Below are 69,941 nucleotides of genomic sequence, written 5' to 3'. Positions count from 1 at the left end.
CAGCAAAGCAATTGCAAAAAGTTTCGAACTCCAACTACCTAATACATTCTGCAAGCAAGAAACCACAATGGCACTATCATGAAAAAAAGTATCTGGATCAAGAGAGCACTGAGGAAATTGAAAGATCACAATATGTTATAATAGTAGAAAACCATGTCAGAATTGACAGGACAATCAGATTATTGAAAATGTTGCTGAATTGCATACTTTAAGAAGAAAGGAAGCTTTGTTCAAGTCCAAGTCCTCGCAGTTTTCTTGATCTTGAGCATTTATATTTTGGGAGTTGCAAACTGCACCGCTGACGGCAATGATAGATATATTGATGAGAAAGGCCAAAACGAGAGCAAAGCCACTTTCTATCATGTAAAATCTGCAAGCCTCCTGTGAACAAGAATGGCATTCATTTCTGCCTGTTAATAAATAGACAGTGTAGATCCATATTTCAAGAAGTTCATTCTGGAACATATTGCTAATGATTTTAAAAGTTATCAATCTGAAAGTGCGCCAAAAATTTTAAGAACAGGCCAGAACAGAAATTAAATCAGGCCTATACAATTAACTAATTAGTTTGCTTGAAGATTCTTCCCCTATCAGCCAAAGCTATTGTCTACATGTGCCAGAGAGCAAGCATGAGACAACAGGTAGGAAGGTAACAAATAACACTTAAATGGCTAAAAGCTCACTGACCAGAAGGCTAAACACTGAAATTTATTTTGTGATTTTGTTAGTAAATTCTGCAGTTTACAACGACCAAAAAACAGTTGGGAAATCCACTAGCAGACGAGAGCACAAATGTTGCACATGTATATAATCTTTCCAAAGAGGCTTTAGAACTGCCTACTCTCAATGACTCAACCCTTTTAATATCAAAGCACTTTTGAGCACTTGAACTACACATTAACATGCACATGCATGAAAACAAACTTGAGGCTTTTCTCAAGTACATGCACAAGCAAGCTCAAAGTAGTCTACCATCATATTTACCTTGATGCCATGCACAGATCGTGGGATTTTCCTTGAAAGCACCAATGCTGAATGGAGAAAGAGATTGTGCCTGCAAGGATGTCATGTAAGTCTGGCAAATTTAAGAGAGGTTTTACAAATGCAAGATAACATGGATAGATTGAACATAAAACACATACGGCATAACCATGGCACCGAGAAGTGAAATTGCCAGACCAGCAGCACCATTTCCCTTTAATTGCGGAACAAAGAGCCCTTTCAGAACTTCCTTCGCATCAGGCTTTGCATAGCCAAGCTCTGCAAAAAAGCATCCAGCTATGGTACACACGAGAAAAGCAATAAAGAATTCAAGCTTCCGGACCTGTACAAGGAAAACAGGATGGACTAACAAGGTTTAATTCAACACAATAGAAATGCAGTAGCAAGAGCACCTTCTTCTTCTGGATAAGTGAAACGTCAAGACAGTGTTGAAAACATATAGCAATTGGGAAGAAATCAAATTACCCCATATTGCTGTAGTGCTAAAAGGACAAGAGTGCTGAGTCCAGTCAGAAGAACACCAATCCATACCGGAATTTTGAAGAGCATGTTCAATGCAAAGGCTGTCCCAATCACTGGAAGGAGAAGGAAGCATTTTTTTGGTACCAAACATCGATTAATAACATGAAAGAAACAGGCTGTTCTCTTTTAATACACCAGCATTTTGGCCATGTATTCCTCTAAAAATTAAAATCAGTTGAAAACAAGAGCGGGGTGCTGTATCGCATATTAAGTACATGCATGTGCACACACATGTTTGATGCTTGGAGCAATGACTTCATTATACTCGTAATGACATGCAATGCTCAAAAGCAAACCAGAGATACCCTCACCTTCAGGAATGTCACATGCAACTATAGCAATTTCAGCAAGGACCCACAAGATGAAGTTTGGTATTCTAGGATATTCATTCCTACAGTGTTCTGCTAAATGTTTTCCTACAATGAGAAAGATAATTTTTGAAAAAAAATCAGTATTAATAAGGAAACAGTGGAGAAGATGTAGAACAAATTAGCAAGTTTAGATTTCACATACCAGTGACAACACCCAGGTTTGCTGCAAGAGATTGGATAATAAGAGCAGCACATGAAGCCACTAATATGATCCAAAGTAACTGCAAGTTTTTTAAATGGAAGGACTTCAGGAAAAGCAACAGCACACAAACAATTTTCTTAAAAAAAAGAAGAAGAAAACCCCTAACAAATCCACATGCTAGAAACTTTCTGCAGGCTCTAGATTTTCACTTTCAAAAAGGTGTCTATCAAGACACCTGAGACCCTTGACGCACTATGCCACATGATAGAGCCATCATTCTGGTGCCTTTTTTTTTTTCAGGGGAGGAATACGAGGGAAATGTGCATAAATATTAGCTACTGTATTCCATAAAATTCATTGTAGTGCAAAATTCCAATTTACCCTCTAGCACGACTTTTTATGGTATTCCACCAATGATGCTCCAGATCTCTTCTTTGATAACATTTCATTTTGACATATTTCAAAGGCTGAAATCAAGAGGGAAAACAAACTGAATTAAGATACCTCATACTTGTATTGCGCTCCTGACTGCAGGTCAGTTTCAACTGCAAGTTAAAACAAAATATTCAGCACTTGTCATTATTTCTAACCATGTTACAAGCAGCATAACAAAGAAATGCTTTTGATCTTACAATTTCCAGGGTCAATGTATGCAATTGAAACAAGGAACCCCGGACCCATGTATGCAAATAGGTTTTTCCAGCTTTTCCTCTGCATAAACAAGGTACACATTGACATTCAATCAAGCATTTTACATTTAAGGCAATTTCATATAGACAAGCAATGAAGCCCATAGCCATATTATCAATCACAAGTTTCATGCTAGAAACATCCAGAATGCCTGATAGGAACATCTTAAGGCTGAGAACCATCGGCACCCAAGATTCTGATGAATAATAAAATTATACATGAAACATTTATGCCTCGATAAATAAGTATATTCAATTTTTTTCGTATCATATACAGAGACATGGTATTGATCTTTTTGTTAATAAAAGAGCTTATGTTGAAGTCAATTTTGGAAACATTATCATAGTTTGCAAGCTGCAATATGCTTCACATTCCTCATTGCACTAGATCATGCTACTTTTCCACAACATGAAAGCATAGCAAACAAACTATCTGCTGGCACAACCTATCTATGTGACTGTTAGAAGAAGAGTTTCCCATGCTTTAACCTATTATCATTCTCCTTTCTGGCCATCACGTGCATGCCAAAATTCTCCAATATATCCGCCCATAGATTTCTCAAAAGTTTGTCATGTCATTTGAATATCCTCCACCACTAATAAAACATTCAGACATTTATTTACCAGGCAGATGCCAACACTAATCGCTAAGAATTTCCATAATGACAAGTCATGAAATTGTTTGAGGACGTGAGCTATATAAAGGAGAGCAAGACAAAAAAGACCTTTCCAATACACGCTGCAGGAGTCACTGCCTTTCTCAGGATAATCTAAAGGTTTGAGAAACACATAAAAGTTCCAGTGTTGTTCATACACCACAAGCCTTTTGGGAGACATGGGAAGCTCCAAGTCCTTACAAATGTCAAGTACATAATTTGAATGCTTATGTCACCCTAACTGTCATTAGGATATTGAAGAAACGACAGAAAAGCATGACTGAATAAAAATTTTAAAAAAAAATCTCTTGCATTTTCAGGTACAAAATAAACCTCATCATATTCTTACAGGTAAGTTCAAAATAATAATACAGCCTTGGAATTTATAACTAGACTAACATCAGCAATGATATAATTGAGGGGAACAGAACTATTCAATCTTTTTATCTCATCCGTCTCATTTCTATAAAGTCAAAGATGGAAATGGAAAAGTAATTGAAAGTCTGTCAATCGAATTGAAAGAGATAGAGAAAAAAAATAAAACAACTACAATGATGATATCAGTCAGTTGAATGCTATGATATTTAGATACCATGTTTCAGCCCTGCAAGTTGTTCCCTACCTTAATAGAGAAACAAATGAAGAGAAAACAAATTTGAATTGAATTAAGTAATTACACCATGACACCAAGCAGTAATTATCACTTAAATTTGCTTCCTAAAACACCATTTGACTCTTTGTTTCTATAAAACAAGCTTACATCATCTTTACTAACCTCAAAAGTCATTCAATTATCTCAATTCCTTACCACAAACACCATCTTTTCACGCACTCATGATGAGAGCTTAATTCAAACAAATGGACGATACCAAATGCAACACACAAGCAAATATTATACATATATTCAAACGCAAAATTTTTCAACATATGCAAGTTCATATATTGGTGGCTCCCCGAGATGGGTCCCACAGGAATGCCAGACATGAAAGACATGAACCTCGTACTAGTCTGAAACACATAGAAACACACAAACCCACATGCATACATCCAAAGTTTTTTTATGTTTCTAAGTCGAGATATTTTTGGGCCAGATTCCCTGGCACACGTATATACATGTACACAAGTGTGTATTCATATTTTCTTTGGCGTCACTTTTCGTCTATAAAAATCTCTCATTAAATTATAATAGAGATAGAATAAAAATGGAGTAAGTGCAAACATGGCGACTCTAATGAGAATCAATAGTAGTATTGATTGTTTAAAAGAAAACTTACATCAGGCACGACAATTTGTTCAGGATCTGAATTCTCAATCAATGGTGCATTAGAGAAACTCCTATTTCCAGTGCTGGCAATGAACTGTGGCTGCACAGAAGACGAACCCGCCATGGCTAACTCCCACTTTAAACTGTGTTTTCATTGAAACAGGCAAAATTTGGAATAAAGAAGGAAACTTTGAGAGAAGCAAGTAGATATTACAGCAATTCAATCACTACAACGCAATCTGTATTCAGATTTAATGATTAGGAAACCAAGATTAACGTAGATGAAACAAACCGATCAGAGGAAAACAGAAAAAGAGAGGGTCTTTTGGTGATAAAAACAACAGAAACTAACCTCAGTAGCACAAGATGCAGATGAAGAGACAGAGTTCACCGGTTTCAGCCAGTGCTTTATAAAGTGCTTCGGCACAATTTGTAGGATTTGTAAGACTCTCGCTCGCAGATACACACTCAATATGACTTCACTCCTGTCTTTATAGGGAAATTTCCCTGGCTCTCGGTCTTCTGTTTGGAGCTTGAAAAATGAACAGACGCCCCCTTGTTTTTTTTTTTTTTTTTTTTTGGCATGTGTGTTCCACCTAAGGATTTGCGCGTAGGGAAAGGTTTTTTTACTATTTTATTATACAACAAAATTTTCGTGCCTGATTTCTTCCAGCTCCAGGGTGAATGGCCTCGGGTGCCCATAATTTTTTTTACCCCATCAAATACCTTAAAATGACTGTATCAAACCTTTTGTTGGAAAACATTTATAATTTGGTGAACATTTTATTTTTTCATTGAGGCAAAAACCTATAGAAATAGATGTCCATGTACGTTGATAAGAAATGTATGGATTCTTGAGAAAAGAGGAATTATGGTGGTCCTCTCGGATTCTCCAAACCCCACAAGTAAACAAAAAATTAAATCTGAATCTTAGAACTTATCTTTTTAAAAAGAAGTTTGATTTTAAACCTTGATTGAAACATGAAAAGGACATCATGCGTGTATATATAAACTTATCCCAATTTTATAACTTTATTATATTAAAGGTTTGTTTTAAATCGTGATAATAATGACAGTTTAAAATGTTTTTTGTTTAAAAATATATTAAAATAAATTTTTTTTATTTTTAAAAAAATATTTCTGATATCATTATATCAAAACAATCTAAAATCATAAAAAAAATTAAAATTTAAAAAAATATAATTTACACGGGTTTCTAAAAACACCTAACAAAGTGAAGTTTTCGTGCGAGCAATGATACTTTTTATGGACTTTACTATAAGGTAAAGGTGCAACTTTTATATAAATAAAAGCTATAAAGATTTAAGCCAGATGTAAAGGGTGTTTTGCATAGTTTTTGCTTTTATATTTGTCTAGCTTGAAAAACATATTATATTAATATTGTTTATATTTTTTTGGTGATTTTTATAATTTAGCATGTTAATTTTTATCTTTTCAAATATTTTTTTAAAAATTAAATAAAATTATAAATTCTTAAAATTATAATGATCTAGTGGAATTTGAAGATATGATATAAAAAAAGCGTTTGAAAAAGTAAATCAATTTATGTTTTTAAAAAATAATTTTTTAAAAAATATTTTGAATCGTTTTTGGTATGCTATTTTTAAAAATAAAAAAAATATTATTTTAATTTAAAAAATAACTATACCTGCACAGTATAAAATCTAAAGATATGATACGATATAATAAGAAATGCGACAGATTTGGCTATTCGACGGAGAAAGACAAGATGGAGACGCACTTGAGGTTTTTGGTCAGAGATTTTATCATACAACACAGTGCACAGTGCACAGTACAACCTTTGACGATTGGGTCCCACATCTTTCTAAACCAATGGTTGTGATTTGTAGGGCCCATAGATTGTACTTCAACATCAAGAAGCAAAGTGCTCTCGAATGGATGGCTCCTGGCTGCTACGCGGATTCTAACACTAAATTCTATTCCTTCACTTTTCTTTTATTCCTTGTATCTTAGCAGTGGTAGGGTTGCAATCCAAATTATGAATAAGTTGGAGAATTACTGGATCGACTCCAAATACCCATGAAAATGAATTATATTTTTCTTCAAAAAAGATATTACTATAATATAGTAGTTTATTATATAGTAAATGTAAGTTAACTATGAAATACCAATAAGATAAAATATTAAATAATCTTAACATTCTAAATCAGGCTAATTTACAGCATTGATATAAAGGGTTTAATTAAAAAAAATCTCTACTAGTTTATATTTATCTGGTTTCATTTTGTTTGCTAACAAGTTTAAGTTTGATAAAAAAATAAAAAACTTCAATTTTATTTTGGAGCTCACTATAATACTCAAACTTTATTTAAATTCAATTTAATTAACGCGAAGATTATGATATTCAGCTCGTTTACAATATTAACATAAAAAATGAATTCATTCACTACTTCACCTATCACTTCAAAAATGATTCACTTTGCACTTGAGGTCTTAGCCCAGCGGTTGAAGAAACTTATTCCCTTCCTCTGCATCCTGGGTTCAAACCTCATCATGCACGTCTGTCATCTCTGCGGTGCTTTACATGCTCACTGGGTTTGCAGGATGTTCAGTAAGCTGTGGGATTAGTCGTGGTGCATGCAAGATGGCCCGGACACCCACGTAAATAAAAAAAAAGTGATTCACTTTTTTTTAAAAAAAAAAACTAGAATACCACTTATTCATAATTGTTTATGGTCCTATTTGGAGTTGTAATTAAACTGGTTTTTCATTAGATTTTATTTTTTTTTAATTAAATTTGTTTTTATGTTTTATCAAAAATAAATTTTAAAAACTATCATTTTAATATATTAAAAAAAAAACTTTAAAAAACAATTTAACAGCCCTAATTTTAACCATTTAAGCGAACACAACCTGCAAGTATCATTTCTTTATACATGAATGTATGTCACAGATAGAAAAATGATGAAATGTAGGAATAAATTCAAACTCAACACCATCCACTCGTAGATAACTATTAAAAACAAAACCTAAAGATGAAAAAAATGATGAAATGTAGGAATAAATTCAAAGTCAACACCATCCACTCGTAGATAACTATTAAAGACAAAACCTAAAGATGAAGCCATGTTGTGCAAGAACATAATTCCTCCTTCTTTCTCACTGTCTTACTAGCTATAGCAGAGTATCATGGAAGACCACCATAAAATACAGCAGCTCGAGCATATAGCAGAGTATCATGGAAGTCCACCATTCACATAAAATACAGCAGCTCGAGCATATAGCAGAGTATCATGGAAGTACAGCAGCTCGAGCATATGACAGAGTATCATGGACGTCCACCGTTCACATAAAATACAGCAGCTCGAGCATATAACAGAGTATCATGGACGTCCACCGTTCACATAAAATACAGCAGCTCGAGCATATATATATATAGAATAGTGTTAGGACGAACTCTTTTATGAATTCTGGAACATTTGCACTTTCTTCAGGTTTGGAATAAGAAACCTACTGTCTCGCATTATCTCCAAGGATCGTGTCATAGCAGGGAACATGCAATGGATGGTGCAAATTTCTTTACCATAAGAAAGAAAGACCTAGCTGTACACAGGGGCCTACGTTCCCAGAACGTCTATAATATAATATACAGGCAACTTGTCGAGGGAGAAATCAGAAGCCAGCGGCCCCATTTTTGAGAATTTTTCACATGCCTTCGCCACCACTAATATTCCTGTTGTTGAAACCGAATATGAGCCAGTTTGGTTTTTGAATTTGATTAGTTAAGAGACAGAAATGGTGAGAGTCTAGCTGAATTAAGTAGTCGCTTGTTTTCGTGGTTGAAATTGTTTTTTAAATGCATTCCAAATTGTTTTTTGTATAAAAAATAATTAAATTATTTTTTTTTATGTTTTTTTTTAATGGTTTTAACTTGCTTATGTCAACAATAAATAAAAATTTTAAAAAAACATAATTTCAATACATTTTTAATTAAAATTACCTTTGAAAAACACTAAATTTAGTCGATAACAATATTTGTACCGGTTCAACCAACGATGGATGTGATGAAAAATGAAGTATGACATCGAAATATAACAAATTAAATGCATAGGGATCCAAATGTACAATTGACTAGTGGCCAACCTTTAATGACCCTTAAACATCAAGAAATTACAATAATGTCATCAATGAATAGTGATAAGACACCTATGCTTTTAGTTTATAGGTAATAACTAGATAGCTAACCTACGCAACATTGCTGTAAGATCTCACATTGGAAGCGAGTATCCAGAGCCAGGGCCTTATAAGTGCATGCTCACCTTGACTAGTAAGACGCGTTTTGGGAAGTCAGGCCCCACGGTTGGCTCACTTCTACAAGGACAAATCCGTGAGGGTGTGGGCCCAAAGCGGACAATATCTTTACTAGTGAGGTGGGTGTTACATTTGGTATCAGAGCCGAGGACGGCTCGTCTTAAGATGGGGGGATTGTAAGATCCCGCATCAGAAGCGAGTGTCCAGAACCAGGGCCTTATAAGTGCATGCTCACCTTGACTAGTAAAACGCGTTTTGGGAAGTCAGGCCCCACGGTGGGCTCGCTTCTACAAGGACAGATCCGTGAGGGTGTGGGCCCAAAGAGGACAATATCTTGCTAGTGAGGTGGGGTGTTACAATTACAAACTAGGTTAGTTTCTTTCTAACATTAAAAAGATGTTTAGGTGACGTTGGTGTTTTTAAAGAAGTAAGAAAAATTTGAGACCTGGGTCATCGACTTGATCATGTTCAATAAGTTTGATTAACTTAATAATATGATTAAAAAAACATTAATAATAAATAAAGAAAACAAAAAAAAATAGCAATAATTAACTATAAAAAAGTTATCAATATCATACTCTAGAGGAGAAGAAATAAAGGTATGTTGGAGACTTACTATCACTCTACTGTGGGCACCACTCACCACCAAAAAGAACTCATTGAGATGATTCTAATGTTATTACGAAAGACTATATGACAGCACTAAAAGAGGCCACATGCGCTACCATAGCAACAATTGGCAATGCAAACCAGATAAAATATCATGAAGTGAGCAACTAATTTAATAGCATGAAATCATTCAAATTTATATCCTGTGAAATCCTAGACCTGGACTTAATAAAAAAACTCAATTAACAACTAAATTTAATATTAAAAAATAAATATCAATTTAAAAAATTACTAAAATAAAAAAAATAACGATCAAAAGAATGAGAATCAAATTTGATATGAAAAAAAAAAAATTGAAAGAGGATATAAACATAAAAAATTTATTTTTAAAAATCATCTCAAATAACACAATTAGCAATTAAAAAAATAAGGACCAAATATGACAAATGAAAAAAAGTCAAATGAGAATAAAATTAAAAAAAAATCTAATTTTAGAAATTATTTCAAATAAAACAAATAATAAAAAAAAAATGATCATATTGAAGAACAAATAAATTGAAGAGTTGATTTAAAAATTTGGAAGGTCAAGCGTGGAAATTAAGAAGGAGAAAGAAAATAAAGGGAAAAAAAAGAGAGAAAAAATCATATTATTAATGATGTTGTATTTCAAATCCTTGCATTTGATAATGCCAAACGGATATTCATGTGCAACAATACCATTATCAGCTCCTTATTTTTTCCAATTTATGCGCACCAGTTAAATTCAAATTAGTGGATTCCAAATCCCAACCGACTATTGATATTATTCAGAAGGAAAAATGAAACTTAATTTTCGATATCAACTTGGTTAGGACATTAAATCCACAGACCTGATACTGGTGTTAACTCATAAATGCATTTGGCATGCAGTCACTCAAAACATTTGACCCAGGAAATCAGTGAGTTGGCAATCGTCAGCATATTAATGGCGAGGGGCTATAAATTTTGAGCTATTTGCAGAATATACAGGAACTCGACACAGAAATTGTCACCGCTGTTCTTACTTAACAGAGTGCATTAGGGAGTGATCGTCACTGCAGTGTCTTCTAGAAATGGCTAGGTTTTCTGGCAACTATCTCTTCATCGTTCTTCTTGTCTTCCCAGGTACTTTCAACTTATTAATGGCGAGGGGTCATATGAGCTCCCCCACCCATGTATATATATATATATATATATATATATACATACTCAACATAAAATGACTAGAAATTTACACAGACCATTTTCGTTTGATGATCTTGTTTCTTTTACCACGTTTTTTCTGCAATAACTAATTAATTATATGCATGCTGGTTGTGTTTGGCAGTTGCATGGACAGTGCCTCGAGCAGAAGCAAAAAGATGCTATAACATAATTCCTAACATTGTTCCATGCAACCCTGGCGGCTGTGAGAGGCTGTGCAAGTTCTTACACTACGAGAAGGGAGAGTGCGATCCTATGCTGCCAAGCGGAGAGATCCGTTGCAAGTGCAGCTGGACCTGTAAATTAACGAACAATCTGCCTCATCAGTTTTACAAGCATTAATATGGACTTGATGTATAATGTTTGCAAGACAAACAGATGAATAAATCATGGTTCTGTTGGATTGAATTCCTTTTTTTGTTTTACGATATGGTATTTTTGTTCTTTCTTTTGTGTTCTTGCGATGATGAAGTACTTGAGAGGTGCATTACACAAATTAATTCAAATTGATCAACCCTTTTTTTATCTCCAAATAGCTAGCCTGTTAATAAGTCATACGGATTTTCCTGTAAAATACTAGTAGTAAATTAATTAAATTCATAAATTTGCTTTCGTAAATTAAAATAAAATATAAGTAAATCATACTAAAAAATTAATTTTTATGATAATAAGTTAAATCTAATTGATATCAATTCCTTTATAAAATTGAAAATATAAAATATAAAATCAAGGTTCTAGCTTTGACCCCACATTTTTCATTTATCTCTAGTTTGGCCTATGCTAGTGGAAGGGTGGCAAACGCATGACAAAGTAAACGACCTGTCGGTTTCCTTAGGGGTGTGTTTGCTTCTGTATTTTTTAAGCTTTCAAAGCTTAATAGACAGAAACCCTCCTGAGAATTCGCGGCTCAAAACTAGGAGAACCAGAAATTGAACAGTGAACGCAAAAAGACATAAACTTTGTTGTATCGTCGACTCTGTTCTTTTTCAGTTTCACCAAACTGGTAATAAAGCTTCTTCCTTTGTCATTCTTTTCTTCCCCTTATTCCAACCCTCAGTTCTCCTTTGCCCTTACTTTCATAGGTTTGCATCAAGAATTTATCAGTTTGAACCGGCTTTTGGGTTTTATTCAATTTCTTGGATCGTTTGTCATTCTGTTCATTAGTCTGGGTTTTTGAAGTTGCATCTTTGCCTGGCATTATATTTTTGTTGTTGTCTGTGTTTTCCCATTTCGAAAAAATTGAAATATCTATGATTGGGATACTTTATCGTGTGCTCTGTTACAGTTAGTTAATTCTTTCTTCGTTTTTTTTTTTAAATAGTTTAGGAGAAAGATTATGTTAAGGTCTAGGCTTTCAAGAATTGGAGCTGGGATAGTCAAAGAACTCTCAAGAGGTATGTAATGTGCTCACATTTATTTCCTTTGGGTTTTCTTTAAAGCGATATATAGTGCTATTTGGAATCTGCGATAAGCTCCAGCTACTTTGAAGGACATATGCATGTATGATACAAATTCGAAGTTTAATTGAGAGAGTAACATCCTGAAAAATGCTTAGCTTGCGCTTATTTTTTTTGGATAAATGAAGATGTTTCATTGATAAAAAGGAACAAGTAGGAACTTATCCTACTACAAAAGCAAGAATCAGCAGCTGATGACAAGAACGATAAAACTAGGAAAAACTCCCCTGATTACATATAGAAGACAAGCTTGTATTTACAACAGCTTCTTCTAACAGTTTGGTCGTATGCAGTCTATAAGAAACAACTGGGAAAATCCACTTAGTCAGCACAGGCACAAAGCACACAGCATATATTTCTTCCCAACCTGGTCGGCCTTACCTCGGTAGGTAGCCCATTCAACACAGTGGGGCAGACAATAAAACTATGTCTGGGAATATGGAAGGGTCCGAATACAAGTTTATACCTTGTTAACTTTTATTTCTCTGTATCGGATAAGTTCCCAAGCACTTCTGGCAGTGAAAACTCCCTTAGGCATATCCTTACAAATAACACTATCATCACTCAAGGGATCAAGATGAATCACAATTGTACCCATAGCATCAGATCTGGCATGAGGCCAGAACCATTCCTAATCTTTAACAATTATAGCAAGCTTAGCATCCTTCCATGCTCATAAACAACCCTGAAGCCATTTTCATTGATTAGCACACCTGTGGGGGTGCCAATAATCTCAGCAGATTTACCATTACCAGCGGAATGTTGGATTTGGTCCTAAGCAAAACCTCTGAGTTGAAGAAGTTTGTTCAATACAATCACCAGTGCTTTTCAAGCTCCAGAAACTTCTCCCTTTCATTTTGCACAAGTTTAATAATGGTTTTATTTAGTATTCCCTTTTTTCAAATGAATGAATGCTTCCTTTTTTGTGCAGGACAATGTACAGCCACGTGTAGATCATCATTTATACTAAGGCCGTATAGTGCATGCTGGCGACCTCAGGTTAGTCTGAGGCCTATAGTTTTAATTGAAGCGATCTTCTGGTTGCCATATTATTCTTATTTCTAGATGCTCACTGGTTCTTAATCTTGGAACAGGTTGAATTACACCCAGAAACTAAGGGTTTCCAGGGTACTATATTTCGAAAGCATTTCCAGTTCTCTAGCGCAGCTACCAGTAATGATTCTGCAAATGGGAGTGACTCAGAGGAGATGTAAGCTCTTTTGCATTGAATTGCTTATTACTGTTACAAGAATGTGGCATTTTTTATAAATGCTGAAAAGTTTATCTTTACTCTTAGGAAGCAAAGTTAACAATGACACCACCTGAAACCAACACAACCTGTAATATAATTTAGAAACTCTTCAGTAGAGCCTGAGGGAAACTGGAAACCATGAAATTTACTCTTAGAAGATTGTTTGATTGATCTGTTAGATGCATACAGTGTTGTACTTATCGGAAATAAGAAAAAACGAGCTATATTTCTCTCATGTTCCATATGCTAACTCTCAGTTCGCTTAGCAATAGCTTGCCCCTAGCCCTCTCTTAAGGCATTTGTTTTTCATTACGACTCTCTCTTATAATTGTAATCCTAGGAAACTCTTCTATTGGAAATTAAGTGTGAAACATTTCGAGGATGCATGGTTTTATGGTTGTTTATGATTCATGGTTAGACCATGTAACCATAACTTAATATCAGAAATTGACCATAAAAAACATTTATGACCTTGTCTTTGTATTAGAAATGCCCGGGTTTTGACATGCCATGCCTATCTCAGAGCATGGCACTCATGTTTGTATTTATAGTTGATAGCTGTAGTCTAACGAAAGGAATCAATTAAGTTCATATTTCATTTGATTGATAATATAGTTGCAGCAGACCTGGAAGAATTAATTAAATAGATGATGGGGATTCCATACTCAATTAGATAGCGTCAAACTTCCAAAGGAAAAACCATTTGTAGAAGCTAAGTAGTCATCCTTGCTGGAGGGCTATGATATACATTATACTGTAAGTGCAACTTGGAATATCATCACATCAAGTTGCAAGGCAATCTGCATAAATGTTGTTTCCTTGTGATCTTCGCACATTAAGCAGTTACAGTAGCTTCCCAATGCCTTGCTATTGCAATGGTGCATGGAGATCTCAGCTTCTGAGCTACCACCCTAGGATCTAATTAAGAAAAAATATTTAAATGCGTAGTCTTCTAGCAAGATGACCCACCCTGGAAGGAGATTTGAGTTCCTGCATGCTTTGGAAGTTGTTGAACATTCCTTACATGCGTTCAAAGCTAACCATAGGCTCAAGTCCAACTGAGCTGGCCAGTTTATTGTTGACAAGGAAAGAATAAAGACCTGATCATTCTGACAATAGCAATGGTTGATTGTAAGTAATTGCAAAAGTTATCTGCCGCTCTTTCTTCTTAATCTTGTGATGTATGTGCAGGATATCCATAACATTTGTAGGTAAGGACGGGGAGGAAAAGGATATCAAGGTCCCTGTTGGAATGTCCATGTTAGAAGCTGCTCATGAAAATGATATAGAACTTGAAGGCAAGGTTTATAATTCAATTTTTTAGTTTAGTGTTTTCCATTTATGTTGGATGATAATTGGTTTTTCTGTTTCTATAATGGTTGCATTTGTAGGTGTGGAAAATTCCACCTGTCCCATCTTTCTGTAATGAGATGTTTTATTTATTCATTTTTTTGCTTTTTTTTTTTTTTTTTTGTTGCAGTCTGTATTCTCCTTTACGTTTGTTTGCAGGAAAGTGAATTCCTTTTGGAAAATGAATTCCGGGGAAAGTGAATTCCTGGAAAGTGAATTCCGGGAAAGTATTTTCCGATGTTTGGTAGTGTTATGGAAAACACTTTCCAGTGTTTGGTTGTGTTATGGAAAATGAATTGGAAAATAATTTATTAATAAATTAATTTTTTTTTCAAATTTATCTAATATATATAAAATATTTAATCACTTGCAATAAAAAAATAAAATCTAAAATGTATAATGATGAATTTTTTTTTTATTATATTCTATATTCATACATAGCTTATTTTATAAAATATAACTATATATATCATATTATAAAGAAATAAGCTTGTGAAATATTTTTTACTATTCTATGAAACCATTTATAATTTCATTACGTACGAAATACATCCGACAAAAACTATAGTTTTAATAATATTTCTAGCATGTAATAAAATTGATAAAATATTAAGGTATAAAATTCACTCTAAACTATTTTTTTTAATGTTAAAAAAAAAAAAAGTCCCCGCAGGCAAGTGAACAGTGCACTAAAACTGCACTGTTCACTATTTTTTAGTGAACAGTGTATACAATACACTGTTCATGTTAATTGCACTGTTTAATGAACAGTGCAATTAACATGAACAGTTACATAAAAACATGACAACGCAGCATTGGCCCACGTCAGGAAAGTGTTTTCGAGAATTAAAACACTTTCCTTGTGTTAAACTTAACATTTTCCTTTGACTGGAATTACATTTCCTTTGACTCACTTTCCATGTATTGCCAAACATGGGAAAGTGAGGAAAATGGTTTCCAGGAAAGTGAATTCCTACAAGGCCTTAATTTTTGCACTAGGAAACTATGAGTAGATCATTCTGATGATTTTTCTTTGTAGTTCTTTGATTCTGTGCTTTTATGTCATGTCAGGAGCATGTGAAGGCTCACTTGCTTGTTCGACGTGTCATGTGATTGTGATGGTATGATATTGGGCATAGTTTATGTGGTGTTACCGTGATTATTTCAAATTTATGAGGGGCTAAATGTTGAATCTGGTGGTAGGACATGGAATACTACAACAAATTAGAAGACCCAGCTGATGAGGAGAATGACATGTTGGATTTGGCATTTGGGCTTACAGAAACGTGAGTTCTTTCAGCATCAAAACACTAAAAGGATTTGTGGGCGTCAAATCAATATTGATTTCTATGTTTTGGATTTTGCAGTTCCCGTCTGGGTTGTCAAGTGATTGCAAAGCCTGAGCTCAATGGAATGCGCCTAGCTATTCCTGCCGCCACTCGTAATTTTGCCGTTGATGGGTATGTTCCAAAACCACACTAGACAACATGTTTCGGCACCGGAAGATGTTTATTGAGTGTAAAAATGTGATCGTCCCAGTTTTGTAGCTCCTTTGCTCTAGTGGATCAATGAGCATATACAACAGTCAAGCCATCCCTTTCCATTGAATATTGCTTATCTATCTCAATAATCACTTTCACTAATTCTAAGAGATACACTAACAATGTTACCATTTTAGTGGTCAGCAAAGTTGTAGCTGGACCATCCAATTTTTATTATTTGATTTATCCCCATATTTTACACAATATGTTCATCCAGTACATAAAGTCATTCATAATATAGAACATTCTTTCTCAGGAACCTAGTTAAGTTCAGACATAAGAGATGACTTGTTAGCTATTGTTACATTGGATTATGTTCTGTTCTGGTTTTAGTGTAAATGAAATACAATGTGGATTCTTAGCTACTATGATATAAAATGAAGAATTGGCCAGTGGTCACCAGTCCCAGCTATACGCAGGCCTGGATTAAATTTCTTTTGATTTGGAACATCTCCATTCCTTTGAAATTAGGCTGCTCGTCGGTGGGAGACATGAATAACATCTATGCTACAGATTCATTGAAAACTGGTTGCTAATAACCTACTGAGCCTTGGCCCTAACACCTACATTATTAATACAAAGATTTAGTTTTGCTGAGTGGTCCGGAAGCATACCAGTGATGAAGTCCTTTGCATGAAATGACTTTGTGGTGTCGATGTTGAGTTTTGCGACGTTTCCAACATCATAGTAATCAAGATCGGGATCATTTTGATTGCTGCATTCAACGGAAACAAGACGAGCACCTGTGAAACTTGCAAGCTCAACCACCCTGTCAAAGTGGGCGCGGTAAGAGGGCTGAGTTGATGATAACACTGAGCTTCAAACAGAGCTGGGTTGAAGAGATTTGCGAGAGAATTTCCAAAAGACAAGCCATCGCAATGTTCAGTTTCAATTGAATCATGTAGGGCTGGTATGGTATCTTCTTCATCGATGAGAGGGGAATTAAGGAACTGGGCCAGTTCGTGGGCTATTTTGCTCTTGTTGCGGCTAGAATGGCCTTTCATTGCTATGAGCAACGGGGACTCCGGCTGTTCTTCAACATCAATCCCTGGTTCCATTTCCTCTCTTCCCTCCATTTCTTGAATAATTGTTAACTGGTATTACCATGTCCCAGTCCCAGCATCTGTTGCTTATACACTGAAGTGATAGCTAGGGAAGTACAAGACAAGGCTCAAGTAGAAAAGAAAAGGATGGCATCTCTTCAACAAAAGGATTTAGTTACGTTATTAAAGAAATATCCTTTGTTTTTTTAATTAAACATGTTTATGTATTTTCTGTATCGATCTTCTATATTATTGAAACACAATAATATAGACATCATTCTTCGATCTCTTGCAAATGTTTTCACCTATAAACTATATAGTATAACGTATAATAATTTGTATAATGGATAGTTGTCTAGAAGAAAAGTGTGAAAGCAAAAGATGGATGTGGTCATATCCAACTATATATCCAAATTAAATTGAAAACGTGTGCCGTGTCTCCCACGATGTCAAAATTGCTTATGAACTAATCAATCTAGCTGAGCTCGTCAACTCCCTCCCTACTAGTAGACTCTTCAAAATTGTCAAACCACAAAATCAATCATCTCCCTCCTTCCAACACTGTTCCGATTCCGGCTCCATTTTAATTATACAAAAATAATCTATTAAATTAAAGTTGAGTTCTAAACCCAAATTAAAAAAAAGAAGGGAAAACATAATATTTTAAACTATCCTCTCGGAGCCTGGAGGTGACAAGATAGTTTGTGCGGGAGTTGAGAAATACATGATGCATGCACCGCCTAGTTAATGTAGCTAGGTCTTCTCTCTTTTAATAGAGGCAGAAAAGAATACATGAGGACCTTATTGATCATGTTATAATCAACTGGAATCGAGGAAATTAAAGTGAAGTTGACGAGCAAGTTGGAAGAGACCCAGAAGATGGCAATGAGAGGATGAATCGCCATTCTTCCATGCGGTGCTGATCTCATTCGTGCCATCATAAGGGCAGCCATGGTCGTAGATGGGACCAACCATCAAGTTGCATAATTAAACAAGTCATCACTTTCATAATAGAAGACTTCTAGGTTAGTTAACTTGGATGGGTAGGTTCTTCAAAGTTTAAACTTTTAGTATTGTTGATGTTTTATAAAAGTGTTTTCAATCAAAAATATATTAAAATAATATGTTTTTTTTATATGAATTTGATATTAACATATTAAAATTATTCAAAAATATTTCAATTCAATATCTTTTAGCTAAATATAATGTGAAAAGCATACCCAAGAGATGAAAGCATTTTCTCCTTAATTTACCTAGGAGTTGTTCCCGGTCATCCTTTAAAAAAAAAAAGGTTATAACGAAAAAGAAACATTCTAAAACTTGACAAATATTTTGGAGTTTTGTTTTCCTTTTTTCTTACCCATTTATAGCAAATAGAGAGGATGCTTGACATTAATCTGAATAGTATTATCATTTGTTAATTTGATTTTTTTTTTTAAATTTTTCTAAGAATTCAAAATGTTAGGTTGTCCTCTTATTTTTTCCGAATGAGATCCTTTTATTATTCGACATTTAATTTTTTTGAAATTTGGTCTATTTGATTTTCCTATTATTTTTAGGCCTTATCTAGAAGTCAATCCGAGATAAGTACTGGATCACAAGTCGAGTGACTTGACCCGAGTTAACCTAAGTTAACCAATTTTTTTTATTTATAAAAAAATAAAAATAATATCATTTTAAAAAGTGAAAAAAAAAAGATATATAATCAACAGGTTTCACTCCAATTTGATTGTATTTACTCTAAAGCCAGGTTTTAAAACAGAGGCTTTCCAGATGTGGTGCTTTTAATTTAGTTACTAGTTAGGGTCGTAAGTTTAAAAAGTTAACACGAGATGATATCATTTTCTTTTCTAATTATATCATTTGAAGTTGTTCATTTTGAAAAACAAACTTTGTTATTTTATTTAGTTTTCTTTTCAGTCAAGTTATCCTTATTTCATGATCTAGTTAAGAGGTTTATCCGGGTGGTCTAGGTTTTTTCTAGGTTGAATTTTTTTTTTTGTACCCTTTTCAATTTTATCTTTTAAAATTCTATTCTTTTTAGAATTAAACTTTGTTTTTTTTGTTTTGTCTTCTATTAGATTATCTCGTTCGCATGATCCAACTCTTTAGTTTTGACGACCTTACTTGGTTTTGTTGTTGCTTTGTTTTTTAAGATTTTTTTTTATTATTTTTTTTTTATTTCATCCTTCTATATTTTAATTCTTGGAGATTGATAATTGTTATTTTTTTCAATTCTTCTTCTATAATGTTAATTCATGGATTTTTTTTTCCTTCTTTAAAATACCTTTATAACACATGAATATTGTTTTTTTATACTGCAAAAAAACAGTTCAGTCCACGGTAAATCACAGGTCAACTATCTAATATATACATATATTGAATCGGTATATGATGTTTGAACCCTATCCTCTAGTTCAACTATAAAGTATACTGCTTTCACTAATTTTCATTCAAGAAGTTTTGGTAGCGAATGCGTGGGTGTCCATGGATACATTTTATGTGGATGAATTAAATTCTAATTGATCAAGTAAACCATAATGCACGATTTAAGTGCTAATTATATTAACTACCATAATCATAAGCAGCCAATCATAGTTGATAGTGTTCACAATTCCACACTCGCGTGCATCAAACATGTTTGGAATAGGGTTGTAAAGCCTGGGATGAACCTATTGTACTATCCGAGATTTTATTCCTGATTCCAGTTAGATTTTAAAAAATAAATAGAAAAATAGATGGAAACTGACCCAATTAAAAACAAGTTAGATTTTTTTTTTTAAAATAAAAATAATAATAATTTAGATTTATTTAAATTGACTCGTCCAATTTATAACTTGGATTTTAGACGAGATTGATAACTTTAATTTGGTATTGTGGCTATCTAATCTTAATAAAAATATTTTTTAGATTAAGTTTTTAGTTAAAATTAATTAAAATATTAATTTGACAATTTTTTAGTCTTCAAGAACTGGCCACGAAACCAGAAATATCCATCTTTTATGAAGCCATAAAAAAGGAGTCAATTGCCCTAGAAGTTGCATTTCGCAGCCACGAGGTTATAACAAGTAAACTCCTAATATCACGAGCAATCGAAGGATTCAACACATCATTTTAGATGACTCTTCTAAGGTTTAAATTTGAAGACTTCTACATGCATGAGAGCGAAATATTGTTGTGACATAAGTTGGAAGTCTTTACGGATTATACTATAATAATATTATTCCTCTAAATTAATCTAGATTAACTGAATATATACAATCGTTACAGACTTACAGTATTCTTTTTACAAAATTTGGACATTATCTTATAATTGAAACATGTTGTTGTTACTGATTAATTAATTCTCACATGGAAATGGTTTCGTTTGTGCTATGCATGTGTTTTTAGACTATAACTTTCGATACATGAACCTCTAAATAGCATTTGATTGCCGTATTGAGACATAAAAAAGATATGTTTCTCATATATTTTTTATTTTAAAAATACATAAATTGATCATTTTAAAACTGTTTCACATATAAATTTATTTTATATCCCTGCTTTCTCAACTAAACATATTTTTATTTTTATTATCACCGTGTCTTTTATCCCAATAAAATAATCAAAAGTTGTAACTAAGTTAGTAGATAAGCAATATTCTTTTAATGGAAATATTATTAGAAAGTAACTATTTAGCACCCATTGAATTATCAAGAGGATATTAGATACTAAATGTCCGCTAATTAAGTAGCAACCTCAATAACATCAAAAAAATCACGATCAATGTCCCTATATACATGCATGATGTGTCATTATATATCCCATGGAATTCATACTTGTAGCAACCTCAATAACATCAAAAAAATCACGATCAATGTCCCTATATATATGCATGATGTGTCATTATATATCCCATGGAATTCATACTTGTAATTAAACGCATGGCCACGCAAGAAAATTCACAAATTGAATAGTATATCAATTCCTTTCTAGAAGTTCATATGGGACAAATGGACCGCAACCAGTCACTTCACCCCCCAAAAAAAAGACATGGAGGATATTTCCCTTCAGTTGCCTAGGTTTATCTTCTACCCATTATAGCTTATGAAAAAAGATTCACGATTATTACTTGAATTTGAACTCTCGAGATGAATTTTAAATCAATAGATCAGGGGATAAATTAATTTATCCGGTGAGATAATATTATAATTAATTTTTAAAAGAATATTTCAAACCAAAACCGATAATTAATACAATATTAATCTTTTTTAACGAACATACATGCATTGGACCTTGGTGAGCTGCCTGAAGAAGAATTTTATGAACAAGTGGGATGATTGATTTATGGAAGGAACGTGTCAAACTTTGTGTTCAACTTGCAGTGTACATATTCTCCTACTTTTCAAGCTGTCTAGACCATGGCCTGTCGTCTCTTGACTGCTAGGTGACTGGGACCGATATTGACAGAGATTAATTATTAATACACTATCAAAACTCAATTCTAATCAACCTTCTAATCTCGTTTCATCCCCCCCTAACATGTTTATCCGTAGAATCTTAGAACAAAAGGTCAATTTTTTAGTCTATTGCAAATTCTCTTTTCTCTGAAAAAAGGAGGAGTTTTTGGCCCAATGAACTCTAAGAAGTGATTGAGGTACCAATCAATTTGTTAATTTGGTGAATAGTGATGGAGTTTTCTTCGTTAAAGATAAGTTAGAGAGAACAAGGCAAGATTAACAAAGTGATTAGTACCTTAATCACTTGTTAAAGCTCATTGGGCCCTATTTCTTCCATCGTTTTCTTTCTCTCTTTCTCCACATTATTCTCCCATGGAACCATTTTTTGTACTATGTAATGAGTAGTCGTGACACAAGGGACCATCTAATGTCAGCCATAATTGAAGTCGTGTTAGCCTATCGGTTGAAATCTGAGCGAGTGGGAGTAGCAGGAGGAAGTAGTCTAAAACATGTGGCTTGGAAATACGACCGTGGATTACAAAAATTTGAATTTGGGCACCATTTTTTTCCAATACCATAATAATAATAAAAAAACATTGGATTGATACGTTTTTTGTGCTTTTCAATGTTTTAATTAAGTGGACATGGACGTGCTGGAAGAAATGGCAAAACCGAAACGCATGCATGAATGAGAACATGGTGGAAAATTTCATTACAAGTTCGATGGACTGACCCACCGAACCAATTCGTGTGTTGTGGTCGTGGTCTCATTCCATGGTTGAGTCTTTTGGGGGGGAGGAAGGATTAGGTGACTGCTGACTTTCTTGAAAAGCTTTTTTGGCTTTTTGATGGATTGGGGGACGTGAATTTTGTACTGTGACGTGTCCCACTCACCCCCTCCTGTCCAAATTGAAGCATGTTCTTCCTCCTCTTCTTCTTTTATTTTTTTAACAAGAATTCTTCCATGTTTATGTTGTTTCTTCTCCTTTTGATCTGGCTTTATTTGTATAATAATTGCACTGTTTCTGTATAACTATCTGCTTTTTATCGATCGAGCATATGAATCTCATCTTTTTTTTCAGGTAGTGTTTGGCTGTGCGTTTCAACCTGCGTTTCATCAAATTTTAAATTTATTTTTTTTTTGCTAAAATTGAGTACGGTTTATACTTTTTGAATCATTTTGATGTGCTAATATCAAAAATAATTTAAAAAAAAATGAAAAAAATATCATTGGCATGTATTTCGGCACGAAAAAGCTATTTGAAAAGCAACCGCTACCACACTACCAAACACGCTCTTAATCTTATGGGATATTTGAGAGTATAACGGTATAATATTGAACCCAATGAGACGAATTTAAAGTTTATAATTAATACTTAGAATTTTGTGGTATATTTGTTAGAAAATTCAAACCACACCTAATTTATTAAAAAAATGAATTTTCATATATAAATATTCATTTGTTTTTAATAGATTGGGTTAAGTTTGAATTTCCCACACAAGGATCAAAGATATATATTTTTGTTAATTTAGATGAGAACATACGAGTATTAAGATAGATTAAAAAATGACTCTACATATAGGGATAAATTAGAAGTAATTATTAGACTTATAAAAACAAATTAGAGAATAAAACATAGAGCATAAATATCGTTATAGTGTGTAGTGTATAGTGTATAGTGTAGTTGCAAATATTCCTTGTACAAACAAGGAGTAATCCACGAGATTTGACTAGAGTCAATATATAATGCCAACCCTTAATTTAAGGCAAGATTGATTTAAGGGATACGGTGATATGATTATCATGTTGGAATACTTTACTACTAGCAAAATGTTAATCATATTGCTTTATTTATTAGGATCATAGTCTTCTCAGTGCTTTTACAGGATAAGTGGGCATAAAATAAACTATATTATATATCTTTAACTTAAGAACCATGTGATAGCCGTGCAAGCTCTGGGATATAAACTATATATTTCCTCCTTCGAAATTTAATAATTCTATGAACTTTGATGTATTTTTGTTACTTTTTAGATTTTAATATTATTGATTTTTTTAGTGTGTATTTTTTGGAGTTTTTATAGGCAGGTTAAAGTGCTGACAGTATACTATATATGTTAAGAGTAATTTAATAATTTAGGAATTGATGTTCTTAAGAACATGTTGGTTTTATTTCCTTAATCAGGGGTGAGATGGAGTTTACGTATTATTAAAAAAAAAAAAAAACTTATAGTGTCTGTCTATATTGGTTTTTTTTTTTTTTTCAAAATAAGTTACAGTACACTGTGGGCATTAATTTCCAATGCTAATGTTTGTCAAATAATTATCTCAACCTAATAATTTAAATTATTAGATAAAATCTCAAGATATGATTTATATTATTCTCTAACACACCCCCTCAAGTAAAAGCTCTTTGAACTTGAAACTTGCATAAGCTCATATTATCTTGTACTTAATTTTTTATCAAATAAATAGGAATGTTAAGATTCGAACTCACAACCGCTTAGTTATTAAAGCTTTAATACTATGTCAAATGATTATCTTAACCCAATAACTTAAGCTATTAGATAAGATCAGGTCACAAGATATGATTTATATTATTTTCTAACAACGTTCATGAATTTGTTTACTAGTGTAGGTAATTATTTTTTAAAATAATTTTTATTTAAAAAATATATTAAAATAATATTTTTTTATTTTTAAAATTTATTTTTAATATAGTTTAAAATATAAATAAATTAATATTAAAAAAATAATTTTCAAACCCTTCAATTTGTGCGGCACTCCTAAACGAGTGGCAGCCAACCATCTTTGACATTTTTAGTTGTAACTTGCTGGCAAAGGCTTAATCATGACTTTAGCGCAGAGAAAATCACATGTGGGACAGCTACTTTTAGCCCAAGAACATTATACAAATGGTGTTGAAAAAAGGAATTAAAATTGTCTTAGTTTCATTTATTTATGTACGGAAAGTCAAGTTAATATCTTGGACTAAGCGGGTGACTATTGACTATGAATATTAATTAGATATGGTGTGTATCACGCCCTGTATAATAATTCCAATAACTTAAGAAAACTACATTTTAGTCTTATAACTTTTTGAAAATTTAATTATACCCTTTAATTTAAAGTTTATTTATAGGAAATACATATATTGAATCCTAAAAAATCATGTCTCATCAAGTGCAACTCCAGTCTTATTTTGATTTTGTAAAGTGCCTATTTTTTGTAAGTTATAATCTGATAAGAGAACAACTATTTTTCCAAAAAATGACAAAATAAATGAAATATAAAAGGGTAGTTAGATCATGAGCTCAACTATAATAAAAGGTTAGAGTTGTCTTTTACTTTTTATAAGTAGGGTCAATTCAATTATTATCATGATGATATGATTTTTTTATTTCACGAAATATTTAGGTTTATTTAGAAGTGTGATAAAACAAAGTTGAAATTACATTTTGGCTTAATTATAATTTCAAAATTTTTAATTAATCAATAAGCATTATATTTTGCATGAATATCAATGAAAATCCTCTTTTAAAATATTGGTTACTAGAAAATTACAATTTATAGAATTTTTAAACTTAAGTTTTAAAAACACAACCACAAAAACTATCACATTATCAAATATACACTTATTATTAATAGTAACTCTATTAGCTATTTGGCTTGCATTTCGCTGCAGGTTAAATAGTTTTTTTCCTACATAAATTGTATATGCAAATCCTTACGACATGTTTTTGTACACAAAAAACCCCAAGCAGAATTCAAAGATTTTATGCATACATTGAATTTAATAAATCGAGAACTATTTATGCAACTACAAGAAATTATGAAGCTCGGTCCCTACCTAGTCAAAATAACTAGCCAAACTCGTGACTCTAGTCATGTACTCAACAGGGGTTCAACAATTATTTTTCATAATTTTTTAAAATCTAAAATAGACACCTATAAAATTAATAACCAACCAAATACTAAGGTAATTGGAAAAAAAAAATCAAACTAAAAAAAATTACATTGACTAATTAATAATTAACCAAATAATAAGTGATGAATTTTTTTTAAAAAAAATAAACAGGAAAAATAATAATAAAAAAAAACAATTGTAATGGACAAAAAATATTAAAAAAAAAAGTTTGTTTCTCAGGCTTAGGTGGCCCAAAGCTCCAAGGCCTCTAGAAAAAAGTCTAGGTGTACGAGCCTGGAGCAACCCACCCTTCTGGGCGTTATTCATTTAATTTTTTTAAGGGGTGGACGACAAGTTATCTATCACTCAATTCTTTAAAAAAAAAGTAGCACGTGATGCGTCACCTACCTTATCTAGATTCCAGCGACCTCTGGTTGCTAGAAAATCAAGCAGGTCTGATTTGGACCGAGAAAAGTCTATTTTTTTTTACAAAAAAAATCAGCCTAAAGACCTTGTAAAATACATTCATAGCCTCTAACAATCTAAAAATTGGCTTCAAAACCCATAATCGACCTTAACAACAAGAATTTTTTTTTTCGAGTTTAAATCTATTATTTCAAGCAAGTTTAGGGGGGAAACCTTAGATAAATTTTCCCCATTAACACCGAAATCACATATTTTCATGACTGAAATCAATCTAAATCGAGACTTTCTCTCTCTATAACTGGAATTCATCCACTTTTTCTCTCATATTTGAAACCATAGACTAAAAAATAAACAAAATTAAATTTATGACCAAAATTAAATTTCATGAATTGTTAGGGACTGAAAGTTTATAATTTGCTAAGTTGAAAGACCAATATATACATTTAGGCCCAAGTTTAGAAAAACCATCTCTTTTTTTATTTTAGTCCTTTGTCTATGAATCTTGTTATTTCTTGATAGATATCCTTTAATTGACTATCAATTTTGATCTATAAGGGTGTAATTATATAAAAAAGAAGAAGAAGAAGAAGAAGAAGAACATAAGGGACTAAAAAATCAAATTACTATGACAATCCACAATAATTTATCTTGATTGATTGAATAATGGTGTAGAGAACAATATATTTTTTCCACGTCTTTTAAATATTATTTAATTACAGTAATTGTGAGTTAACAAATTCTTACATATAATTATATTTTTAAATAGTTATTTTGAATTAATAGCTTCTAGTTTTTCTAAGTGGGATTTAACAGTGAAGGCCATGATGATATCTAAAATACTGTAAAATCATAGAAGTGAGAAATAATGCGACTAGATCGGAACTCTCCGAATCTCCTAATAACATTCATAAACAATTTGTTTTCTATATATTATTATTTTATGTTTATCGCTTATTCTTATATATCAAGCAAATATTTAAAAATCAAACAAAATTATCCAAACAATCAATAATGGATAAGTCTACCATCTGTAACCCTAAAACAAGTCCTCAATTAAGTCTCCAAAATATCCAATATCTCAAACATATAATATAAATATTCTTAGTCATAGTACTTAGCAAGTTGATCTAAAAATTTCAACAATCCAAAACCTAATTTAAAATGGGTTTTAAATAAAACAAATATTAATATGATTTAACTTAATTGACCTATCTATGATCCAATTCATAGGCTAAATCAAATAGAATTAATTTTAAGAGTTTTTTTTTTAAATAAAACAATATTATTTTAATAAAAATAATTAATCTAATAAACCAATTACCTTTTTATTTCCAGTTAAATCCTCGTACCAAAGATCAACTATATGCTCCTGCTAGCTACCAATGAAAACATTATTTCTTCTTAAAGAAAAAAGCATCGAGTCCTCGAAGTCGCGAGTTTCACGCTTCACCACCGACTTAACGATGACTCGGGAAAAAAAAATGGTAAGGAGACATCCACTCGTGGTATTTTAGGGTGCCCATAGCGAAACGTAGTCGTCGCATGATAGGACTTGTGGTCTTCAACTTTCTTCGACCATAAGTTCGGTGATCCATATGAATTTTGAATTAAATATATGTGGTTTTGATTATTATTTTTTTGGGTGCGGTTTGTCATATTAACCGGCTTTTATATATGGAATGATAGGGAATTTTTTTTCCACTTTTTAATTTTTTTAAAAAATATAAATTTAATATTTTTCACTCTTTTTTTTCACATATTGAGTTTAATTTTTTTTAAAAAATTAAATACTATAATATAGTAATAAATATATATCTTTTCGTATAATTTTCTTTTGAAGGAGGTCTGCATTTTTTACTATTTGTTTGTTATTGTGGTATAAATTGTTTTTTGAATGTGTTTTTTAATTAAAAATATATTAAATTATATTTTTTATTTTTAATACCAGTATGTTAAAATTATTCAAAAATACTTAAAAAATATTAATTTAATATTTTTTTTAAAAAATAATTTAAGAAGTATATTTTAATGTAAAAAACAAACACCTAACCACGAAGATGGATCTAATAAAAAAATCACAAGGAGATCGCACTAAGAAAAAGTAAAAAACAAAAAATATAAAAAACACAATATTAGAAACATTTCTAATTGAATTCAATACAGAGGTTTTAATAAAATATAATGTTAGTAACGTTTTGAGTGTTAGAATTGAATTATAAATAAAATTCAATCTCTAAAAATACTACAAAAATAAATAAATAAATCAACCACTCTAATGTACAATTCTAAAAAAGAACAAATTTAATGTTAAAATTAACTTTCTCGAAATAATAATCTCCCCCTCTTTTTATCTAGAGACACTTGAAGAAAAAGTAAGACGATAATAAAGGCAATATAAAAAACAAAACAAATTAATTAATTAATTAAATTAAATTCAAATCATATAATTAAATTCAACGACGTTCTAGAATTGATTCCGGACAATTTATGAATCAACAATTCAAATTATTGAAGGACACATGAGCCATAAATTCCAACCAAACTCCCTCCCTGCCTCCGAGCCTACAACGTGCTCCCAATACCTAAAAATAAAATACCTCACATTGTTTTGTCGGTAGGTGTGGTAAAGCACATTTTAATGAACATAAACCAGAAAAAAGTTCCCTACGTTTATGCATTGGATGCAACCCTCTTTCCAAAAACCTTAAGAAATTGTGAATGATTTGAAAAATAATTCAATTACTTACACGTGTTTGCAAAGGAAAGCCCATAAGTATGTGCGTTCATACTTGTAATCAAGTACACATCTTTCTTCTTCATTAAAATTAAATTTGTTTTTCTAATTTACTCATAATATCAAGCTATGTACCTTTAATTTTTTTTTAAATAATAATAATTACATTCTTATGAACATATATCCTTGTTAACTAACTCTTTTTTAAAAAAATTGTTTTATTTTTGTGAAAAGATTGATATATACCAGCTTCAATGACTTATCAATTTAAAGCTTGATAAATGTTAAATTTAAAAAAGAATTTAGGTAAAAACTCATCTTTACTTGACCAAAACTTAATTTGATTTTTTTTTTAAATTCAAAATAATATTGTAATTTTTTTTTAATATTAAAACTTGTTACACAAAAATTGAGTAAAGTTAATAACTTTGAGGGTATTATTTTAAAGTTTTTTTTTGTTTGGAAATGCATCAAAATAATATATTTTTATTTTTTAAAAATTATTTTTAACATTAGTACATCAAAACTATATAAAAACATCATAAAAAACATCTCATTTAAAGTAAAAAAACTAAAATAATTTTAATTTTTTTTAAAATAGTTTATTTTATTTATAATCAAAGCAATACCAGCATTTGGTCAGCATTAAACTTGTAAAAACTTAACCTGTTTCACGCGTGCAACACTAAGCACAATGACACACCACCCATTGTTTAATACTCTACTATAGCATACTACTCCTACCTCTTTTGGTGGGCGCTTGACTTTGACAAAAGCTTTGTCCCATTGTCAATCCCCAACCGACAATATTTGTATCGCACACATCAATCTAATCTGCATTCAGTATTTGTATCTGTAAAAAAGAAAACAAAAAAAGAAGAAGCGCATGCCAGCTTCTCATGTGACCAGAACATTTGTATCTTCCGCTACGAGTACTGTTATATCTTTATCTTTCTTTCTCTTTCCACCAAGTTTCCACAACCGAGTTGGGCCCTATTGAGTTCTATATATTCACAGGTTTTTCGCCTTCCATTTCGTTCCAACTGAGTCTGAATTTAGCAACTTCCTGTGTTTTCACAAGTTTTGCTAGCTGCAACCACAGAGATTGTCAATCTCCTAGCTAATTCACTTGGTCCCATTATTTGAAGAAGATTGTCAAGGAGGACTAGTTCGATTAAGGCGGCTATGGATAACTCATCCTGGGTTGATACTTCTTTGGATCTTAATATTAATCCTCCAAGAGTGAAAAGTGATGCTCCAGTTGATGCAGAAAGTTTCGGGGTACCAAGAAAAATGAAACCCACTTTCATGTTCCAGACCAAGCCTTCAGCGAAAGAAGAGGTTAGCTTTATATATATATATGTGCAGATACTCGCTTTGCAGTAATTTGATTGTGTCTGTAGGTTTTAGTCGCATACCCCTCTTCCTTTCTTTATGGTTTATGGCCATCAATTGAAGGCTAAACACATAGCTTCTTATATTTGATTTGTTTTTGTTTTTCAAACAAATTTCAATAAAGTATGTAGCTTTCAGCAAGAACAATATATTATGAATTCATGTCACTGGGTTTCATGAAGAAATATATAAAAATGTTTTTTCTGTCATATATCGTCAAAATATTGATTCATAGGAAAAGAAAGAAAGAAAAGTAACTATTACAAAGGGGACTAGTAGCCTTCTTAAGTTTTAGCTAGGAACTGGCTGAAATTGATTAGTATAGAAACTTATCCGAGGTGCTTCTAAAACTTGCTGTCTTCTTGGAGTTTTGAAGTTGAATTTATTTTGTATAATTACTAATTTCAGACTGGAGCCATAGAAGAGGAATTGAACCGAGTGAGCGAAGAAAACAGGAAGCTCACTGAAATGCTAACTGTGATGTGTGAGAACTACAATGCTTTAAGAAACCAGTTGATGGATTGCATGTGCAAGAATGGAGAAAAGGAGCTTCATGGCCCATCAAAGAAAAGAAAGTCTGCAAGCAGCAACAACAACGATAATAACATTGCAATGAATGGGAACTCTGAGAGTAGCTCAACCGATGAAGAATTGTCCAAGAAACCAAGGGAAGAAGTCATCAAAGCTAAGACTTCCAGGGCTTATGTCAGGACTGAAGCGGGTGATAAAAGCCTTGTAAGTGCATACAACACACCCCTCTGGTGCAAAAATCACGGGTATTTCTAGCTAAAGTTTACTATGTAAATGTCTTCATGGGTTACTAAGCGATTGCATATAATTTATTGCAGATCGTGAAAGATGGATATCAATGGAGGAAATATGGCCAAAAGGTCACAAGAGATAACCCTTCTCCAAGAGCTTACTTCAAATGCTCTTTTGCTCCAAGCTGCCCTGTCAAGAAGAAGGTGAGACTGAAACCATAAACACAGTTAGTTCTGTGCTTGCATAAGTAAAGAGCATTGGGTCGATTTCGTCCATGTTCTGACTTGTTCAATTTAGCTGTGATGAGGCAAATAAATAGCATATAATTAAGTAGGCATTTAAACTCACATGGACTGTGAATTTTGTCCAAGTTTTCTTTATATTCTGTGCATGAAATAAAGGTTTTAGTTCCAACTTTCTTCCGTGTGAAGTGAAAAGGATGAGTAGAATGCTAAGATTCTTCTGTTCTCACTGGTGGCTCATTCAGGTTCAAAGGAGCATTGACGACCAATCTGTTCTGGTGGCAACTTATGAAGGAGAGCACAACCATCCACACCCCTCAATGGAGGCAACATCAGGTTCAAGCCATGGTCTAACACTCGGTTCAGTACCCTGCTCCGCTTCTCTAGCCTCATCTGGGAAAACCAATATTACTCTTGATCTCACAAAATCTAAGTCCAGCAATGATGCCAAAAGTTCAAAACCAAAAACTGATGCACCTGAAGTCCGGCAATTCTTGGTGGAACAGATGGCCTCTTCGTTGACGAAAGATCCCAATTTCACAGCAGCACTGGCCGCAGCAATCTCAGGAAGAATGTTGCAGCAAAATCACACGAAGTGGTGAAATTTCTACTTAGATAGGAGAAGAAGCTCATACAACTTGGAGTTCTATAAATTATGTAGGTTCTATTAGATTATGTAGGTTCTGTTAGACCATTTTGAATTTTACAATGTATTTGTAAATACATCATCTGATACACGGAGAAAAAAAATCCCAAGAAAGATAGCACCTTTGAGGGATCCAAACTCAATTTGAAAAGCAAGGGTTATTGCCATTTTAATGGATAATTATCAGTTTTTGATATATTTTAATTTGTTAGAATGCATGGTCTTTCAGAGTCAAGTGTAGCCTTATGATAGTGGGTGAGTTTTAGATATATTATAATGGATAATTGCCATCTTAACGTATCTAGGGCAGCAATTGCACATCACTCAGATGTCTTCAATTGACTGCAAGTGCAAGGTTCTGGTTTTGGCCATATGAATGTTTGGTTAGAACAGCTGAAGTCCAGGACCACTATATCTGTGTCATATCATGTCGTCGAACTTTCATTTAGCAGAAAGTCTTTGGCATCCAACCATCCAGAATTATTGGGACGGTGTCTTTCTCAAGTTATGTCCTTGAATGATACAAAGGAAGATGTTCGTGTGCTACAGCTAGTGTGAAATTAAGTCGAGGTAGTTGGGATTTGACAAGATTTTTGGATCTGGAACACTTTCTCTCCGGTCAAATATAACCGGCTATTTTGACGACTTATCAAGATTCTTTGCGGGTTATTTTGACTTATCAGCGTTCCGTGGGTTCATTAGGCCGTAGCCTTGATGGCAACACTTCTGGATTTTACCGATGTCCTGCTAGATCACTCTTTCCAGGTAGGATCGTTGCTAAATTGAGATGGGTTCTTCTGATGCTTATCTTACAGCTCCGATGGCTGCTTGCCTTGATGTTTGGACAGCAAACAACAACACCCCGTGTGTTACGTGAACAATCTACTGCTGGTGACAAGAGTGTTTTCCATATTCAACCGAGGGGGTCAACAACGAGTCTTAATCCACGCAAGAGTGCTTGCTAGTAATTGGCAGATGCTCGCAAAAATTGAAGGATCCAACCCGTGCCAAGAGAGATCGTTACCGCTGTGTAACTTCACCGTTAGTCAAGAAGGATCTTGCAATGATTATGAACCGAAGGAGTATGTATTGCTGTAAGGATCTTGATATGCTTTTGTATGTCGAAATTGTTTTCAAACTAGGCTGTGGTATCTTTAGATGCCTTGTTAAAAGTACAAGAACATGTATTTCCTGTAACGAGCCAAGAGATCAAAACCAACAGTTTATTCATCTAACAAGGCTAGGGACAAGATTCTCCAATTCTATTCATAAGTTAACACTGATCGGTCTAGATAAATATAAATATAAATATAAATATAAATATTATTATAGTTTTAAAATTTGATTTGAGTATCTATCTAAGATCAAATCAGAATTATAAATTATAAACCAGTTTGACCATTAACAAGGGTCAATATAAGAATAAAAATAATTATTATTATAGTTTTAAAACTTGACTTAAAAGTCAAACCAGGATAAGGCTTGGGTTAATCATTGATCAGAATCAATATAAATATAAAAATAATAATTATTATAATTTTAAAACTCGATTTAGAGCTTCACCTGAGTTATAAGTTGGGTTGGCTATTAACTTGAATCAAAAATAAAAATAAAAATATTTATTATTATAATTTTAAAACTTTATTAGGATGTTGATCTAGGGCAATGTATTTTTTATTTATAATGTGTTTTTATTTATATTTTATCTGTCATAAATCAATTTAAATTTTTAAACGGGTCAGGTCAAGTCAAGTCAATTATATTTTTTATTTTTTAAAAAGACTAAATTAGAATAATCTAGATCTCAGGTGAACAGAGTTAGCATCCGCTAAACATAAAATGAAAATAAATTTTTCTATCCAGCTTAAAGCATACCAGCCACAAAACAAAACAATTATTTAAGTTCAGTATAGTACAATCCAGTCTATTCAATATTTTCTAGCATACCATTACTTTAGCATTCCAAGAATTTGAGGTGTGACTGATGACTATTCCAAGCAAGACATCCGAATTTTTCAGCCACGCAGGCAGCAGCCATGTCTAGAAGAATATTTTTGCCGTAATCCAAAAGGAAAAGTGCTAATTAAATGCATGTCGGAAAGCTTATTTGACTAAAGTAATTCAAGAATCAATACTCAACCTTGAAAAGGAAAGGAACATAGAACTTGAAATACAGACATGAAATGTTCATGTAACCGTGAGTGATTTTTTGTCGCAATACCTGCATTCACTGAATCATTTTACGCGAGCAGAACTTGATTACGACTTCATAAATCTAAAGTAGCACAGCAGTCTCTTTCAATCACAGAAAATTAGCTGGACCATGATGGAAATTCCATCAATAAAATTGAATCCTTCCATTTGAGACGTGTGGAAGCGAAAACTTTACCACAGAGATTATTCTAACGTCTCATCCATTCAGTTTCCCATTGCACCAGGAAAAGTCACTAAATCCAGGTCGATTCAACATGTAAATTTACTTGTACCACCGGATAATCCAGCTTCCATTGAATCCTCAATTTCTTTCACTTTGGTCCTCGCCTCAAGATAGCCATCCTTTACCCTTGCTTCTCCCTTGGCTGTCCACTTGGAATCTGAAGCAACTTATGAGATGGTCATTATTTGTTAGTCCAGCCACTTGCATGGTCATGGGTCAACACTTCAAAAACCCTCCTTTCGCCATGTCCTAGCTTATGAGCTCTGCTTTTGGAGTCTTGACTGGAACTTGGAGGGGATATCGGAGTTGGCTTATGGTTGACAAAGTTCGAGGTGTGTTTAATAAAAGAGCCAACCTCATCTATGAACTGCAGCATCAACAACAAGCTGCTAGTTTACAGCAGGTTGGAGGTCATGTGGGTTGGGACAATCTTCAACATTATTATACCGAGCCTTACCATGAATTATTAACAAAAGTCACGAAAAAAAGGGAGTCGAATATTAGGCTTACAACATGAATTAATCAACACGCAAAAAATGAAAAGAAAAGTTCGTGTCTCCACCTTGCACATTTGATGAGCATTTTCAACGATTGATCGGAACTTTAGCTCTGACGGTAGGGAGCTGGCGGGCATCTTGGAAGTGCTATCTTTCTATCATTAGCAATTGGATCAAAATCCAAAAAGACTTCCCTGCATGCAGATAACTCCGTATCAACCAAGTGAAACCCATTAAAAGTTTGAGCATCGACAATTCACATTGCCTTTTCATTATTGAATGCCAGTACACCAAGCAAGTGCATCTATCATAACAAACACATTTAATTGAAATAACCAGTACCTAAATATATGCCTTTTGTTAGGGATGACAGGCCATGTAAGTTCAGCCAAAGCTCCTGATAGGCTTAGCTGTTCAAACAGCTTCCTGCACATCAAAAGAAATGATCACAGACTGAGGAAGAAGCTACCAGATCCCCTTTGGAAGAAGATTATCCAAAGGGTTTTGTGCATGAAATAATTGTCGTCATGGACTGGGACTCCCCAATCTTCATCATGAAAAGTGGCATAGCATGGATCTTTTAGAAAGCGGGGAAAAATTAATTAGCGATGGCAACTTTGTGAAAAAGCTCAAAACTTAATTATATTTACAACAATATTAAAGAATATTTTGAAACCTCATCGTAACAATTTAAATTTTTGAGTTGAAATGATTCTTTAACATGATATCAGAATCTTGATGATCAAGCATGTTATCAGAATCTTGATGATCAAGCGGTCATGAATTCAAATTTCACTATCTCTATTTATATGAAAAAAATTAAACATAATATAGTATGAACATGAGTAAATTTCAAGTTCAAAAAACTTTCACTTAAAAAAATATATAAATCATATTCTAAAATCTCATCTAATATCTTAAATGTTTAGATTAAGATAATTCTTTTATACAAAACATATCTGACAATTTACAGACTGCCACGGAATGCAGAACATTTACAAGTTAACAAACTGAATTTAAACCATCATGTTTCTGGTCATGATTTGCTTTAAATCTAACTCAGGTATAGCAAAGATAAAGACTGTTCTCAAGCTCCAGGTCGAGAAATCTCTCTAGTATTTTATTAAATCTAAATAATAATTTGAATAATAATAATAAAAAAAAACACCCCAACAATTTATACGAGACTCTTAAAAAACTGACCTAAATAAAAAATATAAATTAAATTAAAAATAAATAATTAAAATTTAAATATATATAAAAAATAACTAAAATAACCAAAACAATAACTTCTAAGTCTAATTTTGAGATATATAACTATTCAAGAAGTGATGAAATGACTTATCATAGGAAAATAGCCTTGGAAATCACCCAAAAAATTCAGAGCCATTTTGTTAGTTTAATTTTTTAAAATGACTTATAGCTAATTAGTTGATTACACATGATATTATTATATTCGTGTAAATATATATTTATTATTAATAAAACTTAACTTATTTTTAATAATCATATAATATTAGATTCATGAATATATGTAATAATATAATTCACATATTTATTATATTATTAATAAAGGCATTAATTCAAAGTTAATGGGAGACTAGTCTCTGTTGGTTTGGAAAGGAATTTATTTTCCTATCAATGAGTTTTGGTGAGGTCTAGCCCCGCAGGACTGTGAATGGCAGGATCTTGCTCCCGGAGCATGACCACAGATGAGACGGGGATGAATCCTCAGAACGCACAGGACACACATCTCTGGCATTAATTAACGCGGGAATAAACTATGTCAATTAACCCCCTCAAGATACGAGCATCTTGCCACATCAGTGAAAATAATAGAAATATAAATCACTTCTTTAAGGTTTTATGCCAAACTAATTCAAGATTTAGTGACAGATTCTCTTTCTCTCTTTCATGATCATAAATATTTTGCACTGCATCGATTGATTATAAACCAACTATGGCTAAATTTCACATAAATATGATAAGATTTCATCAATCATTCAGCTAAATCAACAGGATGATGCATCAAATAACGCACTGAGGTTCTCCTGTATGAAACATCACTTTTACAGCAGATGCTCACTACTAATGGAAGCAGATTATTAGCCTCGCAAGGGCCTCTTACCAGAAAGCACACTCCTTGGTTCATTGCTAATGAGTCTTTCATCTGTCGAAGCAAGTGCCTTCTTTGACATGAGAAAATAACAAGAGTGCAACAATTTGCAATTTAATATGAACCCCACTTACTTTTACCATGTTCCAAACCCAATTTCAACATTAATTCTTTTTCCTTTTTTTGTCGTCGATGACTAGTTTCCTACTTGTTTTTCAATCTCTATTTCTTATAGACAAGCAGGAGCATTAAACCACTCAACATCAAATACCAAATGCAAAAATCTTGCCTTTTTAAAACTTTTACCATCAATACCTCTCAATTCTTGAAGTTCCACAAATTACTAAACATCAATATCCAAATAAAAACGCACCCAATTCAAACACGCTTACAAAAAATACACAAAAAGAAAAAAACAGAGAGGAAGAGGGAGGTTCAAAACTTACCAGTAGTGGGTGTAACCCAGCACACCTATTTTTTACTTTGAAGTTGAAAGTTATCAGTATTATCACCCCCCACGAGTAAGTACTTCACTCTCACCACCACCACCATATTGCTTCTTCCTTCACCACCGCAATCCTACTTGCCGCCATTCTCCCACTGGAACACGACAAGGACGGTGACGGCTCCCGGCCGAGCGGCGACGAGTGTTCCGACGAGGCGTCAGAGGAGCAGGAAGCATTCATGGACTTTTGTCTCTCAGCTACGAATTTTCCACTGCCGCATTTCTTCTTGTTCTTGTTGTTGGACTCCGTTTCTTGCGGCGGTTGTTTCTCGTTGGTAGGTTTCCTCTTCGTCGCCGGTTTTTCTGGTTCCTTGTTTTCCCGGTCTCTGATGCTGTTCTTGGCCAGCACTCCAGGTGGGTCTCCTGACAGTGCCTTTTTTTCGGTGGCTATTGTTTGTGCTGTAGTCATTAAATTTGAAAAAAAAATTAAAATGATTTAATTTTTTTAAAAGTTATTTTTTAAATATAAAAACAAACAATCTAAAAATATATGTAATATTGCAGCCAAGTTATTTAAAAATTAATTTTTTATTTTAAAATTATTTTGATATAATGATATTAAAAATAAATAAATAAATAAATATTATTTAAATAAAATTACTTTAAAAATTATCACTACTAAAATATTAAACATGCTTTTAGTTTAATGATTTTGGAGGGAGAGTAAGTGAGGTTATGTTTGGGTGCTGAGAAAGCGGAGAGGAAATTTGTCGATGGTGTTGAAAGACAGGAAGGGAAAATTTTGCGGGCTTTTAGTTTTCTTTTTGGAGATAGAAAGGGAACTTACCAGTTAAAGTGTGCCACGTAACAGGATGTCTGTCTTTAGACTCTTTCCTAAAAAGTAGATGTTTTGTCCGACATTTTTTTTCCCGAGATCCATCTGATTGCCTTCTTCTTTGGATTTGTTTGTTTTATTATCACCGTTATTAAATGGCAAGAATGGTTAATATGGGACATGTCTGGGCTGAATTTTACATTTAGGTAAAATTGATTAGGTTAAACTTGTTAAATCCCATAAGAACTTGATTATGTTGTTTTTTTTTTTCTTTATATCCAAAAATATTGAACTGATTATCAGAAACATTGAGATTTTTTCATAAGATGTATTAATTATTGCTAAATTGATTGTGAAAAAATAATTTTTTTTCTTATTTTAAAAACATGGTAAAATGAACAAATGCCCTTTAAAGCAAAAAAATTAAATCTAGCATCCAATGACTTTTTTTGTATTTTTATTATGATTTTATTATTATTAGGTCGGCTAGAAAGTAATTTAATATTTTACTAAATATATAAAAAAACAAAAGGCTAAAAAGTGGACGGTAAATGCACACGCTAGCATGTGGAGGATGTCCACACCCTTCAAGCAACATCTCCTAACGGCTAAAATCTCCTTTCATTGTGTCTTTGAAAGTGCCTTGGCATCCTCTTTCTGTTAGGACAGTACATGTAATTGACGGCGACATAGTTTATCACCAATGATACTTTCTCCTCCCCTTAATTTTTACTAACCATGCAAAAATTTAGAGTTGTCCTCTGATTTATGGAGATTTTCACTTTGGTCCTTTTTTATTTTTATTTTTTGTTTGTAGTTCTTTTGTAAAATTTTATTTTGTTTTTAATTTTATCATTCAATCCTAATTTGTAACATGTTATTGTTTTCAATTTAGACTTTATTTCTTTATTGTTTTTTTGTGAAAGTGTTTTTTTCTTTTTTAATTTCACCCTTCAATTATTTTTTTTTAATTTTTTATATCAATTTTTATCCTTATTCTTTTGATTTTTTTAATATTTTTTGTTAAATTGTTTCTTCTTTTCAATTTAACCCTTCAATAATAAATAAAATTTGTTTGTATTTTAATTTTAATCATCATTCTTTTAATTTTATTTTATTTTATTTTGAATCCTTTTATATAATTGAAATTATTTTTTCAGTTTCATCATTTAACATTTAAGTGACTGAGAATTGATCTTTACAGTTTCATCATCTTTTCAAATAGGGTATTTTGGATCTTATGATCCAGGTCACGAGTTTGAAAAGTTAATTTAGATTGATATTATTATATTTTTTTTTTAAAAAAATAAGTTTTATGATTTTCTTCATATATTTTTTATCAAGTTATCCCGATTTTATAATTTAGATCGTAGGTTTTACAAGTTAACTCAAGTTAGCTCAACCTTAATTACCAGTATTTCATGTTTATTATGCTAAGATCAAACTTGATTTTATATATATATATATATATATATATATATATATATATATATATATTATATATATATATATATATATAATGCATTTGCAGCAATTGAAGTGCGGTACGAAACCGAGTCTTTGTTAATTGTAAAAGGATACAGATGGATATCCATGGATATAATGTAGTGTATTTTATGGTTAATATCTAGAGGAAATGATTCTTTATTATTTATTCTGATAGTACGTGATATTCTTCTATCAGGTCAGGTATTAACCAATCTTTTGTTTAGATGAATAGCATGAAATGGAAATTTGTGGGGATCCAATCTTTTATGTATAAAAACAAGCACATTCATTGTACAAGGATACTATTATCATCGGTTTAGAAATACGATAAAATTATATTTTAAAATATTTTTTATTTTAAAAATATATTAAAATAATAAAAATAATTAATTTTAATATTTAGTTGCCACACATAGTTAATTGGCCCACAAGTCCTTCTCATCTCAATCTCATTATCCACTTGCACATAAATTTTTTATTTAATGTGTCGTATTAGGATAGTTTTTATAATTACAATTTTAAAAAATTAATTATAATTTAAAAAAAAACATATTAGGTTAAAACAAGTAGAAGTTACTTATGTCAACCTAGTTAAAAATAGAGTGAGATCTAGTTTTATTTTTATTTTTTTAAAAAATGATATTATTCTGATTTTTTTTAAAAAAACTTAGAATAATATTATTTTAAATTAATTTAAATCAATTCAAGTTAATTTATCTAAACTAAAGCTTTAAACCAAGTTATAAGCAAAAAAAAAAAAAAAAAAAACAGATTTAATTACTTTGATTTAAATTGCGCCTCTCTTATCTTTCATCCTGCTCCTTATCCCCTTCAAGCAATCCTTAATCTCATGATTTTTTTTTTATTTTTTATTTAAAAAATGAAAAACACAAAAAAGAGCAAGCTAGGACCCACCCAGGCACTTATCCAACTAGCTTCCACACATTGAAATCCCAACTTCTACGACTCACATAGCGAAGAAGTTTGCATAACAAAACTAACTCCAACTGATAAAAAAAACCATCCACCTCATGGCTTCAACATCTTTGCTGCCCAAAACCATATCTCCTTTCCTCACTAACCCACCCTCACTTCCCTCTACTCATTTCACCACCAAGCCATCCTTTTTTATCCCGTCAGCAGACCATCATCTTCCATGTACTAGAAAACCAAGCATTCTGACCCTATATGCAAAGAAAAAGAACCCGTGGATTGATATTTTTGATGATGGAGAGGACCCTGATATGGAATATGGCTCATTGTTTGTAGATGGAAAGCAAGATGAAGATACTAGGCCAGTTGATAACCCCAACAACCCGTATGGATTCCTTAAGTTCCCAAAAGGTTATAATGTAGAGGTTGCTCAGTTGGGATTGAAAATTAGAGGTGATGTAAGGAGGTGCTGTTGTATGGTTTCTGGTGGTGTTTATGAGAACCTGCTCTTCTTTCCTGTCATTCAAATGCTGAAAGACAGGTATGCTGAAAGACAGGAATGATGCTATGATCTAGTGTATTTTATACGAATGAAAATAGTCAATTCTTGTTTTATCTATTAATGATGCTTAATTACTATGGTCTTGTTTAAGGTACCCTGGTATTCTAGTGGATGTGTTGGCATCAGATAGAGGGAAACAGTGTTATGAGTTGAATAAGAATGTGAGATGGGCAAATGTTTATGATCCTGATGGTGATCCTGAGCCAGCAATTTATACCGACATGATTGGAGTTCTTAAGGTTGGTGGCTTGCATACTTGCCTTTGCTCTTTTGATGATTATATCTCATTTGGTCACCTGAGCAGGCTGGAATTTCTGTTTCAGTTTCAAGTTTAGTATAGATTGCAATATTTAGGATGCCAAGAAGCTCCAGCTGTTGCATTTTAGATATAATCAAACCATCTTCGTTTATTCAAGTCTCAAAACCCTGACTAGAACATGTGTTTCCTACATCAACTTGCCATTTCCAGGGGTTATTGGCTTAGGTTGATTAGATTTGAAGGATTGTTGCCTTGTGCTTGCAGAATAGGTACTATGACCTGATCTTATCAACGAAATTGGCAGGGCTTGGCCATGCATCATTCATGTTCATGTCGTCGGCTCGGGATAAAGTCAGCTACATATACCCCAATGTGAATGCAGCAGGAGCAGGGCTACTTCTGACAGAAACATTCACACCAGATAGCGCGAATCTTTCAGAAGGGGGTTACCACATGTGAGTTTAGTACACAGCATAATCATTTGCAACACTTTGTTCCATGGAAATTTAGACAGCATCTTGAGTGTTAATGGTTTATCAATCTAAGTTGTTTATTGCAAAAGAGAGACGCACCTTGTTGATGAGGTGGGGGTGATTTTAAACACAATACAAAAACGTGGACCTGGCACGAAATTGCCGAGGAAAACCTGAACACGGAATTGAAAGAACCTGCCTAATCCAAAAATTGCACTGTGTTTTGTTTAGGTACCATCAGATGCTTGATTGGCTAGGAAGACCAATTTACAATGTGCCCCGGCAACCAGTGCCTCCACTAAGAGTTTCACTTTCAAGGAAGCTGAAAGAGTACGTGGAGGCAAAGTATAGGGCTGCTGGTGCAGAGAAAGGGAAATATATTGTGATTCATGGGATAGAATCGGATTCAAAGGCTTCAATGCAGTCTAGAGGTGATACTGATAGCTTGCTACCGCTTGAAGTATGGGATCAAATAGCTGATGCTATGGGGTATGGATGGACTTAACAATTTGCCCTATCATTAAAGAACTATCTAAAGCTTAGTTTCAGTTTTGCCCATAATATGCATGGATTGCTTGATTTCCTCTTACTCTCTATTTTAATTTACTCTCCTCTTTCAAACAGTGGATTTAAGCCAGTTTTTGTCATTCCACATGAGAAAGAAAGGGAAAATGTGGAGGAAATAATTTATAATGAAGATATCGGTATTGTCTTCATCACCACTCCAGGACAGGTAAGTGTCATCTTCCAGTCATTTTCTTATAAATCATAATGTTGTCCACAAAATTCTAAAAGAAAAGAAAAGAAAAGAAAAAGCATCATTCATGGCTTCTGTTGAAGGTTCTGTCATCAAATCATGTTTTTTCCGACGAAAACTTTTGAGAAAGCTAATAATAATCAACAGTAAGAGAATGCTTTTGAGTTTTCCAAGCTTTAATGTTGTTTGTTTCGTTTTGCCAAGTAAATTCTGTTTTCTTCTCAGCTGGCAGCCCTCATCAATGATTCAGCTGGGGTGATTGCAACAAACACAGCGGCAATCCAACTTGCAAATGCACGAGAGAAACCCAGGTAATTTCTTTGCTCAAAGAAACTGTTTTTACCAACTATTTTGATTTGTGTTTATGCTCAATCTTTTGCAGCATTGCACTGTTTGGTTCTGAAGAGAAGGGTCAAATATTTGTTCCCAATGCAGAGGAGAAGAAATGCATTATTGTCTCATCTAAAACTGGGAAACTAAAAGACATAGATGTAGGAGCTGTGAAACAGGCAATGCAAATTTTTGATATGTCCCTAGCTCTGGTCTAGAAGGAAAAGAAGGGCTTTATTTTTTAAGTTATGATTCTGTGCTTCTTCTCTCCTTTTCCGTCTCTCAACTTTCATTTGTATTATGAATGTCCAGCCACTGGGAAATCAAAATTGATGTTAAATGCCAATTTGTAAAATAGAGTTTGAAGCGGTATACAGAAACAGGGTCGACCTGGTGATCCACCAACCTGGGTCTGGCCTTGGCAGGTGAAAAACCCAGATTTTTGGACCGAAACTCCATGGTTTTGGGCTTTTATTCTCCAAAAAGTCAAAGGTTGGGTTAGCCCGGATCCATTCTCAATCCATGAGCTTTTAACCTCTGAGTCTGGTTTGAAAAATGGTTTCAAGAATGAATAGTCTTCAGGATTTACCCAGTGAGAAATTCAATTTTCTACGAGCATTGTCAAGACAGTGACAGTCTGAACTTTAGCTCATGGAGTTGGAATATATAGCCAACTAAGAACATGGTTTGAATCTTCTAATCATACATGCATTCAAACGCTATCTACCCAAAAACACTTTTCTGTCAGCATTAATCTTGATATAACTCGTAATACCATGGCTTGAGTAGTAAAATTCAGTAAAATGCAGCTTCAAAATTAATGCCTAGACTAGTTAACTGTAAAAATATTCAGCCAAATGTAATGTAAATCTACTAGGTGAAAATTACACGAGAAGGAAAGTTTGTAAAACAAAGAAGCACCTTCTAAAGTAATTAGAATGAGAAAAATAATTAATCATCAAAATTTGAAAGAAATACAGGGCTAAGATGTTCAAAATGAAGATGTTATTCAACCGGACCTAAAGAGCTGAGAAAGAGAGCATCTTACAACCATCCACTCCCTTCATGGAGATCATTAGACGGTAAAATTGCAACATTTGTAATCAAGATATTGGCTTTGCTCGAGTAGCTGGATCCTCTTTTGATTCCACATAGATCATGAATACATAGCCCAGAGTCCACAAGAGAATGTATTGGAAAGGGGTCCAAGATAGGCATGCAAAAAGGCTCAAAATGCTTCCAACATATTGTGGATCTTGTATAACCCCGAATGGGAACTCTGTCACCCAAGGGATGTTCTTCCCAAAGCGTACACCATAGTAAGTACCGGATTCACCAAGCAATTGGTATACCCTATAATGTGAAGGTTTTATTATAACCACAAAATGAAGTGGATAGAGGCAGCATAATTCCACACGATTTTACACTTATTTAGACAGCAGCAGCTAAAATATTCAAGTAAAGCACCAGAATCATAATATAAGAGAACAGTTTCTGGTTTATTTTCCACTACCAGTACCCTACCGCTAAAGAAATATAACTCCCCAAAACAGATACAGTGTTTTGCCAAAATTGTAAAACAAAATTTTTTTTCAGTTCAAGGAAGTCATCCAATTACAAGAACAAAAACATGCGAAATATCAGCCACAAAATAAGGACTTGGGAATCTGAACTGTACACTTCTCCTGGGAAGGTCCAAGCAAGGAAACAACCATTCATATATCATGATGCACGTTCACAAAAAGGGAATAGGGAATCTGGACTAGATATCCACAGATAAGCATCTAATCATGGAAGATAAAGTATGTAAAGGGTGTCCATTCTGAGTTTATAGACAATATCTTAACAGGAAAGTTAAAATTGCATTTCTTATTTTATACTGCTTTTAAATGGGGTATGCCAATCAAAGGCCAAAATTTAAGCAGAATGAAATAAGCTGGTGAAAAGCTTTTCTGTATCAGAACTAGGTATATTTGATAACCCCACCTACTGCAGGATCTTTTAGTTTTCCACCAAATCTGATATTTTAGACGATTATTATTCGGTCCAAAAACACAGACCAGATTCTCATTAATTTCAGAATTTTATGACGAGAGCTGAAACTGTAGGTTAAAAATATCAAAAGAGATAAACACACAAAAAGCAAATTCGCAGACAATATGGTCAAGAATGAGGCATTGAAGAAATTATGCTTCTCAGGCAAGCATCAGGCATCATGCAATGACAGCCATTGATTTCAAAGACTGCTTGATTGGTTGCTCTTATACTCAAAACAGACCATTTATATACTAATATCAAAACTACACAAACTTACTGACATGCTGCAACTGCAAGAGTAAGCAGGCCTAGACTGGAATATGAAACCAACAATTACACACAAACTATAATAGTACCACAGAACAAACAGCCTAGACTGAACTGGAGTGACCAGAATAGAACAATGATACGCACATCTTAACATCAATGTGTGACCAGCCTGCTTGTGAACATTTTCTATAAAGGTGTCATAGATACGAGGATCAATTCTGCCTTTAGTTAGGCTAGAGGTCTTAAGGGTAGGAATAGGGCTAATCACCATCAAATATCCAAGTAATTGGAAAGATAAGAAAGAAATATGAAATAGGGTGAAGATCAGCTCTTTTAGACCGGATTCAGATTTTGATTAATTATAAAGACCAAACTCCAGCAATAACCTACAAAATACACTTTTCTTTGGCTGAAATATAAGCTTATTATATAAATGGAAGCCATTAAAAGGCATCAAGTTTAACATGAAAAAGATCAAAGGGATGGCTAGTAGATTGCCTATGTAGAAGTAAACCCAAAATATAGTGCAAAGGTGAGAGAAATAAGAAAGGAAAGAAACCATTCATTTTTGCTTTATCAATGGTGTGTATTGTATGACAGTTCTTATGTTCCAATTCAACCACACTCATCTATTGAGCAACATGGGTTACCTAGTTCTAAATGATAGGAGCTAACAGCAAAGCAAATCAATGACAGCTACCAGCACTTGGTTATAGAATGATAAAGTATGCCATAAAGCATTAAATAAGCAAAAAAATAGATTAAAGCCTCAAAAGTTGCTTCAAGGTAAATCCACTAGTCCACCTCACAACAAAGCACCATAATTACCATTACTCAACTACACCAAGTATTTTTCATTTCTATTACCCAAAAAAAAGAAGCAAAACTTGAATTCTGAATTGGGTCCATAACCAACAATTCATCCCCATAAAAAAGTTACCAACATGGGAACATTTAAGCTTCCAAAAACCGATCTTTGTAGGCATATATTGATATGCTAGTATCCATAACCAAGCATTTGCAATCTCTTTTGCCAAAAAAATGAAGGAAAGTTTACATGAATTCCTAGCTGGGTCTTTCACCAACAATCCATCACAATCAGAAAGTCATCAAACTGTACATTATTCAATTAAAAAAAAATCAATCTTTACAGGCATACATAAATAAGTCAGATATAGATAGTACAGTGATTGACTGACCTGAAGTTGAGGAACTGACCAAAGCCAAAGAGGGGCCAGAAGTAGAGAGGAGGAGGCCAAGAGAGAGTGGAAACTGAAAAAAGAGAAATGAACTGCAACAGCTTGAGGAAATGTGAAACATAAGACATAACCTTTGATGGGTTCTTGTCTTTCCCACATAGGTTCACCCATGCTTGTGGGTTTGTCCATAGCCAGTAGTAATACGGGAAGGGAAGCAACACCCCTACTGCTGCAAAGACACCCATTTTCTCTCTTGCTTGTTTTCCTATTGATTTTCTAGGGAAATTTTGTAACAAAGTCACAATTAGTACTAGGATTTTTGTGTGGTTTGGTGTGCCTGGAGTGGAGACCGGAGAGGTTTGATTTTGTTGGTGATTGTGACATGGTCTTCCCAAGCAAAATAAAATGGGACTGGGCCGTATGAGTTGATAGAGCTGTTTCTCTGAGCCCAATTTATGGATTTTTTTAACAAAATACATTTCTTCTTCTGTTTGGGCCCAATGTCATTTGACATTTGTACAACTTACGGATATTATATGTGTGTTTGATAGCGAGGAAGAGAGTGGTTTTTCATTTTAAAAAAATATATTAAATATTTAGTTTTTTTATTCACAGTAGAACGTGAAAAATTATAAAAACATCAAATATTGAAAATCAGTTTAAAAAATAGGATTTAAATTGTTAAATTCATGTCCGGAAGATAAGAATAAGGATTTTAATTGATGATAATATGTGTTTACAAGTTGGATTTTTATTTTATTTATTATCCATGATATAAAATAAATAAATATTCATATCATATTTATTAAATCTTGAATTTTCATTGTCCAATATAAATAAAATCATAGCAACCTCTAAGAAATATTTCAAAGAAAGAAAGGAACTTATAGTTGTATTATTTTATATTATATTCATTTGAACTTGAACTGCTTTTTTCCTGTTAATATAATAATCATCAATACACCTTTCCGTTTTTTACCCCTATAATTAAGAACTAAGAGCATGAGCCATATATTTTTATAATGAAAAGTAGGTCCAAGGGAGAATTTGCATCAAATCATAGCTATTAATTTATTCCCTTATATCACTCCCGTCAGAATGCATATCGATCTTCATTCTCGAGGATAAACGATGCGAAAGAGATTTCTTAATTTCTCATGGTTTCCTTCACTTTTCCCTTTGAAAGGAATTTAGTTTCAAGTGGGTGTCGTCTCCTTTTGCTATCTCTGTTGTAAGTTTCCATGCCAACTCTTACCTGAGCAACGATTACTAGCTCACCTATCTAGGGTTCATCACCTGCAAATTAACTGTGTAAAAGATTAAAATTGGAGGTGATTGATGAATTGACTCTGGTTTCAGATCCCATCAAGAAAATTTCAAAAGGGTCAACATCCATCGATCATAGTCTTGGGCTAACCACTCCTCAGATCGAATGCTCATTGAATTTCATAGCCATTTACGTGAGCTGAGCTCAGGGGACACAACTACATAAACATCATTAAAACTAGCTGTTCGTATTGAGAAAAAAGGTTGTCTCCTTCGTCTTGCAAGAGCAGATTGATTAGAGATATTTTAGTGGAGAACAGGGATGAGCATGATTTTTAACAGATTCTTGCATGGTCTTTGAAAATGGAAAAGACGATTGCAGGAAATCTCAAAAGTTAGATGCAAAGAAGAGTATAATGGAATAATATATATATCTTCAATATCTAGGTGAATTTCTTACTGCAGCAGTTGTTATGTTGAACAAGAATATGCTTCGACTTCTTATCATTATCTCTTTCAAGCACTGATCATTCTATTCTAATCAGCTGGAGTTCGTCATTGAATATCTCCCATGGATTGATTGGTGCAATATTAAAAGTACTGGTAATTAATTAATTAACGAAAAGCATAATAATTTCTTAAGACTCCTGAAAGTCGAAGTGACACTATGTGCATAATAAATCTCATTTCCATATCAACGTGAGAGATTTGAAAGGGTTGACTGAATCGGAGATTTGTTCAATTTCTAGATCTGTTAAATTTTAATATTAAGGTAATATCTAAAAGAATTTATTTATTATTTTTTTTAAAAAAAACACCATACTTATATAAATTTGGTCTTGATTATCATAAAAATAAAATAAAATCAACATTAGAATTATTAACCTTTTCAATAATTAATTAGAATTAAGTATGACTTGGTATCTATATTTTAAAATCCATTAAGTTTGGTCCCTCTTGTTAAAAATAAACCTTCCTAATTAATCCTTTTATTTTCATCTCGTTTATAACTTAGTTTCTCCTTTGGTTAATTCTTGCTACTTTAGTTACGGATTGAATGAGTGTATCCTATAATTAGTAAAGCTTGCAAGTAAATTTATATGTATTATCTTATTGTGTATTTAATATTATAAGTGTATGATATTTTTAAAAAATATTTTTAATTTAAAAATATATTTAAATAATTTTTTTTTAACATGTATATATTAAAATCTTAAAAAAAAACACTAAAAAAAAATTAATTTAATATTTTTTCAAACTAAAACATGCTTTTAAAACATAATTTTAAACATAAAAAACAAATTGTGCCGATACATGCACAGTAAATAATATTCCAACATGCTCCAAACCTATGCAAGGGAATAGTTAGGTAGTTTTATGATTGAAAATTACTTGGGAGTGGGGTTATATATATATAAACACACCACACCACTCCAAGCGTTCTGTCCGCCCTTCCAAAGTGTCTCCATGCTACCGCAAGCCCAATCCAGAAAAAAAAGAAAAAAAAAAAGAAAAGGAATTCCAATACATCTACCATCATTTTAAATGTGCCAATGGATGGATTTCAAATCAATTGCTGTATGGTTGTCGTCCTTTTAACTTTCAGATTCATGATAGTTAGCAGCATTGCTTTTCTTGTTTGACCAACTTGTCCGTGACAACATCAGTAAGTTGCACTATCCACACAGGACAAATCAATCGGAATGTTTTAGATAAAGCTTCCTACAATGGATTGGTTTAATTACCACCCACTCTTCTTGCATCATCATGTTTCTAACGTTTAGGGAAAAAACCAGCCTTCAACAAAGGATAAGGACAAGTCTCTCTTAGATTTATTTCTTCTTCTAATTCTTCTTTTTAGTGAAAGGAACCTTCCGGGTGCTTAAGCACTCAACACACGTCTCGATGCTTCACAATCGCCATTAAGATAACTAAATTTAATTAAGAATGGATAGTTTTCTTGCATTAAGGTGATGGTTATCATTCCAAGCACATGAACATCTCACATGTTCACCAAAAACGTGGTGACGGGCATGATTCTCACCACCTTCACCAATAATTGGTGGAACACCGAGTAATATAATGTTTATTTTTTGGAACGGCTACTACAGGGACAAAGATTTTGCTTCACCGTTTAACTAAAAAGAAGAGATATTGTAGCCATCATCTACTCCACCCCGAAAATCGGCTGATACGAAGAAATAATTATGCCTATGATAACCACCAGTCCAAAATATTCTTGATCGACGAATTGTAATTAGCCCCGGATTGCGGGATAAATCATTAATCGTAGAAGTCTTTCATGTGATTGGTTGATGCCTGTGATAACTACTTTTTTCTTGGGAGAATCCACGCCAGACTTGTCGAACTTAATCGTAGAAGTCTCTCATGTGATTGGTGTATATAGAACTTGTATATATCGATTCCCACTGTGGTTTTTTTTTTTAAAAGTTTATCTGCCATTAATTTCATCATCATATAATCATCAGCATGATCTGATTGTAATATATTGCACATGATAAAAGACAAAGTCACCTGATGTATCAATAATTGCGACCATAAATATATATGGATCATTATATGTATGCATGTATGGATATAGATCATCAAGAAAAAAGCATATAGTACATGCATCTTGCTGCTATTCATGGAGAGAATGTGAGTGAATATATATATATATTTGCTAGAAAAGGAATTCACCGCTGAAAATGATCAAGAGGGCCACGTCCGAACCTCCACTACTATAAATATATGGGGAGCTGGAGATTATATAGGCCTAAGTGACATAGTCGAGAAAACACATATTGTGAGAACCTTTGAGCTCTATAGCTCAGTAGTCTCTATACATTGCTAGCTAACACAAAATTGTTTTTCCCACCATGTCACTAAGAATAGCTGCGGACAATTTCCCAACATTGCCGGTCGGCGAGATGGAGAATTTTGTGGTGGTGAGAGAGTATGATGAAGGGAGAGACAAGGTGGCTGTGGAGGAAATGGAAAGAAGGTGTGAGGTTGGCCAAAGGGGAAAGCATTCACTGGTTACTGACCTTATGGGTGATCCAATTTGCCGAGTTCGCCATTTTCCATCTCATGTTATGCTAGTAAGTAGTAATTCATCAATTCTCATTAGTCCCACTTCTTTTTTTCCTTTTTACATGACACTCAAGTTTGTGAAAAGAGAAACGTACAGAAATTATTCCATGTTGCATGATCACATAATCTGTAGGTCAAGATTTAAGCAACAAAAATCAAGTTTGAATGTGTGTGTGGCTTCATGGTGTATTTCTGAAGAGGAAGGAGGAGGCTTGCATTGTGGTTAGGCATTGCCTTTTTCCTTTTTTCCACTCTGTAGTGACAAAAGTCATGTTCTTATCATTAAAACAGGTTGCTGAATGTGGTGAAGGAGGAGAGATAGCAGGGGTGATAAGAGCCTGTGTAAATACTGTGAGGACAAGAGAAAGTTCAGGCTATGTAAAGCTGGCTTATATTCTGGGATTAAGGGTTTCTCCCTCTCACAGGTCACTCTCTTTCTCTCTCAAGAAATTGTTTTATACCTCTTAATTTGTTTTTCGCAATCATTTGCATTTAATTGGCCCTCTTCCGTTACTTGATTAGAGCAGCATAAGAAGTGCAATCAAACAAACGTTACTTTCACAAGATTTAAGTGTCCTTTTGGTGGTTATGGTGAGCACAAAGTGCTCCATGGAAAGGGCAAAACTATCACCAGAAAACCTTTCTTTTGCTGTGTGGGTTCTCCTTAGCCACTGCACCTGACTAATTCGCAGCCCTACTTTGTGAGATTTAACAGTTTCTTTCTCGAATTACTTTTGTGGGTTTCGACGAACCATTCCCACCCCACAAAACACGATTAGATTCGACTATAAAGAGAGAACATTTGTTCCTCGTATCATGGAATGAGGCAAATGCAAGCTAGCCTGGCATTGACACATGTATCCAATGCAAAGACTTCCTTTATCTTAGAAAAAAGCTTTAAGACAATTAGATTTCTTGTTTGTTTCCACTTTGTGACCAATTAAAATTACTTTACTCGACATAATATATAATATGGTCCACCACTAATGTCGATATATCCACTTCCTTCATACAATATAATAATAGTTTTGATTTACAAGCATATGCCATTAATATGCCTAGTTACTTGGGCAAAAGCTTAGATATATGAAACCATGATCGCAAATTCTCTCTTTTTTTAAATCTATAATGGTCCTTGTCATCTTCAAAAATGTTCCCTACTTTTGCTTAAACGAACCCACCTCAAGTACCTTTTGTGCTCGCATTGGACAAAAACCAACAAACAATTACATCTCGCTTTTATGTATTTTCTTAATTAATTCTTAGTATTTGGCAATGTTGCAGGAGGCTTGGCATTGGCACAAAATTGGTTCAAGAAATCGAAGAATGGTGCAAGCAAAAAGGTGCAGAGTATTCATACATGGCCACGGATTGCTCCAATGAACCTTCTATCAATTTGTTTACCAGGAAATGCCTTTACACGAAATTCAGAACTCTTACCATGCTAGTGCAACCGGTTCATGCCCATTACAAGCCATTAGGCTCCGACATTGCCATAATTCAACTTCCCCCGAAACTTGCCGGAGCGATTTATTGTCGAGTGTTTGCCGATGCAGAATTTTTCCCAAAAGATATTGGTACGATTTTGTCCAGTAAGCTAAATCTGGGTACATTCATGGCCGTGCCCAAAAAAGCTCTCCCCAAGTGGGATCCAAAAACGGGAATTCTGCCCTCAAGTTTTGCCTTAATGAGTGTGTGGAACACCAAGGAAGTGTTCAAATTACAAGTGAAGGGAGTGTCCAAATTAACGTATGCATGTTGCACAGGTACTAGGTTGTTAGATGCTTGGATGCCATGGCTAAGGTTGCCTTCATTTCCTGATGTATTTAGACAATTTGGTGTTTATTTCTTGTATGGACTCCACATGGAAGGTAAAAATGCATCGAGGCTCATGAAGGCTCTATGTGCATTTGCACATAATATGGCTAGAGATGATGATGGGTGTGGGGCCGTGGTGGCTGAGGTGGCCCAGAGGGACCCAGTTAGGGAGGTGATCCCACATTGGAGGAGATTTTCATGGGCTGAAGATTTGTGGTGCATCAAGAAGCTTGCTGATGAAAAACTAGACGTTGATCGAAGATGTGGACAATCTGATTGGATGAAACATGGATCTTCTTCACCGGTCATTTTTGTTGACCCCCGTGATATTTGACCATGCTACTTGTAACAATCTTAATTATACATCGAAATATGAAAAATGTTTATAGCCATTTTGGACCTTTTTCCTTCTAATCGTAAGAAAAAACTTCCCAGCCATTAACCAAATCCTATTCATTTTAGAAAAAAAGAGAGAGAAAAGAAGTACCATTTTTGTTTAGCTCTAATTAATTTTCTTTTGTGACGGGTATAGTTGAATCTTACAAAGTTTGAGCTTCAATATCATGAACTGTATTAGTGGCCGCGCTAGACTAGGAGCCAAATTTTTTTTTTAATATAAAAAATAAATGCTCAAGCTACAATAATGTTATAGAAGCAAGAAAAATATGAAACTCTGTACTTAATTTAATCGAGTTTAATAAGATTAATTAATTTAATAATATAGGTAAAAAAAAGGCAATAACAAATAAGCCAAACAAAAAAAAAAAAAATGATAATAATTAACTACATAAAATGAATGTTTTCCAATATAATGGAAATTTACCCCTAATATTCTTAAAATATCTTCATGATCTTACGTGATAACCTTGCAAAAAAAAAAATCTAAAATTCAATTCCCAACAAATCAAAATGTTAAATGATTTTTTTAAAAAAAATAAACAAAAAAACTTGTCTGAATCTGCCCAAAGTCAATTTATCAAATGTGCGACTTAGTTATGGAATCGAGATAATCTCGTAGAAAGAAAAATAAATAAAACTATAAATTCAAAAAAAAAAAACAATCAAAAGGAATAAGAATTAAATTTGATATGAAAATAAAACTAAACTAAATATTGAGGGATAAAATACAATAAAATAAACCAATTAAGAAAAATATCCAAACAAAAAAAATAAGACCAAATTTCATATAAAAACTAAATAAAATCAAATGTGTGAGGGATAAATTTGAAAAAAATAAAATAAATTAAAAAAAATTAAAAAAAATAAATAGCAATCAAGAATATATAAAAAATTAAATTTAATACAAAAATAAAATGATAAAATACCTTTTAATTTTAGCAAGCCTCCACAAATTCAGAGAAGGGAAGGAAAAAAAGAAAAGAAAAAAAAAAAATTAAAGACCACTGATGACTCATTATCATTTTGTCAATAGGCATTGAGCCACCAGGAAGAGCTTAACATATTGCTTCCAACACCATTACAAAAATGATGTTCGGCCACCAAGTGAAGTTGCATCCGCCTCTATAACTACAGCAGGCTTCCCCCATATTTTTTTGAGCTATGGTTCTCCTTAGAGTCTACAGTGAATGACTGTACACTTTTTTTTATTTATTTATTTTTTATTAATACGAGTATTCGGACCAGTTTGAGTACACCTCGACTAATCCCACGAGCCATAAAATTAACGATCATATAAGTCTTTAATGACTATCATATTAACAATCACAAAGATTTGAACCTTGAGACCATAAAAAAAAAAAAATTTGATTTTAATTTCTTACTATTAGGTCACCTACTATATGATTATAACTGAACATTTTTAATTTTGTAGGTTGGGTAGATTGCTTGTTATTGTGTAAATACAAGAAAGTTAAAAATTGAGTTATGAATTGTATTTAAATTGTTTTTTTAAATGCAAAAAATATTAATTTGATTATTTTTAATGTATTTTGAATGATTTTAAAGTAATAATTTTTTAAAAAAAATTAAAATTAAAATATATCAATATTTTTAATTGCCAAGTACAATTTTATTGATGTATCCTTTTCTGTTCCTAAAAATAAAGTTCAAGTTACATCGTGGGCTGTCCTCTTTTTTTCTTCTTTCTTTTTTTAGAAGTAACCATGGCTAGCTATAGCTGCCTTAGGCAGCTTCATATTTTTCTTTACATATATAATTTTGGAACATTTCAATACATTTAACCTATTGGATTTCAAATCGAAAGTTCGGAGTTTAAATCCTATATTACAAATAGGGTAGATGATGCTTTTTTTTTTTTTTTTTTATTATTATTATTATTATTATTTAGATTAGTTTATAGATACCTCGACTAATTTATATAAATCATGAAATCAATGATTAATAAACTTCTAATAGCTATTAAGGGACTCAAACCTGTAACTATTGGGAAGTAAATACCTTTTTTTTATATAGTAAAAGAATTATCATTTTACTCTGAACCTTGAAAAATAACTTAATTAATCAGGTTTTGAATTTGTTTTTTAATAATCATGAATTTTAAGTTTGCCCAAAGTTATTGAAAACCTACATAATAATTAACTTTAAAATTACATACATAAAACTGTCTAAAATACTTACATTAATTAAAAAAAATTCATCATCTACCCTCTTTGTAATATAGGATTTTAACTCGAAACTTTCGATTTGGAATCCCAGTGTGTGTGTGTAAAGAGAGAGAGAGAGAGAGATATGAAGCTACCTAGGGCAGCTATAGCTAGGCATGGTTACCTCTATGAACAGAATCTAAACCTGATCGGAAATCTCTCGAACTATGAGTGTGTCATCCTGTAATTTTCCCATCTGTGGTCCCCTCCCCACCATGTGTACAAATCCAGAAGAAAAGCCTGCACTCCTTTCGGCTAAAAACACCATTTGCACTATCCATAGATCATCAACCTCGACAATTTATATATTATATACACAAACATGCAAAAATCTAAAGAATCCATTAGCCATGTGTCGCCTGCCAACTTAAACTCCACTAGCCTCTCCTCCCCTAAACACTTGTCTTTTTTGGGGCCCACGGCTATCATTATTGCCTTATAAAGAACAAAACACGAGAGCGTCGAAGTTTCTTGCCGGTGATCCCACAAGAGTTTCTGAAAAACATGGCGCCTTTCGACGCGCCCAGTGGATAATATTCAAGTCTCATTATCATAGTACTTGAATTTGTTTATGTACTAATGCTGTTTATATGTGATAACTTCTTCTGTTTTTAAATTTAATTTTAAATTTTCTAATTTTAAACGTGTTGTCGTTCTTGCTGTTGGTGGAGAATTACTTCACCACACCAATTTTTAAGCAAGTTGCCTGAGGAAGAAAATTCCATGCTCATCTGATCTCTAATTAGAGCCAATGATTAAGCAGATAGATGGTTAAGTGGCTCGTGTCTTCTTCTGAGCCCCAGATTTTATGACTTGTGATCGGTGCCCGACAGCACGCCTGGGTAATTAATGCGGCTAGCTAGTTTGGTGGATTACATTAAAAATTAAATTAAATTAAATTAGAAAACCATAAAATATTAAAAGCTTAAACCAAGAACTTATAATGTCTCAGGATAAACAACTTGTAAGCTTTTATATTGTTGCAAGAGCATAGTCATCAATTAACAAAGCAATAATATATTTCATAAAATCAATTAACATCACTGACGTACTTAGACATGATGTAATGCTTGACACGTCAAGGAAATTAAAAACATAGAATATTTCTGTATTTTTTTTTAATCAGCATCATAATTTATTTGTACTTTCGCCTTCCGTGTAATTTTTAAGTTTGGTATATATTCTATTTTATGATGTTTGTATTTATTTTTAAGTTCTTTTTATTTTTGTGTTTCAAAAATATTTTTGAAAAATTTAATTTTTTTATTTAAATTAATATGTTTTTAGTATTTTTAAATCATTTTGATGTACTGATATAAAAAATAATTTTAAAATAATATATATTATTTTAATATATTTCTGAGTGAAAAATACTTTTAAAAGCAATTGTAACCATGCTCCCAAACAGAAGTATAAGATTTTATCTCACTAAATTATTCATAAAAAGTTCTATTTCATCAAAAAAAAAAAAACTTTGTAATTGATTCAATTTTCAAACTTAAGAGGGTACTGAAACAATCAAAATCTAACAGGAAAAAAAAAAAACATAAATTTGTCTCAAATCTCAAAGAGGTAGACTGAAATCAACTCAATCAAATAACTTTTATTTTCTTGATATTTTTTGGGCAAAGGAAATTGGTCACTTTGCAACCAAGCTGATGGAACCCAGAGGCCGAGTAAAAAAACAACCTTCCGGTCCTCTTAGCATCGAGAGCCTAATTTGTATAAAAAAAGTTCCGATTCTAAATGGGCTAGCCCACTCAAGAGAAGCCCAGGCTTGTTTCATCCAATGGGATCATCAAAGGTCCATGTAAAGATAGCCTTCTAGTTTGGTGGTGGACTAGTGATCGTCCGATTGCGCTATTGCAATAACATTTTGTTAAATGGCTTTGGCTGGTCCCTCAACTATTTTGATTTTACTGATCCAGCCCCTCATCGTTTTAATTTGTTAATGTGATCCTTATACTTTATCCTTTTCCATCCAGATCAAACCATTAACTTTCACCGAAATTGTTGCGATTCATCAACAAGAGGGTGACAAACGCCATCAAAGTAACAAAACATTCTTGGAGGGAGAAGCTTGTTAGATTTGATTGGGATTAATCTAGAAAAGAGTGTATGTTGTTAGGTTACTGAGTCACCTATTTTTATTAATCTACAACTTTTCATGTTTTTTCCTTTAATGTTTTTTTTTTTTTTTGTGATTAATATGGGTATCCAGGTCATCTTGTGCATAATTCGACTAATTCCACAGACCCTGAAGTTAACGATTATGTAAACCTTCAATGGTTATCATATTAGCAACCACAGGGTTCGAACTTGAAATCACAAAAAAAAAAACAAATTTTTTGATCCCAGATTTTTACCACTAGATCACCTACTAAATGGTTCCTTCAATATTAATCCAACTAGATTTGGACTTGGCGTGATAAGCTCAATATATATACTCAAAACTTAGTTGAATCAACTAGTTTTTGGATGGGTTAATGTTTTGTTCCAATTAACTAAAAAAATTCAAATTTTTAGTTTCTTAAACTAATATATGTTGTTTATAGTTTTGATTTAAATGATTGATTTAGACTTTAGAGGTTTTATCAATTTAAGTTGTTTTTTGTTTTTTCAATCCACTTTTGGGTTATTTGATGTCATAAATAAATTTATTTAAGATGAGTTATTTAAATTTTTAAACAAATTTATTTAAGATTATTTATTATTTTAAAAAGCAAATGATAGGTCATGTCTACATGCTTACAAGAAAAGAAAAAAAAAAAAACTAATAACCAATGTATAAGTGTGTAGACAAGAGTTTTTATTTTTAGAGAGGCGTGATGAGCTAGACCTACACATCTAGGTTTTCTATATATATATAAATTTAGATTAAAATACATTTTATATTATTCAAATCTATCATCTTTAACAAATATTATTACAGTTTTTTTAATGAAAATTCCAACTTTTTTTTTTCAATTAATATATGCCTCATATGAAAAACAACACTCATGGATATTTAATTAATATATATATATATATATATATATATATATATATTAAAATATTCTTGATATAATTTTATCACATTTATAAAATTTCTTCAACCATATAAAAAATATTATGACTTTATTTAAATATTTTATTTTGAATTTGCTTTAAAGACCCTTATGAATTTTTGTTTAGAAAATAAGGACTATAATTTACTAAACATTCCAATATTATATTGATCATTGGTTTTGTAAATATTTTATTTATATTATTCAATAAAAAATAAATTAAAAAGATACATAATTAAGTTGAGAGTTTTTAATTTTAACCTTGGAGTAAGTTTAATAATAATATCAAAAAATTTATTATAATTGAAGCATTTTTTTATAATTAATTTGTTTTATTCGACCGACATCACAGCATGAAGTGACCTAATTTTACCACTATTTATGCTCAATCAGTTTCTTGTTTAAAAACCCATATATGATATATGAAAGACAAAATGTTTTTCATAGAAGATGTAATCTATGAAAAATAGCGTATAAATAACTCAATATTAATATTTGTGTGGATAAGGTCTGTCAACATATCTAGTCCATATAGCAAGGAGCCGAACGTCTCTCACAAGTCACGACATCTCTTTACCAACTGAAACCGGCCATGGCCATGGCCATGCCACTAATGACCTTCTCACTCTCTTCCCTCTCTTCTCTCCCTCGTTCCTCTATTTCCGTCGTCTCCTCCACTCCACTCTGCTCTCCCTCTCCAACTCTCTCTAAACTCTCTTACACCACGAAAATCCAATGCGCCAACACCAACAAACAACAAAAGTCACAAACAACTCAAAGTCATGACCCCAAGAGTGGAGTTGCAGTTTACAAGCCTAAGTCTTATGAAGTTCTTGTCACTGATGCTGCCAATTCTCTTGCCTTTTCCCTTCAAGATGGAAAAATACGCCTGGAAATCGATTTCCCGTAAGTCCATTTCCTCTCGTATCTTGATTTTTCTGTTTTTAGCTTCTATGAATTTTTTGTTTCACGGTTTTTTAGGTGCCCATTTGCTTATTTGGCTAGGAATTTTTGTTTTAGCGATACCCATCTCGTAACTTGCACTCCACATCATGAAAGTAGGTTCCTTTCAATGCAGAAGGAAAAAGTTCACTTTTTTCAGTGATATCATGTGTTCATTTCTAGTCTTACGTCTTGTTTTTGTTTTTGAATTATAAAAGAAACATTTTCTATGTGAAATTTAGTTTAGTTGAGAAAGGAAGTGCTTAAAGTTTCAAATTTATATTCAATGAAGTGCTTTCCTAGTGTGAACAAGTAAAAAAGATTTAGGATCAACAAAGTTAACAAGAAAATTGACCCAAGGATGATAATTTGCCTGAAAAGGATATTTGAACTAGTTCGTGGCTAAGGATTAGTTGACTTAAGTTGAGTTTAGGGGTTTGAGATTTTGGTCTTGATGTTACAAAATCAATCATGAATTGTCTTACCCCTTGCTTATTGTTTTTAATGTAAATGGGTCCTGAAGCAATGTTGTACCATCGTTGCCGGATACCTTCTGCCGTTTGTTTCTCTTAATTGTTTCATTTCTGTGGATTTCCGTAGTCTCCATGTACTTATTTTCTATGTGCTTTTCACCCTTGGTTTGCATCTCAGGCCCTTGCCTAGCAACATCTCTTCTTACAAGGTATGAACTTTGGCTCTTGAGTTCCTTCATTGTGTTAATGTTTTTTTGTTTTTCAGTTGTTTGTGTATCATTACACATAGTTGTTTATTTTTCATGCCATACTTAATTCATTGATACGTATTTCACTTTTCAAATCTGTGTATAGTCTTGGAATTCTTGTGGGCATTTGTAGTCCTAATATATATTGTTTCCTCATCAAATATTGGCGCTATCATTTATAAGATGTACAATACCAGAATATTTGTTATTTGTCTTTGAGGATGGTTTGATTTGCCTCCTAGGGAAGACAAGAAAATAGTAAACGTGGAAATTTTATAATTTCAAATTTCTGACTATGTGAAGGGATCTTCAGATGAGTTCATTGATGCCAACATTCAACTTGCCTTGGCTGTTATAAGGAAGCTGCAAGAAAAAAGAGAAACCAGAGCTTGCGTTGTAAGATGTGATTGTCATCTATTAAATTATCCACTTCCACATAAAAAAAGAAGAGCTGAACATGGTGTTTTCACTTCCAGGTGTTTCCTGATAAGCCAGAAATGCTAAGGGCTTGTCGAATTTTCAAGACAGCTCTTGACTCGGTAACATTCTAATTCGAGGTTAACCTCTTATTCCGAGTAATCATAGATGGTTGGCTTGAGGTCTCTTCTTAGCAAGGGCCTTTGGCTTTTACCTTCTAATTAGAAGCTCCTTCAGCCTTTTGGTTCTAGAATGAATTTGGTTGTGGGATGTGGTTCAGGAGTTAAGCTAACATACAAAGCAGTTAAAAAAAAAAAAAAAATACAATCATTTTATAACTTACAATACTTAGTTGACATTCATAAAAAGTATCTGATGAATCATGAGTTCAATACACCTCAATTAGCAGAAAGATTGATCTTCCTTGCACTTAAAAGATGATATAGAACACAAATTGAGTTCTGAGTTCTTTCTCTAGTCAAACGTAGTTTATTTTCTTAGTTCAATCTGTAACCTGATTCAAGGAAACCCTTCTGAAACTAAAGAAGCTTGACTTTCAACATTCATCAATTCTTATTTGGACTTTACCTCTTTGTTTATTTCTTTCAGATTGATGGTATAACCATAGGTTCCCTTGATGATATTCCGAGTGGTCCCATCACCACATTTTTCAAGTCTGTGAGGAACACCTTGGATTTTGATTTTGAAGATGACAGTGAAGGTTAGTTCAAGAAATTTTAAACCAATGTAGAAGTCTGTATTTGAACAACATCCTAACTCAATCTGCATGAAAAGAGATGGAGGTGTTTTCTTTAAAATGCTACTGAACATACCTTTTACCATAATAAAGAGAGTATTTAAGCTTCGACAACATTAGAGGTCAATATAAGCAGTGTGATCATATAACAATTGTACTGGTTTGTTGTTTTTTTGGAAAAACTTGTGTGCTATTTCAATTTTTCCTTTAAATAATGACCTCTATCTCTCTCATTTATTTGCATATCATATGATGCGGTTTGTTTTTTTAGTTTACTTATGATTGCATATTATGGTCAAGAATAGAGGAACATTGGTTGCCCCTGTAGATCAATTGTATGCATTTATATTATTATAATTTATTGTGCTATTCTCTTTTCATTTCCCTTCTCAAATATCTTAGAAAAAATGAAGAAAAAGTGGAAAATCTGAACTTAACATTCTTCTCGGTCCTTTTGTTTGTAGGTCGTTGGCAGTCCAATGAGCCACCATCACTCTATGTATTTATTAACTGCAGTACACGTGAACTTTCTGTTATAGAGAAGTATGTGGTAAGGTTTATCTTGAAAAACCTTGACCAATCATGGATCCTAGCTTTTATTTCAATTTTAGTCTCACTGTTGCCATCTGAGCTGGCATGCCTGCATACTTTTTACTACTTCTTCCCTTTCCCGTAGCTTCATGAGCATACAGCTGTGATCTGGCAAATTTGAATCCTCTTTATTGATTTGTTCTGTATTTGCAAATATTAGATAGCTGCTCATCCAACATTTAATTTACTTAAGGTTATACAACCTTGAGAAAAGTTTTAGATATTGATATGATGACATGATGTGCATAATACGTTGGAATTTGAAAATCAATTTAGTAATCTAATGAATTCAGAAGATAAGTGTTAAAATATATATGAAACTTGCCAGTGATCATGCACTTTTTTCCCCTCCTGTATCCTTAGCAAGGAAATACTGGTTGCAATTTTTTTAATTTTTTAAATGTTGATCATTTCATTCTTTCTCTTTCACGGGGTCTGGCACATCTTTTTATTGGTTTTCTGATTAAATAATCTGTATAAATTCATTGGTTTTAATATATGTTGATCAATCCATGCAGAAAATAATGACAGCACAGATGCGGACATGTTTGTTTATTCTAGTAATACCATTCATGTTTATCTGGGTACTTCCATTCCATTCCAACATAAGCACTCTAAAATTGTAGGATCTAATTCATAAAAAAAAAAAAAATTTTGAATCATTTCAATGTATTTGCATCTCGGGATATCAATTATGTAGTGAACTATTTGATGTCTTTAACCACTTGTTGCAATGTTACTTTCATAGAGTCACTAATTTTAGTTATAGTTCACATGAAAATTCTTTGGTCGTATAAAATCCTGAAGTTGTGAGCACCTCAATTGGACAATAACTCTGGCTAGTGTCATACTTGCATATCTCTTTCATCATACCTGCACTTCTCTTTGCATGCATCTGCAAATTGCAGAAGTTATGTCACCTGCTGTGATTGATGGGAATGTGCAGGAAAAATTTGCAACGTCAACCCCGACACTTCTATTCAATCTTGAACTTGACACATTGCGGTATAGTTTTTGTGGATTTACTTTGTATACCTATTATCTTATCACTGAAATTACTCTTGGTTGAATAAAAGCTTCCTCCTCTTTTCAGTGCTGACTTGGGTCTTTTGGGATTTCCAACCAAAGATTTGCACTATCGATTTCTTTCACAATTCATTCCAGTGTTTTATATTCGAATCAGAGAGTACTCAAAGGTTCTTTTCATTCATTGACATCAACCTGTTTCCTGCCTTCTGTTTTATGAAATGTGGTTTTTGATAAACTTTGTTCTTAATGATGTAAGACAATAGGAGTGGCACCTTATATCGTAAATTACAGTGGAGCATTATTTCGCCAATACCCTGGTATGGAATTAAATTTCTCTAAGTCATGGCAGAAATCTTGATCCAATTTCATTTTTCTTTTGAGATTGGAATTTTCTTTTAGGTTTTAACCCATAACCTGCAGTTACCTGTGTGGATGGTTTCTTAGAGGCCTATATTTTTGAGAGGATTGACAGAATGATGAAATTGCTAAATCAAGATTCTGACTTTGGTTAGGTATTTTATTGTAAAATCTTATGGCTAAAACTTGGTATGATTAATTTGGAAAAGACTATTGTCCTGCCATCTTGGCCTAACAGCTCTGCTTTGGTGCTTCTTTTCAGGCTATTTTTTAGATTCTACTGGCACAATAAGTTGACAATACTAATCTTGAACAGATGGTTCACGGATGATTGCTTTTAGGGGCATGCTATATTCCACTTATATATGTGAACATAGTTTACCTCATCCTAATCCCTAAACAGAATCATATGCTTAGTTTTAAGTTGTTGTACTTAAAGTTGATTATAAAATGAACGACATAACTAGAAATGCTATGTATCTAAGCCATGATTTAATGTGATCATTTTTCATGTAACAAATGGTCTAGTGTTCAATTGCTTCCTCCAAACTAACCTAACTTCTCTTATTGTCAAGACACCTTCTACCTTTATGTTTTCTAGGTAGTAACTGATGATGATTCTTTTCTACAATTAATTATTTGATTTCCATCGATATCAATATTGTTTCTACCTGATCCTGGGTTGAATAGTTTGTTCCGTGTCTCTTATCCTACTCAGAATATGTACAGGGCCTTGGCAGGTGATGCTTAAACAAGCAGATGGTTCTTATGCATGTGTAGCAGAGAGTGCAACGCGCTTCACACTTGGTGAGGTATGTATTTGTTTCACCTTACAAGCTGGATTTGCTTCCCTTAGCTAACAATAGCTTGGTATATTATTTTGTTTTATTTACAAATAATTCTATTCATTTTGGATGGCTATTTTATATGCTTCAGACAAAAGAAGAATTGTTGAGGGTCCTTGGACTGCAGGAAGAACAAGGAACCTCACTAGAATTTCTTCGCAGAGGCTACAAGGTAATTATCCATCCAAGTAGTTCCTCTCTGTTCTGCATTGCTATTCTAATAAGCCTGTAAATGCTTTTGAATTGATCCCTGGGACTGCTGTCAACACGATCACAAGAGATGGAATTCCATTAGATGCATGACAAAAAACTTGAGATTGTGTTGATAATAGAAAACATAAAGATGGAAATGAACTCTTGAAGTTAAATTGCCTATTTTCTCTGACTACTCATTTTATTTGTGTAGTTGAGTAGTTTTTCCAATTCACAACTCCCCTATTCAACTTTTATACTTAGCAAGAACAAACATGCATAAATATATGTGGACATACATACACATACACTGGCAGCACTTTGTACGTGTCCCTGCTGAATATTTTTTCCTTCACATATAATGTAATTTCCAAAATCTATTACAGTACTATGTCCCTCATTCCATCTGTACCTGAAAATCTGTTTCCGTAGTTGAATTTTCAGCCCCTCCCCCAAAAAAATTATATAAAAAAGGAACCTGAAATTTCATGATGTCAATTGCGTGATTGGTATTGCAGTCTGCCACTTGGTGGGAAGAAGATGTTGAACTTGAAACATCTTCTGATTGGCGTAGTTGAGTTAGCAGCAGCAAGAAAGCACCGCCAGAAACTTACTGTAAGTCGAGCAGAAAAGTTTTACCTGAAATAGTCAAGTTTCAGGAGCTGGGAGATTTATTTGTTCCTTCTTGCTTCCTTTCCTATTCTATAAATTGCATTCCTGCTTTAATATTTGTTCTCTTTTTTACTAAATTTTATTCATGTATCCTCTGATAAAGTGAATAGGCCTCAAACGCACGGCTATTGTAAAGAATGTACAGGAACCTCGGTTATTTTTCATTCTCTGCTTGGTTGCAGAAAGCATGAAAAGAAAAGAAATTGAATTTTGAGAGTACTGTTTTTGGCGACTTGATTGTAACTTGCAATGCTCAACCGAAGTATTCCTAATTTGATTGAGGCACATAAAATATTGCAAGAATCATGAGATGCATCTTGCTTTGGTCCAGAGTTTTACGTAACTCCTGATTTCTGAATCATTGCCCTGTAAGAAAAGCAGTAGAAATCAAATAAGAGACTCGCAACTAAAAAAATTATTACTGGATCTGGGCAAGGATACGAGCTTTTGAATTTGTTCACGGATTTTCGTTTTCCTATTTTTCTCATGTTTGAAACTTGGATCCAATTCTTGTAGAGAGTTCACAGTCAAATTGCATCACATGGTGCTCAATCTCAGCCTTCATCAAGCTGATCAAATGTGTTTTCTTCTGCATGTGAAGTTATCCTGTAATCCTAAACCTGCCTTCGATAAATTTTGGATGGACAAATTTAAGAGACAAAGGAATCCTCATGTTAATAAACCTTACCTTATTTAAACAAAACACAATTTGGTTGAAATGGTGCTCTCAACTTTCCAATTAACCAATATATATAAGAATATTCAGACAGATAAAACCATCCCTACTTCACTAATCACTCTTCATTGAAGTCCGGTTCTGGGGGCTTCTGCAGCTTCTTCAGGCCTCTAGAATTCGAGCCGCGAAGCTTGTGTCCACGAAGAGCGTTGGCAGCAAAGCGAGAAGCGAAGATTGTTGCACGTAGTCCGGCAGAGTCAAGTTCTCCAACCAATTTCCTTTCATCATCATCATCGCCATCATCTTCATCTTCCTCATCATAGTCTACATCATCATCCTCCTCTTCTTCTAGGCGGCGAAGTTCTGCTGCTTTCCTCCTGGAATACCGTCGCCAAGCAGTTTGGATAAAGCAGGCAGCCCAAGTCCTCCATTGCTGAGAGTAGAAACGGAAGGTGTGTTGCACCTGCCTACTATGAAGACGCCTAAACTGAGATGCAACAAACTTTAGCTCTTCAGCTTCCAAGGCAAAAGCCTCTACCTCAGTCAATGCCCCCACTGTTCTAGTTGATAATGGCAAATTGCCAAGAGATTTAGGGTCCAGTGCCCAAGTCAGAAGCTCCTCACCACAAAAGGCCCCTTCTTTCAATACACCTCGGTTGAAAAACCCACTCCTCCCGCCATCAGTAGTTACACTCTCTAAGCGTCCGCGAATGATGAAAAGCATCTTGTCAACTGGATCACCTTCACGGACTATGTAAGTCTCCTCTGTATACAAACTTGGCTTCAGTCTCTCGCAAATGGCATCCAGCAATCTTTCATCCATATTGGCAAATAGAGGGACCTGCATCACCACCATGTCCAAAGACATATTTCCGCAAAAATATTGGAAAAAAGCAAACCAAAGGAGCATCAATGATAACTCTAAAGAATAAAACTATACTTACTCTTCTGACCAAATTCAGACAGAGATGCCTCTTGATATCCCTTCTGAGATCTTTCGGTAGATTCTGCACCAAATTCTCTTCATCCACTCCACGAGTTTCGAACCATTTGTACTGATCGTACTTCCTAACTCGCTCTCTAAGATCATGTGGAAGCAAGCGATGATGCATCCACTGCTCAGAATCACGCCTTTTGATCCTCATCTCCTCTAAACGAACACTAAGAGACTGAAGGTAGGTCTGTTGCAACCACAAGACAGCTGAAATATCAGTATAATAATGCAATGCTGCTTCTTTGGATCGATGAGTAAATTGGATCAATATCAATTATACTAGTTAGATCATCAAAAACCACGGTCCACAATAAGGTCGTAACACAAATTCGACGACCTGAGTCGCCTCGGCATTCATCAAATTATTTAAAGAGGCATCTGTAACCAATCATTTATGAACATTCATAGAAGTGAAAATCTTAACATACCTGCATATTTCCAATCAGAAGTGCAAAGAGGATAAGCCCAGAAATAGCTAACAGTATGGAAAAGATAACTTCCAAAGGATAGGTGCTTGTTTGGAGACCCTGGCCAAGAGTACTGTGGAAGGTAAAACAGCAAATGCCTTGAGTAAATAAAACTCCAAGAACAGAAATAATTTCTGGATTCTCTTTTTAACACCAAAGAATCCAAACGTGAATGCGCAGATAACAGTTAGAAGTAAATGATTGTTCAAACCCTGAACAAGTGTGACAGATTTATGTGCTCAGAAAAGTTTAGTCTTCATAGAATACTTGATCATAGCTCAGAAGGGTGAGTAGTTGATAAATAAAAAATAAAAATGCTCTCCAACAGTGACTGCCACTATTGGATTGAAAAATTTCCACGGACCTCAGGTATTGAAATTCATGTTCTTTTGATACCTTGTGCATATAGCTCAGAGGACTAAACTTAGATTTTGATAAAGTGAACAGGAAAGCTTTTTGCGGAATCATGATACCTTCAAATTTTGTGGAAAATGCAAAAAAGAGATGTATTGATATCTCCTCTTGTATTATGAAGATAAAGATCAATTACACAAGTTACCTCAAATTTTGCAGGCCCCACCATAAACAGTAAAAGAATTTGGAGACAAACTTCCTGGATGACACAATGTCCGAGGACATGGCCTGGAAATAGATCCCATAATTAAATCGTGAATTATCATCTTTGTCGACATCACATTTGTTTCCAAGAACCTTATCACTTATCCTTCGCCAATCATGGTAACCTGTCAGTAATTTATTGCCACAGTACAAGAAGTCTACGTTACATTTCCCACTTAGCCTGCAAGCTTCTCTCCAGCAAGTGCCTTTACGTTCAATGGCTAGCAAATACCAGAAAGCCCCTGCTATCTGTGAAGTTGGGCCCGAGTTCTGTCAGATAACTTTGATAAATTGCTCCACAGGCATCTTTAATGTATCTTAGTAATATTTGGTTTAAGCGAAAAGTAAGAAATGTAGATTCTAAGATCAGTAGATAGTCTGTTAATGTTGAAAGTTCATCAATCCATCGTGCAACATTTAGGACTTTGAGTCATTTTCCTTGCGTTACATTTATATATTCAAGCTAAGAACATCACAGAAACAAACCAAAACTTTGTTGGGGTGATTATCTTGATTTCTCCAGGGACAAGAACTTTGACCAACGTTGGTGTAAAACACAATGCAGCCACTCCTATCCAAATATCCAAGGATCAAACATACTAGTAAGACCTAGCTGCATAAAATTATTTACTTACATGACTTGCAAGCAAGTACCAAAGTAGATAGTACGCAGCACCGGCTAAAGCACTCTCAGCAAAGGAACCAGCACTCTTTTTCAGGTCTGAAGTCAAAGGAAAAAAGCGACCAAACCTTGGGATGTATTGAGAAAAAACAATAATCAGCAATGCCTGCTTCGTAGCTAACACCTCCGAGCCCTTCTTTTTATTAGTAAGATATTTCCATACCACTATCTGCAGAAGAAGATAAATATAGTATGTATACAACTACCATATAGAATAAAATAGACTTGTTCATAACAAAAACAAAAAAAAAACAATGCAGGGCTAAAATTTAAGAATGCAATAAGCCAGAAAGAAGAAAAGTATTTCTCAAACCTGTGGCAGAGGTAGCACAGAGAGAAAATCAACAATAAAATAACGGCTTAAATACCGGGAGGCTATCTGTGCGGGATCAATCACAAGTTCACCTCGTCCGAAAACCCGTGATGATGGTGCAACATAGGCTGTTCGAAACTGAAGAGCAACACGAATCAGATAGAAAACATCAAGTGTTGTCCTCATAGTTGTAATTGCTGCTGCTAACTTTGTATCCATACCCAGACAAGTCATTTGATAGTTGAAGACAGGAAGGTAAAAAAACAAAGGATCGATGGATACTGATAAAATGCATGACATGACCAAAAGCCTATTCCATAGCAGAAGAGATTTGTGTTGAGGGTCAAAAATCATCTTCTCAGACACCTTAAGGTCCTCCAGAAATACTGCACGAGCGACTCCAGTTTTAAGTGATCGTCCAATTGTCACCAATCCTTTTGATCCTCTTTTCACCTCATGTCTAAAAGATTTTGATGCATTTTTCTTCTCGTGTCCAGTACTTATGTTGAAACCGTCTACATTAAATCTCAGTTTCTTCATTCCTTTATTGCTAGAAGTCACTGATAACGAATCAAAATCATCCAACCTACGAGTTCCAAAATATGCCAACATGGGGTTAGATAATTCATGTTAAAGCACACATCATAAAGATGAACATAAGAGGATCTGATGTACCTCACAAATTTTTCCTTCTGGCCACCAATGTATTGTGACTTGTAACCACAATCAAACATTTTGCAGAATGGGGAACATAGATACCTTTCAAGGCAAGTTACTGGTTACCATGATCTAACAGCAACCGATAGAAACTCCTGCACAGATAAAACATAAATGTTTAAGATACTCTACCATGGAAATCTTTATGAAATTGAAATACTCAAAACATTCAATAAAAAAAAATGCAATCTCTCTTTGAATAGGAAAATTTTGAAGAAATAAATGTGGCAAAATACCCAAAATGTATATGCACGTACCATCATGGAGAAAGTATCAATTTTCTATGGTGTTGGGAAGGTAACACAAATTGATGAAAGTTACTAACAACATTGTTATTATTTTAGGTCTTCCATCTTCCCCTCTTCACGAGCCATTCCTCTCTAATATATCATCCCTTCCATGATGGCAATATTAAGATGAAAAAACATAGATATATTCCAAATCTTATAGAACCCGTTTCTTTTTGTCTCTCAGACATTAATGGTTCTATTAGCAAAAGAA

General features: G+C 33.3%; 8 protein-coding genes and 1 long non-coding RNA gene across 11 annotated transcripts in view; 5 read left to right on the top strand and 4 right to left on the bottom strand.

Moving 5' to 3' along the window:
* LOC118034051 (metal transporter Nramp1) overlaps positions 1-5,233 on the bottom strand; it is a 7,201-nt gene extending 1,968 nt beyond the window's left edge. Inside the window, exons 1-11 of the mRNA XM_035039205.2 lie at positions 4,999-5,233; positions 4,657-4,789; positions 2,670-2,748; positions 2,542-2,582; positions 2,038-2,116; positions 1,836-1,940; positions 1,468-1,577; positions 1,143-1,324; positions 985-1,054; positions 208-381; positions 1-48 (exon numbers count right to left, since the gene is read on the bottom strand). The exon at positions 1-48 is cut by the window's left edge and continues 57 nt beyond it. Coding sequence (XP_034895096.1) covers positions 1-48; positions 208-381; positions 985-1,054; positions 1,143-1,324; positions 1,468-1,577; positions 1,836-1,940; positions 2,038-2,116; positions 2,542-2,582; positions 2,670-2,748; positions 4,657-4,770 — 1,002 coding nt within the window. The 5' untranslated portion in view covers positions 4,771-4,789; positions 4,999-5,233. The remainder of the gene's footprint in view (positions 49-207; positions 382-984; positions 1,055-1,142; positions 1,325-1,467; positions 1,578-1,835; positions 1,941-2,037; positions 2,117-2,541; positions 2,583-2,669; positions 2,749-4,656; positions 4,790-4,998) is intronic.
* Positions 5,234-11,613: 6,380 nt separating this feature from the next.
* LOC118034038 (uncharacterized) lies at positions 11,614-16,575 on the top strand. The gene is made up of 8 exons (XM_035039194.2): positions 11,614-11,772; positions 12,091-12,163; positions 13,158-13,225; positions 13,321-13,436; positions 14,670-14,776; positions 15,900-15,949; positions 16,032-16,114; positions 16,196-16,575. The coding sequence occupies exons 2-8, from the start codon at positions 12,106-12,108 to the stop codon at positions 16,308-16,310; spliced, it is 597 nt and encodes a 198-aa protein (XP_034895085.1). The 5' UTR covers positions 11,614-11,772; positions 12,091-12,105; the 3' UTR covers positions 16,311-16,575.
* Positions 16,576-29,780: 13,205 nt separating this feature from the next.
* Positions 29,781-32,162, top strand: LOC118033985 (probable WRKY transcription factor 40). Its single transcript, XM_035039124.2, has 4 exons — positions 29,781-30,260; positions 30,723-31,049; positions 31,163-31,279; positions 31,564-32,162. The coding sequence occupies exons 1-4, from the start codon at positions 30,105-30,107 to the stop codon at positions 31,918-31,920; spliced, it is 957 nt and encodes a 318-aa protein (XP_034895015.1). The 5' UTR covers positions 29,781-30,104; the 3' UTR covers positions 31,921-32,162.
* A 1,882-nt stretch (positions 32,163-34,044) lies between these two features.
* Positions 34,045-38,249, bottom strand: LOC118034039 (uncharacterized). Its single transcript, XR_004684974.2, has 3 exons — positions 37,461-38,249; positions 35,241-35,324; positions 34,045-35,092 (listed from the first exon to the last, which is right to left on the bottom strand). It is a non-coding gene; the product is annotated as an uncharacterized lncRNA (long non-coding RNA).
* Positions 38,250-40,751: 2,502 nt separating this feature from the next.
* On the top strand, positions 40,752-43,442 carry LOC118034061 (photosynthetic NDH subunit of subcomplex B 1, chloroplastic). Its single transcript, XM_035039214.2, has 7 exons — positions 40,752-41,256; positions 41,369-41,516; positions 41,801-41,991; positions 42,241-42,498; positions 42,634-42,742; positions 42,992-43,077; positions 43,149-43,442. Exons 1-7 carry the CDS (start codon positions 40,814-40,816, stop codon positions 43,312-43,314), a joined length of 1,401 nt encoding a protein of 466 aa, XP_034895105.1. The 5' UTR covers positions 40,752-40,813; the 3' UTR covers positions 43,315-43,442.
* A 492-nt stretch (positions 43,443-43,934) lies between these two features.
* On the bottom strand, positions 43,935-46,965 carry LOC118034062 (phosphatidyl-N-methylethanolamine N-methyltransferase). Its single transcript, XM_035039215.2, has 2 exons — positions 46,603-46,965; positions 43,935-44,449 (listed from the first exon to the last, which is right to left on the bottom strand). Exons 1-2 carry the CDS (start codon positions 46,845-46,847, stop codon positions 44,200-44,202), a joined length of 495 nt encoding a protein of 164 aa, XP_034895106.1. The 5' UTR covers positions 46,848-46,965; the 3' UTR covers positions 43,935-44,199.
* A 3,697-nt stretch (positions 46,966-50,662) lies between these two features.
* On the top strand, positions 50,663-53,208 carry LOC118034029 (probable N-acetyltransferase HLS1). The gene is made up of 3 exons (XM_035039185.2): positions 50,663-50,969; positions 51,253-51,386; positions 52,246-53,208. Exons 1-3 carry the CDS (start codon positions 50,748-50,750, stop codon positions 53,111-53,113), a joined length of 1,224 nt encoding a protein of 407 aa, XP_034895076.1. The 5' UTR covers positions 50,663-50,747; the 3' UTR covers positions 53,114-53,208.
* A 5,732-nt stretch (positions 53,209-58,940) lies between these two features.
* LOC118034028 (protein LPA3) lies at positions 58,941-65,192 on the top strand. 3 transcript variants are annotated; one of them, XM_035039183.2, is made up of 12 exons: positions 58,942-59,356; positions 60,044-60,074; positions 60,417-60,509; positions 60,590-60,652; positions 61,140-61,251; positions 61,752-61,837; positions 62,825-62,883; positions 62,972-63,074; positions 63,164-63,224; positions 63,994-64,076; positions 64,201-64,281; positions 64,820-65,192. In XM_035039183.2, the coding sequence occupies exons 1-12, from the start codon at positions 59,043-59,045 to the stop codon at positions 64,877-64,879; spliced, it is 1,146 nt and encodes a 381-aa protein (XP_034895074.1). In that variant the 5' UTR covers positions 58,942-59,042; the 3' UTR covers positions 64,880-65,192. The 3 variants fall into 3 exon arrangements, with proteins under 3 accessions (XP_073261872.1, XP_034895074.1, XP_034895075.1); XM_073405771.1 differs by lacking the exons at positions 64,201-64,281; positions 64,820-65,192 and having other exon boundaries at positions 58,941-59,356; positions 63,983-64,076; XM_035039184.2 differs by lacking the exons at positions 60,417-60,509; positions 60,590-60,652 and having other exon boundaries at positions 58,943-59,356.
* Positions 65,193-65,681: 489 nt separating this feature from the next.
* LOC118034043 (putative cyclic nucleotide-gated ion channel 7) lies at positions 65,682-69,457 on the bottom strand. Its single transcript, XM_073406475.1, has 7 exons — positions 69,399-69,457; positions 68,724-69,309; positions 68,364-68,579; positions 67,670-67,977; positions 67,072-67,183; positions 66,594-66,830; positions 65,682-66,490 (listed from the first exon to the last, which is right to left on the bottom strand). The coding sequence occupies exons 1-7, from the start codon at positions 69,455-69,457 to the stop codon at positions 65,768-65,770; spliced, it is 2,241 nt and encodes a 746-aa protein (XP_073262576.1). The 3' UTR covers positions 65,682-65,767.
* Positions 69,458-69,941: the final 484 nt, after the last annotated feature.

This window comes from Populus alba, chromosome 1 (assembly GCF_005239225.2).
Source record: "Populus alba chromosome 1, ASM523922v2, whole genome shotgun sequence".
Lineage (NCBI taxonomy): Eukaryota > Viridiplantae > Streptophyta > Magnoliopsida > Malpighiales > Salicaceae > Populus > Populus alba.
Note: the sequence above shows the minus strand (reverse complement) of the source record. Positions and strands in the feature narration are given on the sequence as shown.

What these genes read in the sequence shown, in the direction of transcription:
- LOC118034038 (XM_035039194.2), top strand. Translation starts at nt 12,106, where the DNA reads ATGTTAAGGTCTAGGCTTTCAAGAATTGGAGCTGGGATAGTCAAAGAA. An exon ending in GTGCATGCTGGCGACCTCAG is followed by an intron (nt 13,226 to 13,320) that starts GTTAGTCTGAGG and finishes ATCTTGGAACAG; the next exon opens with GTTGAATTACACCCAGAAAC. An exon ending in AAATGATATAGAACTTGAAG is followed by an intron (nt 14,777 to 15,899) that starts GCAAGGTTTATA and finishes ATGTCATGTCAG; the next exon opens with GAGCATGTGAAGGCTCACTT.
- LOC118033985 (XM_035039124.2), top strand. Translation starts at nt 30,105, where the DNA reads ATGGATAACTCATCCTGGGTTGATACTTCTTTGGATCTTAATATTAAT. An exon ending in AGCCTTCAGCGAAAGAAGAG is followed by an intron (nt 30,261 to 30,722) that starts GTTAGCTTTATA and finishes TACTAATTTCAG; the next exon opens with ACTGGAGCCATAGAAGAGGA. An exon ending in GCTGCCCTGTCAAGAAGAAG is followed by an intron (nt 31,280 to 31,563) that starts GTGAGACTGAAA and finishes TGGCTCATTCAG; the next exon opens with GTTCAAAGGAGCATTGACGA.
- LOC118034061 (XM_035039214.2), top strand. Translation starts at nt 40,814, where the DNA reads ATGGCTTCAACATCTTTGCTGCCCAAAACCATATCTCCTTTCCTCACT. An exon ending in ACATGATTGGAGTTCTTAAG is followed by an intron (nt 41,517 to 41,800) that starts GTTGGTGGCTTG and finishes TTGTGCTTGCAG; the next exon opens with AATAGGTACTATGACCTGAT. An exon ending in TCAGAAGGGGGTTACCACAT is followed by an intron (nt 41,992 to 42,240) that starts GTGAGTTTAGTA and finishes TGTTTTGTTTAG; the next exon opens with GTACCATCAGATGCTTGATT.
- LOC118034062 (XM_035039215.2), bottom strand. Translation starts at nt 46,847, where the DNA reads ATGGGTGTCTTTGCAGCAGTAGGGGTGTTGCTTCCCTTCCCGTATTAC. An exon ending in GGTCAGTTCCTCAACTTCAG is followed by an intron (nt 44,450 to 46,602) that starts GTCAGTCAATCA and finishes TTCACATTATAG; the next exon opens with GGTATACCAATTGCTTGGTG.
- LOC118034029 (XM_035039185.2), top strand. Translation starts at nt 50,748, where the DNA reads ATGTCACTAAGAATAGCTGCGGACAATTTCCCAACATTGCCGGTCGGC. An exon ending in TTCCATCTCATGTTATGCTA is followed by an intron (nt 50,970 to 51,252) that starts GTAAGTAGTAAT and finishes TCATTAAAACAG; the next exon opens with GTTGCTGAATGTGGTGAAGG. An exon ending in AGGGTTTCTCCCTCTCACAG is followed by an intron (nt 51,387 to 52,245) that starts GTCACTCTCTTT and finishes GCAATGTTGCAG; the next exon opens with GAGGCTTGGCATTGGCACAA.
- LOC118034028 (XM_035039183.2), top strand. Translation starts at nt 59,043, where the DNA reads ATGGCCATGGCCATGCCACTAATGACCTTCTCACTCTCTTCCCTCTCT. An exon ending in CGCCTGGAAATCGATTTCCC is followed by an intron (nt 59,357 to 60,043) that starts GTAAGTCCATTT and finishes TTTGCATCTCAG; the next exon opens with GCCCTTGCCTAGCAACATCT. An exon ending in GCAACATCTCTTCTTACAAG is followed by an intron (nt 60,075 to 60,416) that starts GTATGAACTTTG and finishes GACTATGTGAAG; the next exon opens with GGATCTTCAGATGAGTTCAT.
- LOC118034043 (XM_073406475.1), bottom strand. Translation starts at nt 69,457, where the DNA reads ATGTTTGATTGTGGTTACAAGTCACAATACATTGGTGGCCAGAAGGAA. An exon ending in CTGTGCTACCTCTGCCACAG is followed by an intron (nt 68,580 to 68,723) that starts GTTTGAGAAATA and finishes CTTCTTCTGCAG; the next exon opens with ATAGTGGTATGGAAATATCT. An exon ending in TTCTGATTGGAAATATGCAG is followed by an intron (nt 66,831 to 67,071) that starts GTATGTTAAGAT and finishes TGGTTGCAACAG; the next exon opens with ACCTACCTTCAGTCTCTTAG.